Raw genomic sequence first — 72089 nt, 5'->3', positions numbered from 1 at the left:
TTCAGCCATAGGGGCGGGGTTTTTGGGTGTTTGATTCACCCTTTCCTTACCCGCTGGCTGCATGCTGCCTGCAATATTGGTTTGAAGTTCATTCTCTGTCCTCCATAGTACATGCCTGTGCAAGAAACTGGGGATGTGAAAATCACAAAGAACGACCAAACCTGGTTGATATCGATAAAAATACTCTTTATTCAGTACATATAAACAGTAAAAATGCAAACAAGCAATCGGACAATAATGAGACAAAAATGGACATATGGTGCAAGACACCACACCAAACTGTCACCATGCAAAACAACATGCAGACTGCGTAACCTAGGTCCCCAGGTAAAAGATGTACATATAGGGGGATAAAGCAACCAGATGAGAGTACTACTATGGCAGGTGGGCAAAATATTACTAGCGTCCAGGGTACCTCAAGGGACCAAAGTAGTATCCATCATACTATATATATATATATACCCCACTGGGTTAGAACTAAAAGGCCCCTGCCTAAGCATCAGTACAATCGCCAAAGACCGCACATAGTCAGCCAAGGTACACGTGCACTGGTGTACTCATACTGCCGCCATAAGGGGCAAAGGATCCCATACGGCCAACCCCTACCAAAATAACTAACAGCAAACTGCTGCACAGAAGTATGCTACCTCTTATGGACCACCCTCGGTGCAACCCGGTCACAGTCGGCACGGCACCCGACGCGCGTTTCGGAGAAACATCTCCTTCGTCAGGGGGGCGTGCTAGAATGCACAGGAAGCAGGGTTTAAGTAGCCGGCCAATGATAACAGCCGTGGCGCCAACCGGAAGTGACGCAGGCGTCACCACGGCAACCGCGACTCACAGGCGGCGGTGACGTCATGCAGGAGCGCCGCCAAAGTCATGGCAATCACTCCAGCATAAAGACGCCACAAGCCGCCCGGACTGGCGGGGCCGAGTGCGCCTGCGTGCAGGCAGCGCCGAGGATGGCATCAGCTGGTCAGCACCACACACATACCAATATAAAGAACATGACAAATAGAAAGGAAAAATAGCCCAGAAAAAACAGGGAATATACCTATATAATAAGATCTCGCCCACAGACAGTGAGTCACATGCTATACAAGGTAACAGTACCTCGCCTATGGACAGAACCTAACCTGCTAAGTACAGTAGCCATATATAAGCAACAGTATAAGTACCATATCCGCATACTAATACAGGGTTCACATACATAAATCAAAAAGAAAAAACCTCCCCCACCTAAATACAAAAACCCCTAAAAATCCCCATACAAAGACCCTAGGCACAGGAAATATAAAGATCCTACTCATACCGGTGCATATAAACCACGACGCATACCCACCCGTAAATAGATACCGCGGCAACACCACATATGGACAATGGTAGATACAAACAGATAGCAAAAAGTTAGACGAATAATATAATAAGTAATACACCACTGTGGTGATATGCTCTTGATGAAACTCTTCCAGAAGCCGTTACACGTGGTCCTTATATCCGATGCACCAGAGAGAACATGGATCCCATGTGCAGGTAAGCCGACACCACACAATATACAAAATATCTAAAAAGGTAAAAACAAGTAGTTAAAAACAAGCACAGTGGCACCTCAATGCAGAAGACCACACCACACGTGCCACCCACCAACATCACAGAAACGACGCATAACTGATGGTTTCATTGAGTCCATTGGGGTGGACCGTATTTAACGTCCACATCCACCGAGTCTCAAGCTGTGCCAACCGTTGAGAAACTCTGCCCCCTCTAATATCCAATTCCAACATGTCAATACCTTTGACTCTTAGGGCCCTACTGTCACAGTTGTGATGTAATCTAAAATGCCTTGGTATCGTTTTTAAAGTTTGTATATCTGATACCTGTGCAGCCGCCTCAATCCCAAGGACATGCTCTCTCACTCTTATTTTAAACTGCCGCATTGTTAGACCTACGTAGATCAATGGGCACGGGCAGAACGCATAGTATATTACATTTTTTGATGTGCATGTAATAGATTTCATTATTTTGAAGGTTCTCTGCCCAGAGGAGTCCACAAACGTGTCCTCCCTCATGATGTTACTGCACACCACGCAGTGACCACAGGCCCGACAGCTACCCCTTGGTTTATTATTAGGGTCATTAAGAAACGTCCTTGATGGATTACCAATGTAGTGACTGCGCACCAAGTGATCGTGTATATTCCTAGCCCTGCGGAAGGTGATCAATGGTCGATTGGGTAGCAGTTTAGCCAGCGTAGGGTCAGTCCTTAAAATCGGCCATGCATTCTCTAACACGTTGCGCATAGACCCTGCCCGAGAGTTGAAATAAGTCACAAATCTGATGACCTCAGAGCCATCACTCCTCATGCTGCTCCTATATAGTAAGGCATTCCTGTCGCTATATTTCGATCGTGTATATGCCCGTTTAATAGCCCGATTGCTATACCCCCATTCTTTGAACCGTGATTTAAGATCCCTGGCTTGGGTCTCAAATTCTTCATTAGTGGAGCATGTAACAACTCTGCTGGCATCACAGCATTGCCTCACATCTCTCACACAATCTTACCCACTGCTCCAGGCCATGATGTGGTTTCTGTTTAATGCCAGCTACATGTGCTATGTGTATAGGGGGCCGGCGCCTGAACTCTCTGGTTCTTATAGGAATCAGGTGCATCTGTCTAATCAGTTCCTGACCAATTATCAAGAGGCCTCCTGTATATAGTGCAGCTCCACCCTGTGGTCTGGGCCTGTGCAATGTGTTAGCTCAGTTAGTGTTTAGCTGCTGAGTTTGCCTGGCCTTGCTCTGAGTTACTCCCTCTCTGGAGGCTTTTCTCTGTGCTATTGCCTTGATCTTGTAGTCCGCCCTCCAGGAGGCAGAATATCCTGGTCCCTGTGTCTTTGTCCCTGTGTCTTGTTCTATTGCCTTGTCTGTACTTTGTCTTTTCTCGGTCTCCTTGTCTGTGGCTTCCTTCCCTGCTTTCTTTCCTTGTGTTTTCTGTCTGCTTACACTCTGCACTCTTGCGGCTCTGCACTCAGACCTTGCTTCGCACTCTCTGGCTTTGCTCTGTGGCTCCGCTCTTTGCGGTTCTATCTGGCTCCGCTCTTTGCGGTACTATCTGGCTCCGCCTCCTGTGTTTCTGCACTTGGCTCTGTCTCCGCTCTTGGCTCCGCCTCCAGCGTCTCCGCTCTTGGCTCCGCCTCCAGCGTCTCCGCTCTTGGCTCCGCCTCCAGCGTCTCCGCTCTTGGCTCCGCCTCCAGCGTCTCCGCTCTTGGCTCCGCCTCTAGCATCTCCGCTCTTGGCTCCGCCTCCAGTGTCTCCGCTCTTGGCTCCGCCTCTAGCGTCTCCGCTCTTTGCTCCGCCTCCAGCGTCTCCGCTCTTGGCTCCGCCTCCAGCGTCTCCGCCCTTGGCTCTGCCTCTTGCGGCTCCGCCCTTGGCTCCGCCTTCTCCTTCTCTTCTCTTAGTTCCACCTTCTACTTGTTACTTGGTCCTCCTGTCTGAACAGGTTCCAACCTGTTTCTCATACCTGCCTGCAGACCGGTCCCTACCGGTTCTTCCTATGTTTCAGCCGTACCCGCCGGCCTACCAGAGAGCCAGCCGTGTCCGTCTGCCCGCTAGTGTCTCTGTTGTACCCGTCTGCCTGCCTGTGTCCCAGCCGTGCCCGCCTGTCAGCCAGAGTGCCAGCCGTGCCCGCTCCGTTCCTTAGTGGGATCAGCAGCCACAGCCAGACATCACCCTGGAGTGGCACCTGGTAGCTTCCTATTGCACAAGTCTGACCTCACCATCAGAGGCTCCAGCGAACACCTAGGAAGCTACTTAGTTACGCCCCTTCCAGGGAAGTTTGGTCTGTGGTCCAGTGGGGCCACACCCCCGTATGCCCGCGCCAACCAGTCTGGGCGCGTGCGTGACAGTTTGCACAGGCCATGGCCTCCGCTGTACCCCATGTCCTACCGCTCTCTGAGCATGATGAACTTTCTCTCTACCAGTATGAGCAAGCTGAAGAATTTGTTCCGCCCTGTGTCGTTCCAATTGAGGAGACCTCGGGCCCCATCATAATTTCAAACGCTCTCTACAATCAACTTCGGGCCTATGAGGAAGAGCACAACCCAGCAGACCCACCTAGGTTCTATGGGAATCCAGAGGAATGCCAAAGCTTCCTGGAACAGTGCTTGCGCTACATCCTGCAGAATGCAGCTTGTTTTCCCTCTGACCAGATTAAGGTGGGCTATATCATGTCCTACCTAGCAGGAGATGCTTTATTATGGATTTGTCCCCTCTGGAAAGCAGGGGATCCTATCGTCATGAGTCTTGGGGCCTTCCTGGTGGCCTTCCGTAAAGTCTTTGACAAGCCTCGTCCTGCTGCTCCTGTGAAGTCTTCCCCATCTAGATCTGAGAGGCGGTCCAGACGGGCGAAACCCGTGAAGAAATCGTCACGTCTGACCAAGTCCGTCCAAGACCCACCTGTTCCTCTACCTGCCCCAGCAGCTACCCAAGCAAAACCCCAGAAGGCTGATAAAAGTGGGCTGGCAAAGCAGCAGCCCAAATCCAGCCGCAAGAAGGGAACGCGGTATCGCTGCGGTTGCAAGGAACATCCTGACGGTCTCTGCCCTGTAGATCTAAAACTCCAAAACCCTGGGCCAGCAGGAGAGGCTGCCCTAGGTGAGAGTTCTTCCTCTCCATTAAAATCAAAGACTGTGTCTCTGTTTTCCGGGAGCTTTGGTGTGGTAAAGTTGCCAACCATTCGTAGTCGGTGTGTGGTCTCTGTCATACAGCTCCAGAACCCGGTAAGGGCGTTGTCTGAAGTTGGTCAAGCCCTACTCAAGAGCAGTCTAGTCCTGCAAGGACAACTACAGCTCCAAGTTGGAGCCTTATACACGAAGAAGTTTGTCTACCGTATGCTGTCTGTTATGCCCATGGGTCATTCTGAGCCAAGGACTCTACCACCCGCTCTGGTCAAGAGTTCCAGTAAAGTGCTTCGTTTGAACTTACCCAGTCTTGAGAAGTGTCTGGTTCCTATGTGTCAAAGACACTCAGCAGTGTCATCTTCTTCAGCTGGTCTGCTAGTCGTCGAGTCAAGGTGTGCTGACGTCACCGAAGATGGGGAAACGGTGACGATGTCTCCACACATCTCCAATGACTATACCAGTAAACAGATAGTCGTCAAGTCAAGGTGTGCTGACGTCACCGAAGATGGGGAAACGGTGACGATGTCTCCACACATCTCCAATGACTAAACCAGTAAACAGTTAGTCGTCGAGTCAAGGTGTGCTGACGTCACTGAAGATGGGGAGGCGGTGACGATGTCTCCACACATCTCCCACGACTATTCCTGTAATCTGTTCCTAGGAACATCTCCGCCGTTTGGACGATTTCTTCAGAATAACGGGCAGAAGATGGTTCCTATGTGGATACCTTCTGCGTCCTTGTGGCCGGCTGGTGAAGATTTCAAAACAGAAGTTTGTTCACCTCAATTTTTCTCTGACCCGGTGGAGCTGTTGTTCTCCTCTCTCATCTCTAATGACTTTTCTTGTGTTCCGTATCTAAGAACATCTCTGCTACCTGTCGGGCAAAAGTTGAATCCTATGAGAAGGCTTCCAGTTTCCATGTGTCCGGCTGGTGAAGATGTTAAGACAGCAGCATTCAATTCCCTGTTACCTGTCTACCTGAAGGAGGTGGTCCAGCTCATTGTGGAAGCTAACCCTGTTGAGCACCAAGAGACTTTGTTTTATGAGATTCCTGGTGACCCGCCTGCCTTATTCTACCCTGAAGATGTCATGTTGGCCTGGACTATGTGTGCTCCTATCCTTCTTCTACAAGTTATTCTGGCGGGCTTGAAGAAGAGGGGCCGTAAAGAGGGGGGATACTGTAACAACTCTGCTGGCATCACAGCATGGCCTCACATCTCTCACACAATCTTACCCACTGCTCCAGGCCATGATGTGGTTTCTGTTTAATGCCAGCTCCATGTTCTGTGTCTCTGATCTCTGCATGCCTCATGGCTATGTGTATAGGGGGCCGGCACTTGAACTCTCTGGTTCTTATAGGAATCAGGTGCATCTGTCTAATCAGTTCCTGACCAATTATCAAGAGGCCTCCTGTATATAGTGCAGCTCCACCCTGTGGTCTGGGCCTGTGCAATGTGTTAGCTCAGTTAGTGTTTAGCTGCTGAGTTTGCCTGGCCTTGCTCTGAGTTACTCCCTCTCTGGAGGCTTTTCTCTGTGCTATTGCCTTGATCTTGTAGTCCGCCCTCCAGGAGGCAGAATATCCTGGTCCCTGTGTCTTTGTCCCTGTGTCTTGTTCTATTGCCTTGTCTGTACTTTGTCTTTTCTCGGTCTCCTTGTCTGTGGCTTCCTTCCCTGCTTTCTTTCCTTGTGTTTTCTGTCTGCTTACACTCTGCACTCTTGCGGCTCTGCACTCAGACCTTGCTTCGCACTCTCTGGCTTTGCTCTGTGGCTCCGCTCTTTGCGGTTCTATCTGGCTCCGCTCTTTGCGGTACTATCTGGCTCCGCCTCCTGTGTTTCTGCACTTGGCTCCGTCTCCGCTCTTGGCTCCGCCTCCAGTGTCTCCGCTCTTGGCTCCGCCTCCAGCGTCTCCGCTCTTGGCTCCGCCTCCAGCGTCTCCGCTCTTGGCTCCGCCTCTAGCATCTCCGCTCTTGGCTCCGCCTCTAGCGTCTCCGCTCTTGGCTCCGCCTCCAGTGTCTCCGCCCTTGGCTCCGCCTCTTGCGGCTCCGCCCTTGGCTCTGCCTTCTCCTTCTCTTCTCTTAGTTCCACCTTCTACTTGTTACTTGGTCCTCCTGTTTGAAAAGGTTCCAACCTGTTTCTCATACCTGCCTGCAGACCGGTCCCTACCGGTTCTTCCTATGTTCCAGCCGTACCCGCCGGCCTACCAGAGAGCCAGCCGTGTCCGCCAGTGTCTCTGTTGTACCCGTCTGCCTGCCTGTGTCCCAGCCGTGCCCGCCTGTCAGCCAGAGTGCCAGCCGTGCCCGCTCCGTTCCTTAGTGGGATCAGCAGCCACAGCCAGACATCACCCTGGAGTGGCACCTGGTAGCTTCCTATTGCACAAGTCTGACCTCACCATCAGAGGCTCCAGCGAACACCTAGGAAGCTACTTAGTTACGCCCCTTCCAGGGAAGTTTGGTCTGTGGTCCAGTGGGGCCACACCCCCGTATGCCCGCGCCAACCAGTCTGGGCGCGTGCGTGACAGAGCATATGCGGCGTATGTGCAGAAATTGCCCTATGGGAACAGCATGTACCATGTGGGATGGGTGAGAGGAGGATGCATGGAGGAGGCTATTCGTGGCCGTTGGTTTCCTGTAAATTGTGGTTTGAATAGTATCACCACTATCCCTCGTCAACCTTACATCCAAAAATTCAATATTAGAAGTATCAAATGTTGCAGTCAGTCTGATATTCCTCTCGTTATCATTAAGACTTGTCACAAACCCAGTGAAGGCCTCGCTACTCCCCTGCCAGATAACAAGAATGTCGTCTATGTAGCGCGCCCAAAGAAGGACGCGCTCCATAGACAACAGACTATCTGACTGTAGGAGGTCCCTCTCCCACAGCCCCAGGAACAGGTTGGCATAGGCAGGCGCAAAGGCCGCCCCCATAGCTGTTCCCTGGAGCTGCAGGAAAAAGGACCCCCTAAACGTAAAAAAATTATGGGTAAGCGTAAACTTGAGAACCTCCAAAACAAATGATGCAACTTCATGGGAACAATTGGACGTGGATAAGAAGAATTGTGTAGCCGCCAGCCCATCACTATGGCGGATGCTGGTGTACAATGACTCCACGTCCATTGCCCCCATGATAGTATCCTCACCCAACTTTAAATCATCCACCCTCCGTAGGAGTTGATTTGTATCTTTCAAGAACGAAGGAAGTTCTTCCAAAAGCGGTTGCAGGATTGAATCGATCCATTTGTTCACCGCCTCTAAATAATTCCCCCTCCCTGAGATGATCGGGCATCCAGGTGGTATTGACGCGTTTTTATGCGTCTTGGGAAGGAGGTAGAAAGTTGCTATTGATGGCTCTGTGACAATAAGTGCAGTGCATAGTTCCTTAGTGATAGTACCCTTAACCGTGGCTCTATCAAGGATCTCCCTGAGTTTGCACAGTAGGCGGACAAGGGGTTATAGGTCAGTTTTTTATAACATGTAGAGTTGGACAACTGCCACATGGCTTCCTTCTCATACATTACCTTCGGCCATATAACTACATTCCCCCCTTGTCCGCCGGCTTGATCACAACATCAGGGAGATCCCTCAGCTGTTTCAGCCGCACTCTCTCACCTCTCGTTAAATTGTCATTTCGTATGGACTGGGGGATGTGCGCCACCCCCTCACTGGCCACTTTAACGAACATATCAATAGCGCCACAATTCGATAGTGGGGGGGAATTTCTTAGACCGCACACGAATAGCCTGCGTGATCCTACCTCCTTCCTCAGTCAGATGTTCCCTGGATAGTTCCTCCAAGATTCTCAAGGCTGACTGCTCGCTTTCTGTGGGGAACAATTCATGAAGATTATTGTCATAAAAGTGTCGCTTAAATAAAAGTGACCGAGCAAATAAATGCAAATCTTTAATAACCGTAAAACGGTCAACGCCCGCTGTCGGTGAAAATGACAATCCCTTATACAAAAGCGAGCAGTCTCGGACAGGGAATGCTCACTCAGGTTTATTACCTTATTCTCGCCCCTTGAGGTTTCATAACTCCGTGATTTATGTCTCTTGTAGGGGTGATAATTATGATTTTTCGGTCTATTGTAGCTGACGCCTGAGCGTGTAACTGCTGATGACGTCGAGAGGTCAGACTGAGTACTGTTGGATGATAAGGACGTGTTGGATACACTACGTTGTATTTGACGCTGTTGGGATGCAGATTTCCTCCACAAATAAACATTCTGGGTCTGATAATCTCTGGTGTCTCTGGTTAGGGTACCGTCACACAGTGGCATTTTGATCGCTACGACGGCACGATCCGTGACGCTCCAGCATCGTAACAATATCGCTCCAGCATCGTAGACTGCTGTCACACTTTGCAATGTACGACGCTGGAGCGATAATTTCATGACGTATGTGTGATGTAGAAGACGTTGGTTACTATGCGCACATCGTATACAATATAGTGCACACCTTTGTTACACCATGCGATCATGCCGCCACAGCGGGACACTAGACGACGAAAGAAAGTTTCAAACGATCTGCTACGACGTACGATTCTCAGCGGGGTCCCTGATCGCAGGAGCGTGTCAGACACAGCGAGATCGTAAGGATATCGCTGGAACGTCATGAATCGTGCCGTCGTAGCGATCAAAATGCCACTGTGTGACGGTACCCTTAGCTTAAAAGCCTGTGTCTCATTTATCTTTTTCACAGTCAGCTCAATGGATTTGTCAATCTGCATTTCATAGCCCTTTAGCTGTTCCTCAGAGCATTTACTCCGCAACTCAGATAACGCCAAATCGATCTCCTTATCAAGACCTTCAATGGTCTTAAGGCCCCTTCACATTAAGCGACGCTACAGCGATACCGACAACGATCCGGATCGCTGCAGCGTCGCTGTTTGGTCGCTGGAGAGCTGTCACACAGACAGCTCTCCAGCGACCAACGATGCCGGTAACCAGGGTAAACATCGGGTAACTAAGCGCAGGGCCGCGCTTAGTAACCCGATGTTTACCCTGGTTACCATCCTAAAAGTAAAAAAAACAAACAGTACATACTTACCTACCGCTGTCTGTCCTCCAGCGCTGTGCTCTGCACTCCTCCTGTACTGTCTGTGAGCACAGCGGCCGGAAAGCAGAGCGGTGACGTCACCGCTCTGCTTTCCGGCTGACCGACGCTCACAGCCAGTACAGGAGGAGTGCAGAGCACAGCGCTGGAGGACAGACAGCGGTAGGTAAGTATGTACTGTTTGTTTTTTTTACTTTTAGGATGGTAACCAGGGTAAACATCGGGTTACTAAGCGCGGCCCTGCGCTTAGTTACCCGATGTTTACCCTGGTTACCAGTGAAGACATCGCTGGATCGGTGTCACACACGCCGATCCAGCGATGTCAGCAGGGAGTCCAGCGACGAAATAAAGTTCTGGACTTTCTTCAGCGACCAACGATCTCCCAGCAGGGGCCTGATCGTTGGTCGCTGTCACACATAACGATTTTATTAACGATATCGTTGCTACGTCACAAAAAGCAACGATATCGTTAACAATATCGTTATGTGTGAAGGTACCTTAAGTATTCAGCCCAATTAACAGTCTCATAAAAACTACAGAACATGATCCGCAAGCCTCCTCCCATCCAGCAATAAATTCAAGATCTTCTACAGGGAAGGTTGGCACAACTCGGACGCGGAGGCCCCTTGGAATCATTTTTTTGACCAGATATTGCTCCAGGAACATCCGATTCCACCAGAGCTTTGTACGTTTTAGTAACATTTTCCTCATGGACTCAAATATTGCATCGCCACTGTGACTACTGGTAGGTGCTCCACCCGTCCCATCATGTCCGAAAACCTGTTCGATTTGTCCTAGCCAGGATAGCTCCCTGGCTCTAAAATCCATAATACCTGTAGATGTGCCTGTGCAAAACACAGAAAAACAATATAATACAGAGAAATAGGTATTATACAGCAACATCACGCAATATAATATCCAAATGTTGCGCCTATGTCGGATTCATCATGCACCAAGTCATAAAAGAACAACAAACTGGGGATGTGAAAATCACAAAGAACGATCAAACCTGGTTGATATCGATAAAAATACTCTTTATTCAGAACATATAAACAGTAAAAATGCAAACAAGCAATCGGACAATAATGAGACAAAAATGGACATATGGTGCAAGACACCACACCAAACTGTCACCATGCAAAACAACATGCAGACTGCGTAACCTAGGTCCCCAGGAAAAAGATGTACATATAGGGGGATAAAGCAACCAGATGAGAGTACTACTATGGCAGGTGGGCAAAATATTACTAGCGTCCAGGGTACCTCAAGGGACCAAAGTAGTATCCATCATACTATATATATATATATACCCCACTGGGTTAGAACTAAAAGGCCCCTGCCTAAGCATCAGTACAAACGCCAAAGACCGCACATAGTCAGCCAAGGTACAAGTGCACTGGTGTAAAGTGCACCATACTCACACTGCCGCCATAAGGGGCAAAGGATCCCATACGGCCAATCCCTACCAAAATAACTAACAGCAAACTGCTGCACAGAAGTATGTTACCTCTTATGGACCACCCTCGGTGCAACCCGGTCACAGTCGGCACAGCACCCGACGCGCGTTTCGGAGAAACATCTCCTTCGTCAGGGGGGCATGTCAGAATGCACAGGAAGCAGGGTTTAAGTAGCCGGCCAATGATAACAGCCGCGGCGCCAACCGGAAGTGACGCAGGTGTCACCACGGCAACCGCGACTCAGAGGCGGCGGTGACGTCATGCAGGAGCGCCGCCAAAGTCATGGCAACCACTCCAGCATAAAGACGCCACAAGCCGCCCGGACTGGCGGGGCCGAGTGCGCCTGCGTGCAGGCAGCGCCGAGGATGGCATCAGCTGGTCAGCACCACACACATACCAATATAAAGAACATGCCCAAAGGTGGTGTGGTGCTGACCAGGGTGTGGTGCTGACGACATTCTTGTTATCTGGCAGGGGAGTAGTGAGGCCTTCACTGGGTTTGTGACAAGTCTTAATGATAACGAGAGGAATATCAGACTGACTGCAACATTTGATACTTCCAATATTGAATTTTTGGATGTAAGGTTGACGAGGGATAGTGGTGATACTATCCAAACCACAATTTACAGGAAACCAACGGCCACGAATAGCCTCCTCCATGCATCCTCCTCTCACCCGACCCACATGGTACATGCTGTTCCCATAGGGCAATTTCTGCGCATACGCCGCATATGCTCCACTAATGAAGAATTTGAGACCCAAGTCAGGAATCTTAAATCACGGTTCAAAGAACGGGGGTATAGCAATCAGGCTATTAAATGGGCATATACACGATCGAAATATAGCGACAGGAATGCCTTACCATATGGGAGCAGCATGAGGAGTGATGGCTCTGAGGTCATCAGATTTGTGACTAATTTCAACTCTCGGGCAGGGTCTATACGCAACGTGTTAGAGAATGCATGGCCGATTTTAAGGACTGACCCTACGCTGGCTAAACTGCTACCCAATCGACCATTGATCACCTGCCGCAGGGCTAGGAATATACGCAATCACTTGGTGCGCAGTCACTACATTGGTAATCCATCAAGGACGTTTCTTAATGACCCTAATAATAAACCAAGGGGTGGCTGTCAGGCCTTTTGGTCACTGCGTGGTGTGCAGTAACATCATGAGGGAGGACACGCTTGTGGACTCCTCTGGGCAGAGAACCTTCAAAATAACGAAATCTATTACATGCACATCAAAAAATGTAATATACTATGCGTCCTGCCCGTGCCCATTGATCTACGTAGGTCTAACAATGCGGCAGTTGAAAATAAGAGTGAGAGAGCATGTCCTTGGGATTGAGGCGGCTGCACAGGTATCAGATATACAAACTTTAAAAACGATACCAAGGCATTTTAGATTACATCACAACTGTGACAGTAGGGCCCTAAGAGTCAAAGGTATTGACATGTTGGAATTGGATATTAGAGGGGGCAGAGCTTGAGACTCGGTGGATGTGGACGTTAAATACGGTCCACCCCAATGGACTCAATGAAACCATCAGTTATGCGTCGTTTCTGTGATGTTGGTGGGTGGCACGTGTGGTGTGGTCTTCTGCATTGAGGTGCCACTGTGCTTGTTTTTAACTACTTGTTTTTACCTTTTTAGATATTTTGTATATTGTGTGGTGTCGGCTGACCTGCGCATGGGATCCATGTTCTCTCTGGTGCATCGGATATAAGGACCACGTGTAACAGCTTCTGGAAGAGTTTCATCAAGAGCATATCACCACAGTGGTGTATTACTTATTATATTATTCGTCTAACTTTTTGCTATCTGTTTGTATCTACCATTGTCCATATGTGGTGTTGCCGCGGTATCTATTTACGGGTGGGTATGCGTCGTGGTATACATGCACCGGTATGAGTAGGATCTTTATATTTCCTGTGCCTAGGGTCTTTGTATGGGGTTTTTTAGGGGGTTTTGTATTTAGGTGGGGGAGGTTTTTTCTTTTTGATTTATGTATGTGAACCCTGTATTAGTATGCGGATATGGTACTTATACTGTTGCTTATATATGGCTACCGTACTTAGCAGGTTAGGTTCTGTCCATAGGCGAGGTACTGTTACCTTGTATAGCATGTGACTCACTGTCTGTGGGCGAGATCTTATTATATAGGTATATTCCCTGTTTTTTCTGGGCTATTTTTCCTTTCTATTTTTCCCTTTTCCCACCTATGGACATGTTCTTTATATTGGTATGTGTGTGGTGCTGACCAGCTGATGCCATCCTCGGCGCTGCCTGCACGCAGGCGCACTTGGCCCCGCCACTCCGGGCGGCTTGTGGCGTCTTTATGCTGGAGTGGTTGCCATGACTTTGGCGGCGCTCCTGCATGACGTGGCCGGCTACTTAAACCCTGCTTCCTGTGCATTCTAGCACGCCCCCCTGACGAAGGAGTTGTTTCTCCGAAAAGCGCGTCGGGTGCCGTGCCGACTGTGACCGGGTTGCACCGAGGGTGGTCCATAAGAGTTAACATACTTCTATGCAGCAGTTTACTGTTAGTTATTTTGGTAGGGATTGGCCGTATGGGATCCTTTGCCCCTTATGGCTGCAATATGAGTATGGTGCACTTTACACCAATGCACTTGTACCTTGGCTGACTATGTGCGGTCTTTGGCGTTTGTACTGATGCTTAGGCAGGGGCCTTTTAGTTCTAACCCAGTGGGGTATATATATATATATAGTACTAGATTGTGGCCCGATTCTAACGCATCGGGTATTCTAGAATATGCATGTCCCCGTAGTATATGGACAATGATGATTCCAGAATCCACGGCAGACTGTGCCCGTCGCTGATTGGTCGAGGCAACCTTTATGACATCATCGTCGCCATGGCAACCATTATGACATCTACGTCGATACTGTGCCCGTTGCTGATTGGTCGAGGCCGCCAGGCCTCGACCAATCAGAGACGCGGGATTTCCAGGACAGACAGACAGACGGAAAAACCCTTAGACAATTATATATATAACTTTGGTCCCTTGAGGTACCCTGGACGCTAGTAATATTTTGCCCACCTGCCATAGTAGTACTCTCATCTGGTTGCTTTATCCCCCTATATGTACATCTTTTACCTGGGGACCTAGGTTACGCAGTCTGCGTGTTGTTTTGCATGGTGACAGTTTGGTGTGGTGTCTTGCACCATATGTCCATTTTTGTCCGATTGCTTGTTTGCATTTTTACTGTTTATATGTTCTGAATAAAGAGTATTTTTATCGATATCAACCAGGTTTGGTCGTTCTTTGTGATTTTCACACCCCCAGTTTGTTGTTCTTTTACGACTTGGTGCATGATGAATCCGACATAGGCGCAACATTTGGATATTGTATTGCGTGATGTTGCTGTATAATACCTATTTCTCTGTATGCCTGTGCAAGGCAAGATTGGTAAGGAGATGCTGGGAGTTGCTGTTACCAGCCATCATGGGACTGCGAACGAAACAGGAAGTACAGTACTCATGAGAAGTCCTCAGTGTAACGAAAACATCATATTTTTCAGACAATAACATGCACCCCAAGTTTAACCCCTTAATGACCGCCGATACGTCTTTTAACTGACCTGAGATATAAGAGAATAGCCTCCCCATACAGGTGACAATCCAGCATCTGTCGGTTGTGCACTATAGCTGACAACTGCTGTATCAGCCACGATCAGTGTTGGCACTGTACATATCTGTTTAACCCTTTAAATGCTGCTGTCAATAATAACTATATTATATAAATGGTTAACAGAGTGTGGCTTCTCCCTTTATCCCCATCGGCACCCTGAGATCATGATTGTGTGGTCCTAATGTTTTTCATGGCAATTAATGAGCAAATAACGGCCTTAGGCTATGTGCACACATTGCAGATTTGCCTGCGGATTTTTCTGCACTAAATCTGCAGGTCTTGGCAGAAAACGCAAGTGCGTTTTTGATGCGTTTTTTGATGCGGTTTTGTATGCGTTTTTGAAAGTTAAATAAAGATGTATTATTGATTAAAAAAAAAGATTTGTGATGTCATGTCTTGTCCAACCTCCTCTTTTACATTTGTCCAACCCACCCTCCATTACACACATAGATAGACAGGCAGATAGATAGATAGATACATAGATAGAAGGAATGAGATAGATAGATGTAGATAGATATTTGGATAGTTAGGCTACTTTCGCACATCAGGTTTTCGCCTTCAGGCACAATCCGGCGAGTTTTGAAAAAAATGAATCCGTTTTTTTTTCCGCCGGATCCGTTTTTTTCTCATAGAGTTGTATTAGCGACTGGATTACGCCTGATGGCCACGTTTCATCCGTTTTTTGCCGGATCCGTAAAAAAAAAAAGTGTTTCCGCCGGACGGAGATAACATACAGAGGAAAGTTTTTTTTCTGTCCAGTGAAAAAACGCACAGCAACAGATCCGGCAAAGAATGTATGAAACAGATGTGAAAAGATGAATCTGGCCTCGAAATCCAGTTTTTCATGCATTTTTTGCATTGAAATCATGCACATTTTCTGTTCTCTCTCTAAAAAACGGATCAGTTGCATCAGTTTCTCACTATTTGCAACGGATCCGTTTTTTCAAAAATTCACCGGATCCTGCCTGATGGAAACAAACTGATGTGTGAAAGTAGCCTAACTATCCATACATCAGGCAGGATCCTGCAAATTTTTGAAAAAACGGATCCGTTGCAAATAGTGAAAAACTGATGCAACTGATCTGGTTTTTTGTTTTTAGAGAGAAAGAATGAAAGATGTGCATGATTTCAATGGAAAAAAATGCATGAAAAACCAGATTCGGAGGCTGGATTTATCATTTCACATCTCAGTTTCATACGTTTTACGCCAGATCCGTCGCTGTTCGTTTTTTCACCGGACAGAAAAACCGTTCTGTACGTTTTCTCCGTCCGCTGGAAACAGCTGTTCTGACGGATCCAGCAAAAAACGGATGAAACGTATCGCCATCAGGCGCAATCCGGCGCTAATATAACTCTATGAGAAAAAACGGATCCGGTGGAAAAAAAGGATCCATTTTCTACAAAACTCGCAGGATTGTGCCTGACGGCAAAAACCTGATGTGTGAAAGCAACCAGATATATGGATAGAAACATCTATGTATCTATAAATATATCTATCTATAAATATATCTATAGATCGATATAGCCATAGATATATAATAGCAAGGCCGATGTTTCTTAATGAGCGTTTAATTTAAAAAAAAAAAAAGGAAAGAAATGGGGTGGGCTCCCACGCAATTTTCTGCGCCAGAGGGGGAAATCCGACGGTCGGGGGCCAATATTTGTAGCCTGGGAAGGGGTTAATACCCATGGCCCCTCCCAGGCTATGAATATGAGCCAACAGCTGTCTGTGTAGCCTTTACTGGCTTTTAAAATAGCGGCCCCCCCCCAAAAAAAAAAAAAAAAAATGACGTGGATTCCCCCTATATTTTATAGCCAGAAAGGCTACGCAGACAGCTGCGGGCTGATATTCATAGCCAAGAGAGGGGCCATGGGTATTGCCCCCCCCCCCCCCGCTACAAATACCAGTCCACAGCCGCCCCAGAAATGGCGCATCTGTAAGATGCGCCAATTCCGGCACTTAGCCCCTCTCTTCCCACTCCTGATTAACGGTGGGATATGGGGTAATAAGGGGTTAATGTCACCTTGCTATTGTAAGGTAACATTAAGCCGGGTAAATCGCGGAGACGCGTCAATAAGACGCCTATCCATTATTAATCCTAGGAGTAGTGAACGAGTTAAAAAAAAAAAAAAAAAAAAGTAAATAAGGCAGCACACTGCAGCGCTAAAACATGTAAACTTGAAAACACGAAATTTGAACTGCATTACTGCACTAGAAATATGAAAAATGAGAGCTTTTAGCACATAAAAATGGCCAATTTTATGTGTACCTGGTAGCCCCTTTACGGCATCTCTCTTATACCAGGTCCTAAACTTGCCTTACCTCGCTGAGAATAAACGTCTCCATCTGAATGGGTACATGTGAAACCTCTTCTTAGACTAAAATTCTCTCTCTCTGTGGAGGGGCATTGGACCTGCTGTAATTAAAACACCTGAAGCTAGGAGGCGGAGTGCACGATCAGAAGGCTAAAGAATACATTTCAAAAACCTGACCGGCACATCCAAATATAGACTAAGTGTGAACAGGTGCTGAACCTAGAGTCGCCAACTCGTATATAGTTAATTAAATAAGGCAGCACACTGCAGCGCTAAAACATGTAAACTTGAAAACATGAAATTTGAACTGCATTACTGCATTTGAAATGTATTCTTTAGCCTTCTGATCGTGTACTCCGCCTCCTAGCTTCAGGTGTTTTAATTACAGCAGGTCCAATGCCCCTCCACAGAGAGAGAGAATTTTAGTCTAAGGCCGGGATCACACATGCGAGAAACACGTCCGTGTCTTGCATGTGAAATCAAAGCTCTGGTGCCGGCACTTGGGAGCGGAGCGTGCGGCTCCATGTGTTGCTATGCGGCCGCACGCTCCGCTCCACAGTGCCGGCGCCACAGCTTGGATTTCACATGCGAGACACGAACGTGTTTCTCGCATGTGTGATCCCGGCCTTAGAAGAGGTTTCACATGTACCCATTCAGATGGAGACGTTTATTCTCAGCGAGGTAAGGCAAGTTTAGGACCTAGTATAAGAGAGATGCCGTAAAGGGGCTACCAGGTACACATAAAATTGGCCATTTTTATGCGCTAAAAGCTCTCATTTTTCATATTTCTAGTGCAGTAATGCAGTTCAAATTTCGTGTGTTCAAGTTTACATGTTTTAGCGCTGCAGTGTGCTGCCTTATTTACTTAACTATATACGAGTTGGCGACTCTAGGTTCAGCACCTGTTCACACTTAGTCTATGTTTGGATGTGCCGGTCAGGTTTTTGAAATGAAAAAAAAAATAAAGACAGCCAGAAAAAAGTATTTTATTATTCTTAATTTAACCATACCTGCAAAAAACATAATATAAACCGTATACTCCCTGTCCGACGCAGCCCAATTAATAACGAGTGTCCCACGATGATCTCCCCTATAGAACAGTGACATCGGGTGATATCACTGCTCTATAGGACCCTCAGTGACACACTAACAAGAGACAATGGCTCCTGCAGTGCATCACTGAGAGGTTACCTTAGTTCACTGGTCTCACTTTATGGCATTGCTGCGTGAGAACTTTCTAACACAGCAATGGCACAAGTGAGACTAGAGACAATTTTTACAGTGGCGGAGGAATACAGTGCGGAGGCATATCTGCCGTCATTGTATTCCTGGAAACCCTGAAGAGCGGTCGCATCAGCTGATGCTCTCCACGGGAGATCGTCGTGGGACACTCGTGGATTTCTGCAGATCAGGGAGTATAGTGTTTGTTTGTTATTTTAATATTTTTTACAGGTGACACTGGCTTCGGGGATCAAAGTGACAAGTGATGGTGAGTATGTACTCTGTTATATGTACTGCATGTCAATATGTATATAATGTATGAATGTATTGTATGTAGTATGTCTGTATATAGTATTTATGTCTGTAGTATGTATGTTTGTGGGTTTTTTTTTTAACATTCAACACATTACCCGGATGATGGGACTACTACTGTCCCATCATTGGCTAATGTGTCAATCACTGTCACTGTAGCAGGCATAGCCCAATGGGACTTGTAGTCCCATCGGACGATGCCTGCACACACACACAAAGACCCCCCCCGGCAGCCCGCACAGACCCCCGGCAGGCCTGCACAGACCCCGACCGCACACACACGCACAGACCCCGACCGCGTTTCCGCACGTTTTTTTCCGCAACATGTGCACAGCGGATTTGGTTTTTCATAGGTTTACATGGTACTGTAGACCGCATGGAAAACTGCTGCAGATCCGCAGCGTTAAAAACGCTGCAGATCCGCGGTAAAAACCGCAACGTGTGAACATGGCCTTAGAGTCTGCCGATTAGGCTATGTGCACACGTATTTTTGAGCTCTGCAGATTTTTCCGCAGAGGATTTGAGAAATCCACAGGTAAAAGGCACTGCGTTTTACCTGCGGATTTACTGCGGTTTTTATGCGGATTCCACCTGCAGTTTTACACCTGCGGATTCCTATTGTGGAGCAGGTGTAAACCGCAGTGGAATCCGCACATAGAATTGACATGCTGCGGAATGTAACCCGCAACGTTTCCGCGTGTTTATTTCCGCAGCATGGGCACTGTGGATTGTGTTTTCCATAGGTTTACATTGTACTGTAAATGCATGGAAAGCTGCTGCTGACCCGCAGCTGCAGATCCGTAGCAAATTCTGCAACGTGTGCACATAGCCTTACACTGACCTGTTAAAAAGGCAGAGACATTTAGGTGGTAAAAATCAACTTTTTCATTCCTATCATGCTACTTTGTATTAATAATTCCTGAAAAGCCCCTGAAGGGTTAATAAACTACCTCACAGCAGTTTTCAATATGTCAAGGGGAGCCGTTTTTAAAATGGTATCACTTTTGGGGGTTTACCAATATATAGGACCCCTAAAGTCACTTCAAACCTGGATAGGTCCCTCAAAAAAATACATTTTGTAAATTTCCTTGAAAAAATGAAAAATTACTTGTATACTTTTAAACCTCCTAAAATGCTAACAAAATAAAATAACATTTTACAAATGGTGCTGATGCAAAGCAGACATGAGAGAAATTTTATTTATGAATGTTTTTCTATGGTACAACTATCTGAATTAAAGGGATAATCATTAAAATTTGAAAATTGCTACTTTTTTTACATTTTTGTCAAATTTATATTTTTTATAAACACAAAACATATCAACCTAAAATTACCACTATCAGAAAGTATAATGTGTCACGAAAAAACAATCTCAAAATCCCTGAGCGTTCAGCGTCAGAGCGTTCCAGTTATTACCACATAAAGTGACATTATGTTAAAATGTTGTGATTTTTGGCTCTCACACCAGTTTCTCCCGGCTCCCCCCAAAATATAGGCCGACATGGGGCAAGATGAGGGCGTAGTGACAGCCGCTCGTCAAGTTCATGATGAACTGCTGTGTCCACTACACCGAAAAAAAGAATCTTCCTCTAGCAGGGGCTGTAGGAATTGGGGCAAAGAGCACAGAGGTGCGCACCACTCAGAGGTCACTGGTGATTCACGATTCTACGCCTCTTCATGATTCAAGAGCTGTGACTCAAGCGCGCCCCTCATCAACACCGGCGTGATCAACACTGGCCTTGATGCACAGCGCCCCACGATCTTGTTATGTGCCTCTTTTAATGCATCCCACTATTTTATTTGCTTTGGCAGCAGCTGTCTGACACTGGGCACTTGTTTGTCATCCAGCCAAATCTTTCTCAGTCCTAGTCATAAACCCTCGCCCTGTTATCTCTGCACTGAATCCCTGGCCCCTACGGTCTTCTGTGCTCCTCTGCCCTTTGTCACCCTGTACAGAGCCCCTCACAACATTACACCCTGACACCTCAATTCCCCAGCACTGAGTCCCAGACATCACCCGACTCTGCGACCTGTTGTCACCCAATGACATGCCCCTTTCCACGTAATTGTCCTACACCAAGCACAGTTATTGCCCCACACTGCTTCTCTTCGCCCATCACCCCTCATCATGTTATTGCCCCGCATCGGGCTCCTCACCGGGCCACTCCCCATCATGGCCCCTAGCCACATTTTCGACCAGCATTGGGCTCCTCGCCTTATTATCGCCCTAGGCTGGACCCCTCTCCCCATCATAGCCCGGCACCAGGCCCCTCGCCACATTATAGCCCCGCACCGGGCCCTTCACTGAGCAGGACCCCTCTCCCCATTATAGCCCCGCACCGGGCCCCTCGTCACATTATAGCCCCGCACCAGGCCCTTCACTGAGCAGGACCCCTCTCCCCATTATAGCCCCTCCCCGCACCAGGCCCCTCGCCACATTATAGCCCCGCACCGGGCAGGATCCCTCACCACATTATAGCCCTGCACCGGGCCCCTCGCCACATTATAGCCCCGCACCAGGCCCTTCACCGGGCAGGACCCTTCTCCCTACTACAGCCCCACACCGGGCCCCTCGCCACATTATAGCCCTTCACCGGGAAGGCCCCCTCTCCCCATTATAGCCCCTGCACCGGGCCCCTCCCCGCACCAGGCCCCTCGCCACATTATAGCCCCGCACCAGGCCATTCACCGGGAAGGACCCCTCTCCCCATTATAGCCCCCGCACCGGGCCCCTCCCCGCACAGGACCCTTCTCCCCACTACAGCCCCACACCAGGCCCCTTGCCACATTATAGCCCCGCACCAGGCCATTCACCGGGAAGGACCCCTGTCATGATCCCAATGGCAGGGGATCACAAAAGGACAAGCACAAAAACAAAACAAGCTCTAGGGTGATGGAACCTGAGCTGACCGCGATCCTGAACCTAAACACACAACTAGCAGTAGCCGGGGAACGTGCCTACGATGATTCCTAGACGTCTCGCGCCAGCCGAAGGATTAACTTCCCCTATTAGAAGAAACACAGACCTCACTTGCCTCCAGAGAAACACCCCACAGAAATAGCAGCCCCCCACATGTAATAACGGTGAAATGAGAGGAAAGCACATACGTAGTTATGAAAATAGAATCAGCAAAAATGAGGCCCGCTAAAGCTAGATAGCAGAGGATACAAAAGTGAACTGCGCGGTCAGCGAAAAACCCTTCAAAAAACCATCCTGAAATTACTTGAACTCATGTGCCAACTCATGGAACATGAGGAGTAATTTCAGCCCACTAGAGCAACCAGCAGCAAGGAATCACATATCTGCAAGCTGGACTAAGACAAAAATAAAGCAAAACGTGGAACAGGAAAATCAAAACTTAGCTTGTCCTGAAGATAACAGACACAGGGAGCAGAGGTAAAAAGACACGCTGATTACATTGATAGCCGGCGAGGAAATGACAAAAAAGCCAGGTTAAATAGGAAACTCCCATAACCTGATGGAACAGGTGGACACCAGAGACCGCAGAGAACACAAGTCACCCAGTACCATCAGTAACCACCAGAGGGAGCCCAAAAACAGAACTCACAACAGACCCCTCTCCCCATTATAGCCCCCACACCGGGCCCCTCCCCGGACCAGGCCCCTCGCCACATTATAGCCCCGCACCAGGCCATTCACTGGGAAGGACCCCTCTCCCCATTATAGCCCCCGCACTGGGCCCCTCCCCGCACCAGGCCATTCACCGGGAAGGACTCCTCTCCCCATTATAGCCCCTGCACCGGGCCCCTCGCCACATTATAGCCCCGCACTGGGCAGGACCCCTCTCCCCATTATAGCCCCGCACCGGGCCCCTCGCCACATTATAGCCCCGCACTGGGCAGGACCCCTCTCCCTATTATAGCCCCCGCACCGGGCCCCTCGCCACATTATAGCCCCGCACTGGGCAGGACCCCTCTCCCCATTATAGCCCCGCACTGGGCCACTCCCCACATTATAGCCCCACATTATAGCCCTTCACCGGGCAGGACCCTTCTCCCCACTACAGCCCCACACCGGGCCCCTCGCCACATTATAGCCCTTCACCGGGAAGGACCCCTCTCCCCATTATAGCCCCCGCACCGGGCCCCTCGCCACATTATAGCCCCGCACTGGGCAGGACCCCTCTCCCTATTATAGCCCCCGCACCGGGCCCCTCGCCACATTATAGCCCCGCACTGGGCAGGACCCCTCTCCCCATTATAGCCCCGCACCGGGCCCCTTGCCACATTATAGCCCCGCACTGGGCAGGACCCCTCTCCCTATTATAGCCCCCGCACTGGGCCCCTCGCCACATTATAGCCCCGCACTGGTCAGGACCCCTCTCCCTATTATAGCCCCCGCACTGGGCCCCTCGCCACATTATAGCCCCGCACTGGGCAGGACCCCTCTCCCCATTATAGCCCCGCACCGGGCCACTCCCCACATTATAGCCCCGCACTGGGCAGGACCCCTCTCCCCATTATAGCCCCGCACCGGGCCACTCCCCACATTATAGCCCTTCACCGGGCAGGACCCTTCTCCCCACTACAGCCCCACACCGGGCCCCTCGCCACATTATAGCCCTTCACCGGGAAGGACCCCTCTCCCCATTATAGCCCCCGCACCGGGCTCCTCCCCGCACAGGACCCTTCTCCCCACTACAGCCCCACACCAGGCCCCTTGCCCCATTATAACCCTGCACCAGGCCATTCACCGGGAAGGATCCCTCTCCCCATTATAGCCCCTCCCCACATTATAGCCCTTCACCGGGAAGGACCCCTCTCCCCATTATAGCCCCCGCACCGGGCCCCTCGCCACATTATAGCCCCGCACTGGGCAGGACCCCTCTCCCTATTATAGCCCCCGCACCGGGCCCCTCGCCACATTATAGCCCCGCACTGGGCAGGACCCCTCTCCCCATTATAGCCCCGCACCGGGCCCCTTGCCACATTATAGCCCCGCACTGGGCAGGACCCCTCTCCCTATTATAGCCCCCGCACTGGGCCCCTCGCCACATTATAGCCCCGCACTGGGCAGGACCCCTCTCCCCATTATAGCCCCGCACCGGGCCACTCCCCACATTATAGCCCTTCACCGGGCAGGACCCTTCTCCCCACTACAGCCCCACACCGGGCCCCTCGCCACATTATAGCCCTTCACCGGGAAGGACCCCTCTCCCCATTATAGCCCCGCACCGGGCTCCTCCCCGCACAGGACCCTTCTCCCCACTACAGCCCCACACCAGGCCCCTTGCCACATTATAACCCTGCACCAGGCCATTCACCGGGAAGGATCCCTCTCCCCATTATAGCCCCTGCACTGGGCCCCTCCCCACATTATAGCCCTTCACCGGGAAGGATCCCTCTCCCCATTATAGCCCCTGCACTGGGCCCCTCCCCACATTATCGTCCGCACCAGGCCGGACCCCTCTCCCCATCTTAGCCCTGCACCGGGCCCCTTCGCCTGTTGCATCAGCCTGCACGCCGTGAAGGGTTAAGCGTCCTGACTTCATTTCCTGGCGCAGGGACCGAGGCTGAAGGGCGGAGGAGAAGGAAGGGAAATAACAGAGGAGCTGCAGCCAATCCGCCCGCCCCGAGCGCCCTCTACCTCGGCTCCTCCCCGCCCGCCGCTCTCTGTCCCTCACCACCACACTCGCATAACGCCAGGCCAGAACCATGTCAGCCGGACACCAGCACAGCCAGAGCCGGGCCATCCCCACCAGGACCATCCCCATCAGCGACTCCTCTCAGCTACCTCATGACTACTGCACCACCCCCGGGGGCACCCTCTTCTCCACCACCCCTGGAGGTAAGCGGCGGCCTGCAGGCCTCGGAGCCTCTCTCTGCAGCCGTGCACATGTCATGCTGGGCGGGGAGGACGTGCTCCGTGCCCTCCGTGTAATGGAAGCTGCAGGTCTGCAGAGCACGTGGTGCGGCCGGCGGTGCCCCACACAGCAGAGCAGGGGGGTGCCAGGGCCCAGAGCGGCTGCTGTCACTTTAAATCCTGCTGTTGCCTGTGCGCAGGTGACGGGGGAGAGTGCTGGAGGGCTCAGCTTGTGCACATGGGCCGAGGGGTCGGTGCTGGAGGGCTCGGCTTGTGCACATGGGCCGAGGGGTCGGTGCTGGAGGGCTCGGCTTGTGCACATGGGCCGAGGGGTCGGTGCTGGAGGGCTCGGCTTGTGCACATGGGCCGAGGGGTCGGTGCTGGAGGGCTCGGCTTGTGCACATGGGCCGAGGGGTCGGTGCTGGAGGGCTCGGCTTGTGCACATGGGCCGAGGGGTCGGTGCTGGAGGGCTCGGCTTGTGCACATGGGCCGAGGGGTCGGTGCTGGAGGGCTCGGCTTGTGCACATGGGCCGAGGGGTCGGTGCTGGAGGGCTCGGCTTGTGCACATGGGCCGAGGGGTCGGTGCTGGAGGGCTCGGCTTGTGCACATGGGCCGAGGGGTCGGTGCTGGAGGGCTCGGCTTGTGCACATGGGCCGAGGGGTCGGTGCTGGAGGGCTCGGCTTGTGCACATGGGCCGAGGGGTCGGTGCTGGAGGGCTCGGCTTGTGCACATGGGCCGAGGGGTCGGTGCTGGAGGGCTCGGCTTGTGCACATGGGCCGAGGGGTCGGTGCTGGAGGGCTCGGCTTGTGCACATGGGCCGAGGGGTCGGTGCTGGAGGGCTCGGCTTGTGCACATGGGCCGAGGGGTCGGTGCTGGAGGGCTCGGCTTGTGCACATGGGCCGAGGGGTCGGTGCTGGAGGGCTCGGCTTGTGCACATGGGCCGAGGGGTCGGTGCTGGAGGGCTCGGCTTGTGCACATGGGCCGAGGGGTCGGTGCTGGAGGGCTCGGCTTGTGCACATGGGCCGAGGGGTCGGTGCTGGAGGGCTCGGCTTGTGCACATGGGCCGAGGGGTCGGTGCTGGAGGGCTCGGCTTGTGCACATGGGCCGAGGGGTCGGTGCTGGAGGGCTCGGCTTGTGCACATGGGCCGAGGGGTCGGTGCTGGAGGGCTCGGCTTGTGCACATGGGCCGAGGGGTCGGTGCTGGAGGGCTCGGCTTGTGCACATGGGCCGAGGGGTCGGTGCTGGAGGGCTCGGCTTGTGCACATGGGCCGAGGGGTCGGTGCTGGAGGGCTCGCCTGCTATACCCTGTGCACGCACATATGCTGCAAGACTCGCCTGCTCCGCACGCTGTGTGCTGTGGGGTCAGTGCTGGAGGGCTCACCTCTGCCGTGTGCACATGTGCTGGAGGACTCCCTGCTCTGCCGGCTGCTCCCCTGTGCACATGTGCTGGAGGACTCCCTGCTCTGCCGGCTGTTCCCCTGTGCACATGTGCTGGAGGGCTCACCTCTGCCGTGTGCACATGTGCTGGAGGACTCCCTGCTCTGCCGGCTGTTCCCCTGTGCACATGTGCTGGAGGGCTCACCTCTGCCGTGTGCACATGTGCTGGAGGACTCCCTGCTCTGCCGGCTGTTCCCCTGTGCACGTGCCCAGCTCTGTCTCCTCTTTAGACTGTCTATGATGGTGTAAAGCTGTACGCGGTCACTACAAGGAAAGATGGCCACCAGTGACTACCATGACTCCCAGTACAAGTGGCCGTTACTTTATTTCCTTAGAGTAACCTGATTAGTGGAATAATTAGGAGAGTTGCGCATGTCCCTCAGTGGGGTGCCCGCCATATCGTGCACTTGCCATCGCCCTGGGCCTTCATCTTTGGTGTAATCCGTCCTGCCTCGCTCCTCGGGTTGTATTCACATGACTTTCTCGGGCGCGGTTGGGCGGATCAACTGAAAAACTTTCAGTTTTTTTTTAAACCACTTCAATTTTCCAAAGGTGCCAGGCGGTAAAACTAAGTGAGCGGGCCGTTCCTCAGGTGATCTGAGGGAGCTGTGTGCTTTACAGTCAATAAGATGCCGGGGCGGCTGCCACTTCTTGTTTGGTCAGCAAGTTTTCTTCAAAAACCGCATGGGTATTTTTTGTTGTTGAAGGGAGTTGAGAAAAAAAATACTTGGGGAAAAATGGTCGATAAATGTTGAAGAATCACTAACAGCAAAAGTTCAGGATTACATCAGCCGAGTGTCCTGAAGGGTCATCTGCTGGAAAAATGGCTGCAAGACAATCATGTGATCATAACAAGTGATGAGCAAATATGCTCTGGGGTCCTCATAGTATTTTTTAGTGCTCGGAGATTGTTTTTCTTGCCGTCGCTGAATGATTTACATCTGATAGCCAGCATAAGTACATGTGGGGATTCCCTAGCTACCAGGCAACCCCCACATGTACTTATGCTGGCTAACAGATGTAAATCATTCAGCTGCGGCAAGAAAAACTAAATTTCTGAGCACTAAAAATACTCGGATTACACTGAGCGTGCTCAAGAAATCTCAAGTAACGAGTATATTCGCTCATCACTAATCATAACCCGTAAAGGGATTTTCTAGGTTTTAAAGGACTGTCCTTTGAACCTAAACCTGTAGAGGGGCTGTCTGCTTGTTTTTATAAGGGTCCCCCGGTGATGAGTTAACTACAGTGTTCCTGCTGCTGTAATCTGTCATTCCTTGCAGCGCTATCCATGGTTAAGTGAAACACTACCATGGGCAAAGGAAAATCGATGTAATGTGCTGTCTCCGGGGTCCCCCAGAGGGGATCCCTACCTTGGTATATGAGCATCGGTTGGGTTAAAGGGAACCTGTCAGCAGTTCAAAGGGGGGCAGTTTTTGCTCTTTTTGTCTCCCATGCTTCCCTGAGTATTGTTTTTTTTTTTTGTAATCCACAGAACGTCTCCCAGAGATATGGGCCTTTTTATTAAGTGTTTATGGTCTTTATAATGGGCTTTGCTGGCAGGATTTTCCGGGGGCGTGTAGGCTGCTGTAAGCGGATACTTGGGAGCATCAGGCATAAAATAAGAGCTAACACTGGCTACTTTGGTGAGTTGACTGGCAGTGGAATAGTTAAGGTCCAGCCCGGCCTTGTAGGGTCCAGGAGAAGTGAGTGTTGGCAGAATGTCCCTTCATCAGTCTCAGTAAGGTGCATGGCCGCCTTACAGGGGTTCCCCCGGCATATGATATTGGTGACTTACCAGTATCACTTGGCACCCCTACAATAGGCTGATAATGGCTCCAGCGGTGGCCACATGTAACCTGAGCGGCGTTTCACTGCTGGCACGGAGTCCTGTCCACTGTTCCCATTCTGGAGGCCAGGAGTGTGCCCGCAGTACTCGGCAGGAGCCACTACACACTGAACACCCACATCTCACATCTGGTTGCCCAGCAGACCCCTGCCAGTCTGATATTCATGACCCATCCATCCTAATGATACGTCATTAATATAGATGTCCAGAAAACCCTTTCAGGTCTGCCTACCTCTCCAGAGTCCTTTGTGTGCACCTCTGCCATGCTGCTTTGTTACCACATGTTGTCCTTGGTGAAGTCACCATGATGGATGGCAGTTGTCGTCAGCAGCTGCATGACTGTCATTAATGGAGTGCTGCCGGAGGGTGCTGAAAAATAAATATGGGTTCCCTATGGTACAAGACGACTTTTGGTTATATCGGCACATTGTATGTAATAGTTGCAGTGTGGCCATATTGTAGCGGCGGTAGCAAAAAAAAAAAAAAGCCAAACCTGCTGGTATTTTAGTGGCAAGGGTACAAATCGGCCACCTAAGGTCTACAAGTAGGTACGACTTGCCTGTTTCCATGGTTTTTCTGTAAATCCCCAGATCTGCCATTACTGTAATGGTTTCCTCTGTGGCCTTAGCGAATCTGACAATTCCCCTTTTAGAGCTTTGTGCAGGGCTCTGTGTGATCACCACCGGTGTCAGCCAGGTTACTCCACTTCTGGCCGCCTATTGCTGGGTGACGGCTGCAGTCCAGAGGACACTGTGCGAAGCTGCTGTACGTGTAATGTGGGACTCACATGCCGCCTGCTATTAAAGGGAACCTGTCACCCCCAAAATCGAAGGTGAGCTAAGCCCACCGGCATCAGGGGCTTATCTACAGCATTCTGTAGATAAGCCCCCAATGTATCCTGAAAGATGAGAAAAAGGTTAGATTATACTCACCTGGGGGGCGGTCCCGGTCCGGTTCTGGTCTGACGGGTATCACGGGCCGGTCCAGGGCCTCCCATCTTCATCAGATAACATCCTCTTCTGGTCTTCACGCTGCGGCAGGCGTACTTTGTTTGCCCTGTTGAGGGAAGAGCAAAGTACTACAGTGCTCAGGTGCCCGGCCTCTCTGACCTTTCCTGCCCTCAACAGGGCAGACAAAGTACGCCTGCGCCGGAGCCGCAGCGTGAAGACCAGAAGAGGACGTCATCATAAGAACATGGGAGTGTAGCCAGGGCCCATGGCAACATTCACACCTTCAGTATTTGTAAGCCAAAACCAGAAGTGGTGACCTGTTTCTATTTTCCTCTGATTGCTCCTGGCTTTGACTTACAAATACTGATGTAAAATACTGACCAAATACTGATCGTGCAGCTGGGGCCTCAGTGTTCTGATTTACATCCACATATAAAAGCAATCACCTACAGCTGTCAACAATGTAACCATTTTGTATGCGGTGATTCAAAATAAACAAAGCTTTATTGCTACCTGTGTTTCCTGCCTGCCCACGCTCTGCGTTCAGCATGCCTGGCGGCGGTGAAGTGTCAGATGTTACAATGTGTCCTGTGTAATTGTGCATTGATACAAAGTGTCTCGGTTATTTATATTTCCAACCAATGATGGGCAGTAACATTGCCCTGCGGTGCACGTGTGCACAGACTGGCAGCCTCTCGCCAGCCTCTGGCCAGCCCTCCAGAGCACTTGAAATTGTAAACAAGGTTGGGAGAGCCAGGCTAGCCCTATGACTGTTGCACAATAGTGCAGGGAAAGTGAGGGGAGGCGGCTAGAGGTGGCATGACTGCAGAACTTCTCTAATAAACAGCCCTCTGCTGCATAGGAAACATAAGGCAGCTTGTTCCCATGTCACGTGTCATCTGAGCCCAGGGCTCGGCCCTGTTTTCTTAGAAGACATGGCAGTAATAGTACAAGTCAGGACTTTCTTGGCCTCCACAGCGAATCCCCCTCCTCCCCGGCTCACAGGGTCATTGGCGTCCTCTCTACACTCTAGGAATGCTTCAAGCTGTGGATCTAGCTCTCATGTCACCAAGACACACACTTGTGCAGCTTCAGCCCAGGGATCGATTTTTAATTTTGCAACATGCTGATGTTTAGGCCAAGTTCACACGTGCAGTATTGTACATCTGTATTTCTAAGCCAAAATCAGGAGTATTACAATCAGAGGAAAAGTGTAATAGAAACCCGCCACCACTTCTGCATTTATCACCCACTCTTTGTTTTGGCTTCCAAATACTAATACAAAATACTGACCAAATACTGAACGTTTGAATGTGGCCTTATAAGAAGTATTAGTGAACGGGTAACATCATTGGTAGATAAAAGCTGCCCCCCCCCTCCTGTGCCTCGCGGTATCGGGCCTCTGCCTATGCAGCATCAATAGTAAAACGATCTAATGTTAAAAATAATAATAATAATAAAAGGTTATTCTCGCCCTCCGACGTGGCGTCCTGTCCTCGGCAGTGCAAGTGGCAGGTTCCAGTGCTAAGGATCCTATGCTATGCGATAAGGACCTGCCATGACGTCAGTCATGTGACCGCGACGTCATCACAGGTCCTGCGCTCATCCTACCCTGGGACCGGAAGCTGCCGCGTGCACCGCACACAGGCGACAGGACTACAAGGGGTCCTCGGAAGGTGAGTCTAGTTTTTTTATTTTAACTTTTTTTTAACCTGTTACATACATGGCTGTGCAATATACTACGTGGCTGGGCAATATACTACGTGACTGGGCAGTATACTACGTGGCTCTGTTCTGTATACTACGTGGCTCTGTTCTGTATACTACGTGGCTCTGTTCTGTATACTACGTGGCTCTGTTCTGTATACTACGTGGCTGGGCAATATACTATGTGTCTGTGCTGTATACTACGAGGGCTGGGCAATATACTACGTGACTGGCCAATATACTACGTGGCTCTGTGCTGTATACTACGTGGACTGTGCAATACGTGGGCTGTACAATATACTATGTGGACATGCATATTCTAGAATACCCGATGCGTTAGAATCGGGCCACCATCTAGTTACACATAAACAGATATTTTAGGAGTGTTTCTAAAGCCCATTTATGATATGTAAATGAGGGCTTTGACTAATCAGTGGGGCGTTAGTGTCCCCAGGCCAGTGGGCCCACTTAGATGTTCTTACTTACAGGAGCCAGTGTCATTGCCAGTACTATACACACCTCGCGCATGCTCGTGGCTTCTCTCCTTCACTGCATTGATCCTCTGTAGCCGGGTGTACGTTTCCTGACTTCCGATCATGTGCAGATTGCCTCTCTGAAGTCTTCGCTCTGAAGACGACTCGTAAACCTATCCTAAATAGACTTTAGAAAGGCTTCTTCTAAAGATCTGTTTGTGTGTAATGTAATACAAGGACTGTTAGGGCATTTATTTATGCAGACACAAACGCTGGTGGTTCTGGGGTCACGGGGGACCTGACAAGATCCCTTTTTAAAACATAATTTTTATGTCCTGTTGAAGAAAAGCAAGCAAATGCTGCTCCAAAATCTAAACCTATAAGGTGACAGTATTCCTGTATTGTGTGACATACATGTCTCGGTTGGCCAGAAGGGAAAGGTTAGGTACATAGTCATTGCTATGGGGTCAGTAAGCCAAACCTCCGACCCCTCAACTTCGCTGACTCCCTACTCCACAGCACTGGTCACTACTGAGCATGTGCATAAAGTGCTGCACAGATTCATCTCCACTAAAAGCCGAAATCCTTAGATCAGGAACAGAACCGACATTTATAGGACATTTCATCACTTTCCCAAGTTTAAAATGTATTCAGCACATCCTGTATTGTACTGCTGTACCCAATGTTTTATATATTTTAGGAGTCTGTCCATTTTATACCGATTCTGACACCACCAAAATGGACACGGACTCCACAGCCCTGCGTACAGTTAAGCAAAGGGTACAAGGTGATGCATCTTGCAACACTGAACGTGATGATTTCCTATGGAGTCGTGCTATAACATCATTGCAAATGTGTTGGATTTTCTGTCGTTGGTCGCGATTCGCACGCAACTCTTTTGCCATAGACTTCAATGCAAGTCACGCCACTTGTGCAGCTTATCTGCGGTTTGGCTGTTTTATTTACAGCAGAATAAGAGCGCTACCATTTTCAGAGACACTCCGTTGTGCGTCACATGTAGCTCCCGCCTCATTCTTACTAAAAAGATATGGGTGTCACCATTGGATCCCTGTTCACCCATCAGCTGTCCTCTGCTGGCTGGAATTAAAACCCTTGTGCCCTTCTTGATTCATTGAGACGATGGGCATATAAGCAGGAGGATTCCCCAAACCGTGCCCTTGCATGTGTTTCCCATATAGTAGGCTGTGTCATCAGCAATGTGATATTCTGTGTTTTTTTTTTTTTTTTTTTTTTTTAAATCCGTGGCTTGCCATAATGCCCATATTCCTTAATCGCACAGACTACTGTTTTTCTGATGCCCTATTTCATGTAGTGAAAAATCAAGTTGTGCCAAGTGGACACTTTTTGGAATATACTTTAGGCTATGCATACATTTCTTGTAAATATGTTGGAAGTACTCGCGTTGTATAGAGCAGAGGTGTCAAACTGCATTCCTCGAGGGCCGCAAACAGGTCATGTTTTCAGGATTTCCTTGTATCGCACAAGGTGCTGGAATCATTGTGTGTAGGTGATTAAATTATCACCTGTGCAATACAAGGAAATCCTGAAAACATGACCTGTTTGCGGCCCTCGAGGAATGCAGTTTGATACCTCTGGTATAGAGAAAGCAGCATCCCCATATTACGGTACTTTAGTATTGGAGCCTGAAATAGAGGCCTTTTCAGTTTGCTGTTATTGCTTGTCATCTGGAGTGTACCGTATGATTTCCCCTTGTGTTGCAAAACTTTAGCACCTCGGTGGTGACAAGACGGATATTAGTCACTTTCGTTTGTCACTTGTTGGGACTGTCTTGATTACGATTTTTAACTAGAGGATTAATTCATAGCTGATATCCCTAGAGGTTGTGTATGTTCATATACCTAAATGTTCTTACTTTTCCATGACATTTAATCCTTCTAAAGCGGATTTGTGTTCAGATTTTATGGTAGAAAGCATATGTTATAAAAAGGGTTGTCCACTACTTTTCCAACCCCCTTCTAAGATGCTGTAGTTCCATAGTAAAAACATACTCCCCTCCTGCAGCAGTGGCGACATTCCAGCGATGTTGCGTTAAGGTACCTTCACACATAACGATATCGTTGCAACGTCACGCTTTTTGGGACGTAGCAATGATCCCGCTAACGATCTCGTTATGTGTGACAGCGACCAACGATCAGGCCCCTGGTGGGAGATCGTTGGTTGTTGGGGAATGATCAGGACCTTTTTTTGGTCGCTGATCACCCGCTGTCATCGCTGGATCGGCGTGTGTGACGCCGATCCAGCGATGTGTTCACTTGTAACCAGGGTAAATATCGGGTTACTAAGCGCAGGGCCGCGCTTAGTAACCCAATATTTACCCTGGTTACCATTGTAAAAGTTAAAAAAAAAAAAAACACACACATTCCGATGTCTGTCACGTCCCCCGCTGTCAGCTTACCGTACTGTCAGCTCCGGCCGTAAAGCAGAGCCAGAGCACAGCGGTGACGTCACCGCTGTGCTCTGCTTTACGGCCGGCGCTGACAGTCAGTGCGGGAAGCTGACGGCGGGGGACGTGACAGACATCGGAATGTGAGTATGTAGTGTTTTTTTTTTTTTACTTTTACAATGGTAACCAGGGTAAATATCGGGTTACTAAGCGCGGCCCTGCACATAGTAACCCGATGTTTACCCTGGTTGCCCGGGTGCTGCAGGGGGACTTCGGCATCATTGAAGACAGTTTCAACGATGCCGGAGTCTTTCCCCTGATCGTTGGTCGCTGGAGAGAGCTGTCTGTGTGACAGCTCTCCAGCGACCACACGACGACTTAACAACGATCACGGCCAGGTCGTATCGCTGGTCGTGATCGTTGGTAAGTCATTTAGTGCAGGGGTCCCCAACTCCAGTCCTCAAGGCCCACCAACAGGTCATGTTTTCAGGATTTCCTTTGCATTGCACAGGTGATGCAATTATTACCTGGGCAAGACTAAGGAAATCCTGAAAACATGACATGTTGGTGGGCCTTGAGGACTGGAGTTGGGGACCCCTGATTTAGTGTAACGGTACCTTTAGTGTCGCTAATGACTTTGCAGCACTTGCACCTTCCACAGATATCTAAGTTGATGATAATATTGTTCAATTTTATTACATGGCACTTTCCAAGATTCAGACATTGGCATATCTTTAAAGAAACCCATTAATGTATCTGCTTGCATTGACTAGTTTGGTGCTGGTATTTTAGATGCCCGACATTGTGCGCACACAGTTTTTTTTCAGCATAAACTTTCGATACCCTCCTCAAAAACTTGTGGCCTGATTCAATAAAGGTTTTTATTAAAAGCTTTTTAAAGGGAACCTGTCACCCCGTTTTTTCAAGATGATATAAAAATAGCGCTAGATAGGGGCAGAGCTGGGCTTTACATTAGTGTATTTTTGGAGCCTTTATTCCCCACCTATGCTGCTGAAATACCTTTTGTAAAGTCGCCGTTTTGGGCTGTCACTCACGCTGGTCTGGTCATATGGGCGTAGTGACAGCGCTGTTTCTCCCCCAGATCTCCGTTGGTGGCGTAGTGGTGTGCGCATGACCAACAGGCGAATCCAGTGCACAGGTGAAGGAAAAGAGCGCGATCTGCGGTTTATTAGTGGGCGCAGCCATCTTTGAGGCCGCGCGTGCGCAGATGGTACTTCTCGGCTTCCCGGGGCTTCAGGAAAATGGCCGCGGGATGCCGCGCGTGCGCAGATGGAGATCGCGGTGGCCATTTTCCTGAAGCCGAGATGCGAACTCGGCTTCAGGAAAATGGCGATCTCCATCTGCGCACGCGCGGCATCCCGCGGCCATTTTCTTGAAGCCCCGGGAAGCCGAGAAGTACCATCTGCGCACGCGCAGCCTCACAAAGATGGCAGCGCCCACCGATAAACCGTGGAATACCATGACCAGACCAGCGTGAGTGACAGCCCAAAACTGTGACTTTACAAAGGTATTTCGACAGCATAGGTGGGGAATAAAGGCTCCAAAAATACACTAATTTAAAGCACAGCTCTGCCCCTATTTAGCGCTATTTTTATATCATCTTGAAAAAACAGGGTGACAGGTTCCCTTTAAACCAAAATAGTTGAAGTCAAAACATTTTGGCTCCACTCAAGGCTGCCCTAAAACTTTTCAACTTTTGATGTGACCTAGGAATGTTTGACTCTGCCCCCTTTCAACAACCATCTTCTGTAACCGCCTACACCTACAATAACCATAGACACATTCTGAACCTTTTGTATAAATAGGCCCTGTATTAACATTTACATTACAAAAATGAACAGAACATTGACAAATAAGGAACAGGGCCTATTGAAGCCATGCACCAGCTTTATTGTGCCATCAGCCGCACCACACCAACTCTGAGACCTCAGCCCTGTAGGGACCCCTTTTATTTAAATTATACTCTGACCACCAAATGAAGCAAAAGAGGGGATGAGTAGGTAACTGCCCCACCAAACGGGCCCCCTACTTCCCTCCCCTTCCGCTACCATCACTTGGCTCGCCACAGACCCGTTCCCGCCCCAACTGCCATGACATACAATCAACCGAGCAACCCCCCCCAGAGCTCATAAGTCACCCTAAATAAAACCATAACTACCTCCTATCCGCTTCCTAGGGCAGGTGGGTGGGACTCAGATATACTAACACTGTCCCTGCCCATTCCAATCCCCCCTTATATACCTGGTCCCCTTAACCAATCAAATGGCCCCATTCACACCCCATTTTACTAACTCCCACCATACTTTGGACTGAAACCCTTCCTACCTTCCCTTATTCCTCCATTTTAGATCATAACATCCCCCCCCCCCCCAAATCCTAAAACTCCATTTTAGTTTACTTCTGCTTAACCCCTATTAGGGCCTAACATACATCCTGGTCATGAGGCCCTCCCCTCTACAACCTGTGGTTTGTGGTACGGGCCCCACTTTCATGCCGTTTTTACCTGGTTCCAACAAAGTAGGTGAAGCTAGAGCTGAATGAGGACCTCCTTTTCCTCAAATTTATGAAATGTTGACGGTCACTACGCCCCAGATCTAACTCCACTAAGATTTATGGTGAGGCACGCGCCTCAAGCTCCACCTCACCCCTCATCAAGAGCAATGTGATGATTATTGGCCTTGAGGAGTCCAAGCAATGGAATTTCTGTAGTTTCCCCTCCAAAACCTCAGTCTCCATATACTTTGAGGGTATGTGCACACCACTTTTTTGAGTGCTTTCTGCTTGGAAAATCATAAAAAAAATGCTACAAATAGACAATGCACAGAAACATCACCTGCTGCAAATGTCTATAGTCTTTTTCACTTCTTTTTACTATGTCAGACTGCAAAAGCCATGAAGGGGCAAAAAGAAATGGCAGATTCCCCTTAAACAAAGCGGTCACTATTTTACATTGAGAATGCAGAAAGAAGACGCTGCGAGTTGCATCACAAAATACACGGCAGGAAAATACAGCATTTTCCGGAACTTACTTGCCTTGAAAATCTTGGTGGTACTCTGGCGTATATAAGATGCCATGTGCACGTACCCGAACTGTGGCAGGAAGCCAGTTTTTCACTCCCGCATACCACATTCTGGTAATTCATGCCCTAAATTCTTAGAATTACTGTGTGTTTTTAGAATGTCCAAATTGCTGCAGTGTGATAAATTACCAAACTGTGCGGCACGGTTATTTGTGTTCATCGTTTTCAGCTGTTCCCGCTCAACAGATGCTTCCTAACCTATGGGACACTTGGTGCCCAGATTTTTGTTCCCTCCATTTTTAATGAATATGCTTGTGTTACATAATAGCAAGGGACACTTATCCAGGTTTGTCCCCAGTGGGTGAATGCAAAGTACCGTACATTGGGGCGGCACGGTGGCGTAGTGGTTAGCACAGCAGCCTTGCAGCGCTGGAGTCCTGGGTTCAAACCCCACCAAGGACAACATCTGCAAAGAGTTTGTATGTTCTCTCCGTGTTTGCGTGGGTTTCCTCCGGGTACTCCGGTTTCCTCCCACATTCCAAAGACATACTGATAAGGAATTTAGATTGTGAGCCCCATTGGGGACAGTGATGATAATGTGTGCAAAATGTAAAGAGGTGCGGAATATGTTAGCGCTATATTAAAAAAAAAAAAAAAAAACATTGGATTTTGGGAGGGGGATGAATGCTGGATATTCCGCCATATGGTGCCTCCGTGCATTACAATATGATCAAGACATCTAAAAGAAAATCTCCATAATATCCAGTGTGTATTGTCACATGTTAATTTTGGGTCACAAACATATACCGTATGTACAATACAGACCAAAAGTTTGGACACCTCATTTAAAGATTTTTTCCGTATTTTCGTGACTATGAAAATTGTATATTCACACTGAAGGCATCAAAACTATGAATTAACACGTGGAATTATATACTTGACAAAAAAAGTGTGAAACAACTGAAATTGTCTTATATTCTAGGTTCTTCAAAGTAGCCACCTTTTGATTTGATGACTGCTTTGCACACTCTTGGCATTCTCTTGATGAGCTTCAAGAGGTAGTCACCGGGAATGGTTTTCACTTCACAGGTGTTCCCTGTCAGGTTTAATAAGTGGGATTTCTTGCCTTAAAAATGGGGTTGGGACCATCAGTTGTGTTGTGCAGAAGTCTGGTGGATACACAGCTGATAGTCCTACTGAATAGACTGTTAGCTGCTTTTTTTTCTTGCCATAATACAAATGCTAAGTAAAGAAAAACAAGTGGCCGTCATTACTTTAAAAAATTAAGGTCAGTCAGTCTGAAAAATTGGGAAAACTTTGAAAGTGTTCCCAAGTGCAGTGGCAAAAACCATCAAGCGCTACAAAGAAACTGGCTCACATGAGGACCGCCCCAGGAAAGGAAGACCAAGAGTCACCTCTGCTTCTAAGGATAAGTTTATCCGAGTCACCAACCTCAGAAATCGCAGGTTAGCAGCAGCTCAGATTAGAGACCAGGTCAATGCCACACAGAGTTCTAGCAGCAGACACATCTCTACAACAACTGTTAAGAGGAGACTTTGTGCAGCAGGCCTTCATGGTAAAATAGCTGCTAGGAAACCACTGCTGAGGACAGGCAACAAGCAGAAGAGACTTGTTTGGGCTAAAGAATACAAGGAATGGACATTAGACCAGTGGAAATCTGTGCTTTGGTCTGATGAGTCCAAATTTGAGATCTTTGGTTCCAACCAGCGTGTCTTTGTGTGACGCAGAAAAAGATAACGGACTCTACATGCCTGGTTCCCACCATGAAGCATGGAGGAGGAGGTGTGATGGTGTGGGGGTGCTTTGCTGGTGACACTGTTGGGGATTTATTCAAAATTGAAGGCATACTGAACCAGCATGGCTACCACAGCATCTTGCAGCATTTAGTTGGACCATCATTTATTTTTCAACAGGACAATGACCCCAAACACACCTCCAGACTGTGTGAGGGTTATTTGACCAAGAAGGAGAGTGATGGGGTGCTACGCCAGATGACCTGGCCTCCACAGTCACCAGACCTGAACCTAATCAAGATGGTTTGGGGTGAGCTGGACCGCAGAGTGAAGGCAAAAGGGCCAACAAGTGCTAAGCATCTCTGGGAACTCCTTCAAGATTGTTGGAAGACCATTCCCGGTGACTACCTCTTGAAGCTCATCAAGAGAATGCCAAAAAGTGTGCAAAGCAGTTATCAAAGCAAAAGGTGGCTACTTTGAAGAACCTAGAATATAAGACATAATTTTAGTTGTTTCACACTTTAAATATATAATTCTACATGTGTTAATTCATAGTTTTGATGTCTTCAGTGTGAATGTATTTTTATGACTATGAAAATTGTACAGAAAAATCTTCAAATTAGGTGTCCAAACTTTTTGTCTGTACTGTATATGACAATAAAAGAAAGTAAAACGAAAAGTTAGGCGTTGATTTCCAGATACTTTGACTGCCCGGCTCCTGGTATGCTTGGTCTTGTCCAGTTTAATGTTGAGTTCTCTTCATCACAGTTTACTGCCATGTCCTGATTGTCTTGTGGTGCCAGATACGGTAAGTTCCCCGGAGAGAGTTGGCCATGTGTGCGTAGTGGCATCCAAGCTAATGGACGGCGCTCACTTTTATAAATGAAACAGGAGGTTAGTGAGTTGCACATACTGCAGTTATGCCCGTATCATTGACAATCGCTTGGATGCTTCATTACTTAGTCATATTCTCTTTATTCCTTTAATCTCCTGTAGTGCACGGATGTGAACAAAAATATCCAGCTCTCTATTTTGAAAGCTGGATTTTCTTCATATTGGTAGAAATGGACAGCCTGCACCTGGATGTTCTGCACTGTGGGCAGCTACTACATTATGGGCAAATGTCTTAGAGGATCTGTCAGTGGGATCACCCCTCCGAAGCCGTATATATGGGCAGGTAAGTCATAGGAAGCTAAATGAGGTGACGCATTGATATCTGCAATCCTATGACCTAATGCCCTTTTAGGTGGGTTCCTCCTACTGACAGATTCCCTTTTAATAGGGCTATTTAGAGCCATTAGCAGGACTTTCATAAACTATTGGTTGGGTTTAGAATACATTGCACGCTCCAATGGCAGATGTATTTGTGCAGCACACCGGTTTTATACTGAAGTGTACTTAAGAGCAAAGCAAATATTTTGATGGGTCACAAAGGAAAACTTGGTAATGTGTTTGTTACTTGGCGGGCACCCAAGCCCTGGCTACTGCCTGCAGTTCCCAATGTTGTCAGATCGTATATATTTAATACGCTGGTAAACATTGAGGTGCTTTTAGTTTTGCCTGATGCAATCTCTGGTGGAAAGGTAGTGTGTAATGTTATTGAGATAAATAATCTGTCTTCACTTTTATGGAGGTGACATATCAATAAAATAACTTTAAAGGGTGGTCTAAATCACAGATTTTCATTCTAAATACCTATCTGCTTGATGTCCTAATCTAATCTCTCTTCTAATAAACTTAAATTCAAAACTCCCTATCCTTCCCTCACCACACTATCGTAACTGTTTTTTTTTTTTTTTTTTTTTTTCTCTGCTTCCTCTTTTATGCTTTGCTTGAGAATCCCAGTACATTAGGGGCAGAAGCTGTGGTCACTGGGCGCCCCTGCCTCCTCCCTGAATCGGAGCGCCATCCGTGACATCAGGGGCTGGTCCCTGGTCTACAGAACATGTGTTGGCTGTCCATTCTGATTGATGCTCAATAGATTCTTGTCACTGTGCATATTGTACAGTGACGGTGCGCTCTCACCGGTTCTGATCAGAAGTAAGGAGCCAGCAGGAGAGTGCACTGTAAGTGTGCAGCGTGCAGACCCCAGCGCTGCACCCAAGTGACAGCAGCCTCTGCCGCGATGACACTGAGTATATCGGCATACACTGGGATTCTCAGTTGAAGCCTGACCAAAGAGGAAGTATAAGTCGGTTAGTGTAGTGAGGAAAAGATAGGGAACTAAAGTGTATTACACACAAAATTAGATCATTTTCATCCTAAATGCCTATTTGATGTCATAATCTTGTTTCCCTTTGCCCCTTTTAAAATTATATAAGATCCATTGGATAAAAGACGTCCATGTATAATCTTGGTTTATGCAAGAAAATGTCTGTCAGACATAACACGGAGGGCTTGGGTCTGCAAGAATGGGAGCTTTTTTCTTTAGGAGCTTTTTTTTTACTTTAGGTTTTTTTTTTCCCCACTCCTAAAAGGGTGAACCAGACCAAAGAGAAGACCCCTGTGTTGTTCATATGCAGAGGATGTCTTTATGAGACCCTTATATCCTGTTGGAAACAAAGAAACAAAACCTACAGTGGTCTACACCTGCGTCGAAAGATTTTTTTTTTATTCTTTTGTTAATGAAAAGACTATCTGCTCCCATGTTCGGCTCAAGTTCATCAAAAGGAAATGTGACCCCATCTCCAAATTTTTTTTTTTTTTTTATCCAACAATCTAGATGGGCTAGCCGGATCCGTCGCATCAGTTTTTCCCAATCTCCGTTGGATCCAGTTTTTCCAACATTCGCCGGATTTAGCCTGACACTGAAAACCTGATGTGTGAAGGTAGCCCGATCAGCAGTCCAGAATCGGATATTCCCAGTTGTCCTCTTCCGGTGCTCCTATACTCGTGTCAGCTGAGCCTGTTGATACCTGCGGGTGACTTTAGCCTAATGCGCACAGGGGCGTAACACAGCTGGGAGAACCTTACAAGTCCTTGACTGTTTTGTTTGCTTTTTCCCCGTATCTCTGTTTTTCAAGGATTTTGTGTAATTGTGATTAAACATACCATGAGCAGTGGAGACCCAGGAACATTTTGTAATGGTCAGTGTCTGTTGTGCCTTAGAAATCTTTCCAGCCAGGACTCTTGGAGGCAAGTGATCTATGGTCCTGAAATGCATGTTTGCCATGTGTAGAAATATTAGCTATTCCTAAATCCCCCAAACCCACCCCCCACACACACATCTTCCACTGACTCCCAGATGTCTAATGGGCTGTGATTTGTAAATGTCTCCCTCATCCTGCTTTGCGGTAACAGCATGGTTAGCGGGTAGTCTGCGGTGTGCATTTGCAGAGAAGCCCCCTGCCCGTGGGTGGACCACGAAGGAGGAGAACTATTGTACAGCCCATCCACAATGCTGATGGTGTATAACCCAGGGATTATTCCCTTTGTTGTGACCCAATTGGATTTGTGTACACGTTCTGCTCGTGTCCCTGGGAGCAGAAAAGGACTTTATCAGGATTCTTCAGCGCGGAACTTTTTTTTTTTTTTTTTTTTTTTTTTTTAAATGCGTTTTTGACAGTGCAGTTTTTTTGTCTCTTGTTGGTGTCACGCATTAAATATAGCTGCATTGTTTTTGATGCTCTGTTACTTGGCTTCGACATACTTGGGTGCGGATTACATGCGTTTTTGATGTGTTTCTGCCATGGAAATGCACTATAAACGTGTATATACACAATGTGCATGTGCGTTTCTTTACCTGCAGATTTTCCGCACCTACTGCAAGTCTAAGGAAAATCCAAACAGAAAGCTTGGTGTGCTCACAGGAGAAACTGACATGTTCCGGATTTCAAACACACCGCAGGTCAGTTTACGCAGAGTTTTTTTTTTTTTTTTTTTTTTTTTTTTTTTTATATAAACAGAGGACTTGAGATTTATATAAATCCCATCCACTTAACTGAAACGCTGCGTTTTTTTGCTCGGCAAAAGTAATCGGCATCAAAAGCTCATTGTGTGAACTTATAGCCGTATAGTTGCACAAAGGTGGAGAAGGCCTTACAGGTTCTCTTATATATTTTCCAAATTCCTAAATTCTCATTCCTTTGGTAGATGCTCATAAATCAATCTTAATCCCTTGACTATAAACTGAATGCATGTAAAGGTGAAAATATTTTCCTGGTGGATGAACAAAATCCTATGTGAATTCTAGGCAAGAAGATACAGATGTTGTGAAGGCAGTCAGTGCGCGTCTCATGGGCTCAGAAGTCGGGCATCTGTGTATAACCAATCTGTACACCTGCCATAATGAATGATTTTGCTCACTATTGTCCATCCCACAGCCAGCTATATACTTGACATTTCAGCTCAAACTGTTTTCTGAAATTGGGTAAGAAACAGGGTTTGGACACGTTGGCTTTCAGCTTGGTCAGTTCTATACCTTCCCGGGGAGAAGCTTGGGTGATGTATCATGTAGGTTTGAGAAAATGTGAAGAAAACAGCAGACCGTGTGTGTAGCCAGATTCAGACTTGTACTTCTGACCTAATGGTAGGGAGTCCAGCAATCTGAGCAATAAAACCTGTAACTTTGTGTTACCAGTAGAATATAGTGATGAGCGAATGTGCTCTGATGTGTTATCCGAGTATATAGGGCGTGCTCGATGATATGTTCCAGTCCCTGCGGTTGCATGTTTTGGGCCGTAGACAGCCTCAATGAGTGGGGATTGCCTTTTTGTTTGGCAATCCCATGCAAAAGCTGGTAACGCATATGTTACAACATGTGAAGATGCATCATTTATTCGGTGTCCCATGACAGCACCATGAGTGAGGGGATCCGCCCTTCAGGGACAGGAAACCTACAGACATAAAAAGGGCGGCACCTCTCTACCGCATCAGTTGTTTTCCTGTCCCTGACTGGAGAACCTCTACAGACATACCTCTTATGAAGAGGTAAGATAGAAGATTACCTGGGCCCAGCTGGCCGACTCGGGTAGCAGGGGTCCCCTACCTCTGTCTGTCTGGGATGCCGGAAGCACCACACTGCAGGGGGACTGCAGATGTAGGCGGCAGCAGGAGAAGCAGCCTCCGGGAAGGGGAGTTGGCTTCAGAATGGTCCATCTCCATGCAGGGGAGTATAGCTGCGGCCAATGTCTGGGGTGGTGTGGCATTGCCCCGGAGGTCCTGGTTCGCATGTGGCATTTTTGGGTGGCTGTGTGCGCCTTATGGTGCTATAACGGCGGCCCGGGTTGTGGCCTGTTAAATGCTGGTGTGGGGGTGGAGCCTAACGACGCTGGCGTGACGCGTCGGGCATGAGCTGTGTGCGACAGGCGCCCTCTTACGCGGCCGGGTGCGCCCAAATGACATCACGGGGTCGCCAGAAAAAGATGGCGGCTGCCTTGGGCGCAGTGTGTGGGCCAGGGTGGAAGGGGGAGTTGATGCACACAGCTTGAAATGGCAGCAGGGGGGGGGCGTGCAGCTTGCAAAGGGCACAGGGAAGGCCATTGGCTGTCCTGCTGGCCCCAGCCAGGGGCGGTATCGGAGGGGGTGTCCGGCTATTAAAGGATGCAGTGATGGCTGCCAAAGGGCTTCCAGGCAGAATGGAATCGCCAGATATGCCAGAGCAGCAGCAGCAGCCCTTACAAAAGCCCCATAAATAGGCTCTCCAGCGGCGATCTAGTGGCAGTAGTCGCGCTGGTAGCTTTAAAACTAGTCAGAAGACTTGGTCGGACTAGTCTCCAAGTCGCAAAGAGGAACTGACAGTTCAGGATGACCCCCTCCCCCCATGGATTATGGTACTACTCAATTGCATGTCACGGGTAAGTGATCTTTCAATTTAGAGCCCTTCTGTTTTGGGTCGCTGTTGCTCCCTGGGTATTTACTAAGATAGTGGCGGAAGTCATGGCACATCTTCACGAACAGAACATACTAGTGATCCCTTATCTGGATGACTTGTTAATTGTGGGCCACTCAGACAGACACTGCACTTCTCAGCTACAGAAAGTAATGGCAATCCTACAGGAATTAGGGTGGCTTACTAACTTCAAGGAATCTCGTTTGCAGCCCCTAATAATGCAGGAATTCCTGGGTCTCGTTCAAGACTCTAGAGCTCAGGCATGTTGACTACAGGGAACGAAGGTTGACGGTATTAGGCGGCAGGTGCTCAGGACAGTGAATAATCCTTCGATGTCCCTTAGAGGGGCAATGTCACTGTTAGACTCACTCACGCCGCATTCCGGTGGTTCTATGGGCCCAGTACCACACTACAGCCCTGCAGTGGAATGTTTTGCATAATGCCCGTCAACTAGGAGGATGTCTAGAGAGCGAATTTTCTTTGACCCCCTTCTTCCATACAGTCTTTGCTTTGGTGGTTACAGTTATCAAACCTGTGTAGAGGAGTCCCCTGGATAAATCAGATCTCCCGGGTGGTCACAATGGATGCTAGCCCCTGGGGCTGGGGGGGCACATATGGGAGATATGTGGGTCCAAGGGGCTTGGTCACATTTTCGGCAGGAAGCGTAGTCTAACCTAAAGGAGCTGTTAGCGGTAGAACAAGCTTTAAATAGATTTCTTATATCCCTACAGAGTCGTCATGTCAAACTTTTATCAGACAATCAGGTAACTATAGACTACATAACCACTAGGGGGGAACTCGGTCCAAGTCATTGATGGAGGTGGCGGATCGTATTTTCCAGATAGCCGAAGCTCAGCTGCTGTCACTCACATCCCTACACATAAAAGGAAAGGACAACGTCGAGGCAGATGTCCTAAGTCACAAAAGGCTCAAACAAGGGGAATGGACGCCAACAGGGGAAACAGAAAGGTTTGTCAATTCTGTTCTCTAAACCCCAGAGAAAATTCATATGCGGTGGACGCTCTTCTAATCCCATGGGGCTTCATCTTGCCTACTCCTTTCCCCCAATAGCCCTAAGTGCTATAGTGTTAAGGAAGATATGGGAGGATCGAGCGCGAATAATCCTGATTGCTCCATTTTGTCCCAGGAGAACATGGTTCCCTGGCTAAGGAAAATGTCTGTCTCCAGGCCATGGGTACTTCCGGAGCTTCCAGATCTCCTCTCCCAAGGTCTGATTTTCCAACCACGAATGTCCAATTTACATCTGACAGCTTGGAATTTGAAGGGGCACTACTAAGGGGGAGAGGGTTTTCTCAGGGCCTGGTTAGTACCTTGCTAAAACAGAAAATCTTCCACAATGAGAATATATGCCAGAATTTGGAAAAAGTTCCTAGCAGTCTCGGGGGCAGAGATTGAAGAAAAGGTTAAAATTAACCAAGTGTTGGAATTCCTGCAAAAAAGCTTAGAGATGGGTTTAACCACAAGTACTCTCAGGGTTCGGGTATCAGCATTAGGAGCCCTGTACAATTGTAATCTAGGAGGTAATTACTTGGTAGCCACTTCATCATGGCAGCAGCTAGATCCAGACCCATCCTTAAGCAGAGGTTAGTTCCATGGGATCTAAATCTGGTGCTATCAGCGTTGATGGAAGCCCCATTTGAACCTATAGAAAAAGCCCCAGTTATAATTCTATCAAAACCGCCCTTTCTAGACAACCCCTATATACCCAATTTAGGGATGATAAGAGTTGTTTTGAAACCAGATCCCCTATGTCTCCCAAAGGTGGCTTCAAAATTTCCTCAGACTGCAGGAAATAGCCTTCTTCTTTCTGCTCTAACCCTACCAATCAAAAGGAACAAAAGCTCCACTCGTTAGATGTTAGAAGGTGTTTACTTAATTATATTTCAGTACCCGACCCATGGCAGAAAGAAAATTCTTTATTTATAGCCTTTCAGGGAGTTGGGAAAGGGCTTAGTCTCCAAAGGCACCTTAGCTAGGTGGATTAGGGAGGTGATTTCTTTGGCCTATACAGCAGGTGGCGTGGCTGTTCCGAAATGCCTAAAGACTCACTCCATACGCGCCATAGCGACTTCCTGGGCAGAAAGATCGGAGGTGTCAGTTGAAGACCTATATAAGGTGGCTACTTGGTCTTCTCCATCTACATTCTTCAAACATCATAGACTAGTTTTGGGTGGTTCCTACGATCTCACACTTGGGAGAAGGGTGCTTGAGGCAGTAATCCATCCCTAGACTGCTTTACATCTCTGTAATTCTCTCTTGGTGCGGTCATGGGAGACCGAATATATACTTAGCTACTTACCAGTGGCGGTGCTTTTCGGAGCCCATGACGGCACCCCTACAATCCCTCCCTTTCATGTATGGTTGTGCACTGTTCTGGGTTTTCAGTTTAGCCATGTGTGCAGATAATATCTAGTGTGTGTTAAAAAAAAAAAAAAAAAAAAAATATATATCTCTATCAGCATGGCTAAAGGGTGTGGAGTCGACGGGAGGTATGTGTCACATAGGTGGCGTGTTGCTGTGATGTAGCCCAGAGTGTTTTCTTTATTTCACATAACCATGTATATATATATGTGTGTGTGTGTTTCGGGACCTGTGGTGATGCCAGACCACATGTCTAATCATGTGATGGGTTCCTGGGTGTGGTTAGCTCTATATAAGACAGGCTAATGCTTTACACAGCAGATATGTGTGGAGGTGAAACCCTCCTGAGTGTGTTAAGGCTCCAGGACTGAGCCTGAAGAACTGGACACTTGCTTTTCTTCCCTGAGCCAAAGGCTATTTGTTTTCTGTTATTTTTTGCCATGTGGTTTATGAAGCAATAAACCCTGTGAACTTCTAAAGGATCGTGCCTCCTGAGTGTCAGCCGTCACACCTGAGTGAAATCCCTAAAATATATATATTATATTTCCTCTCATGCTCTGTAATCCAAGTGATGTGGGAGAGAGGTGCTGTCCTTTTTAGGTCTGTAGGTTTCCTGTCCCTGAAGGGCAGATCCCCTCTCTCGTGGTGCGGTCATGGGCTCCGAAAAACACCGCTACCGGTAAGTAGCTAAGTATTTCAATTAATGAAACCATTGAGCTGAGTGGATTGCTGAACTTACAATTAGGCTAGGGGTTACACCCATCGATTTGAGTGGGTTAGCCTCATGATTTCGGAGTCAAATCGCAGCATGTTGCTCCTTTTTTCACACTGTTTTCACAATCTGTCATCTGCACTGACTCATTGAATAGCATGGGTCGTATGCTATCCGATACCAAGTTTTATATGTATCTCTATAGATCTATGTGGTCATGCGCATGAGCCCTGACTGGATGTTTGGTGTCCTCATGTGGCTGTGCACCCTCCACTATAGGGAGGATCATATTGTAAATGTGGCGCCTGAAAGCTTTCATTAGACTATGATATTTTAAAGAAAGGCATTTTGACTTTAATTAGATTGTCCTGTCCTTTCCGGTATCGCATTATATCAGCTGTCAGGACTTTGGTGCACATGCTATCTATTAGATAAACCAGCAGTGTTAAGGTACTGTCACACTAGACGATATCGCTAGCGATCCGTGACGTTGCAGCGTCCTCGCTAGCGATATCGTCCAGTGTGACAGGCAGCAGCGATCAGGCCCCTGCTGGGAGATCGCTGGTCGGGGAAGAAAGTCCAGAACTTTATTTCGTCGCTGGACTCCCCGTAGACATCGCTGAATCGGCGTGTGTGACACCGATTCAGCGATGTCTTCGCTGGTAACCAGGGTAAACATCGGGTAACTAAGCGCAGGGCCGTGCTTAGTAACCCGATGTTTACCCTGGTTACCATCCTAAAAGTAAAAAAACAAACACTACATACTTACCTACAGCCGTCTGTCCTCCAGCGCTGTGCTCTGCACTCCTCCTGCTCTGGCTGTGAGCGTCGGTCAGCCGGAATGCAGAGCGGTGACGTCACCGCTCTGCTTTCTGGCTGCCCGGCGCTCACAGCCAGACCAGAGAAGCAGAGCGCCGAGGACAGACGGCTGTAGGTAAGTATGTAGCGTTTGTTTTTTTACTTTTTAGGATGGTAACCAGGGTAAACATCGGGTTACTAAGCGCGGCCCTGCGCTTAGTTACCCGATGTTTACCCTGGTTACCGGGGACCTCGGGATCGTTGGTCGCTGGAGAGCTGTCTGTGTGACAGCTCTCCAGCGACCAAACAGCGACGCTGCAGCGATCCGGATCGTTGTCGGTATCGCTGCAGCGTCGCTATGTGTGACGGTACCTTTACTTCAGCTGCTAATGTAAGTCCATCCACCTGCTAGTTCACAAGGTAAGCACCTCGCCCTCCTGGAAGGGGCTGTACTACAATTAAAACCTATCACCCATCCTGTGAAAAGGTGGTGGGCTAAGTTAACATTAGGCGTTTTTTGCAGCTTTTTTTTTTTATGCGTTTATGCAAATTTTCAGCTGCGTTTTACAGTACCAGCAAAGTTTGAGATTTCAGAAATCTCATGCACGCAGATTTTATTTTTTTTCCGTGTGATCAGGATTTTGTGCTTTGCTTGTTTTTTTTTGTTTTGTTTTGCACAATGGGGCATGTCGCTTTTTTCAGCATTTTTTTTAAATGAACCACACCCAAAACGCAGCCATCAGGCTTTGCTGCAGTTTTTTTTTGTGCAAACCCCTAATTCTATAGAATAGAACTTTTTTCTTTTTCAACACTAAACTTTATTGGCATGCATGAGACAAATCTAGCATGCCAGAACTGCACAAAAAACACGAGAAAAACAAGGAAAACATGGTTGTTTTTTTTTCCTGCAGCTTCTTTTCTGCCAAGAGATGAGGTTTTGCTTTAGAAAAAAAGCTGAAACCATGCCTAGGGTGAAGTTGCCCTTAAAGGTGTTTCCCCACTAACAAAGTACATGTTAAAAGGAACCTGTCAGCAGGATTGTGCATAGTAACCTACACAGTGTGTCAGGTTGGCGCCGTTATACTAAATGAAATGATACCTTGGATGATGAAATCCGTCTTGTGGTTGTTTCTTAAGATATGTTTCCACGGTCAGTAAAGGCTGTGGGTTGGGTGCTGCATACATCCACAGCGTCTAGATGTTACAGCATAGTGGATGGGATTTCAAGAAATCCCATCTCCACTATGTGTCTGCCCGCGGCTCACCCACGGAGACTGACATGCGGCGTGACTTTCCAGACTGTAGCATGGCAATTTATCTTCCGGCGACTCGAGAAAACTGTCACCATTCCCATGTTATTTAGGTGTATCCATATAAATGACCCACCCTGTATAATCAGAGCACCACATACATGAGGGCACAAGAATCTCCTTAACACAAACTGAAAATAAAGATTAAGAAACAACCACAAGATGGGTTTAATCACCCAAGGTATCATTTTATTCAGTACTAGATGGTGGCCCGATTCTAACGCATCCGGTATTCTAGAATATGCATGCCCACGTAGTATATTGCCCAGCCCACGTAGTATATTGCCCAGCCACGTATGTCACAGGTTAAAAAATAAACATATACTCACCTTCCGATCCGAGGGCCCCTTGTAGTTCTGTCTCCTGTGCGAGGTGCACGCAGTAGCTTCCGGTCTCAGGGTGTGATGACGTCAGGGTGTGATGACGTCGTGGTCACATGACCGTGACGTCATGGGAGGTCCTTGTCGCATACCATCCTTGGCATCGGAACCTGCCGCTTGCGTGGAGCAGTCACCGGAGCGTCACGAAAGGCGAGTATATAATTTTTTTATTTTTATTATTTTTAACGGGAACCTGTCACCCCCAAAATCGATGATGAGGTAAGCTCACTGTCATCAGGGGCTTATCTACAGCACCCTCCCTACTCCCCTGCAGTCACCGCTCACACAGGGTTAATGCCAGCGGTAACGGATCGCGTTATGCCGCGGGTTACTCACTCCGTTACCGCCGCTATTAACCCTGTGTGACCAAGTTTTTACTATTGATGCTGCCTATGCAGCGTCAATAGTAAAAAGATCTAATGTTAAAGGGAACCTGTCACCCCCAAAATCGATGGTGAGGTAAGCCCACCGCCATCAGGGGCTTATCTACAGCATTCTATAATGCAGCGGGACCGCCCCCTGGGTGAGTATAATCTAACCTCTTTTTCTCCTCTTTCAGGTTACATCGGGGGCTTATCTACCGCATTACAGAATGCTGTAGATAAGCCCCTGATGGCGGTGGGCTTACCTCACCATCGATTTTGGGGGTGACAGGTTCCCTTTAACATTAGATCTTTTTACTATTGACGCTGCATAGGCAGCATCAATAGTAAAAACTTGGTCACACAGGGTTAATAGCGGCATTAACCCTGTGTGAGCGGTGACTGCGGGGAGTATGGAGCGCGTGCCGGGCTCTGACTGCAGGGGAGTAGGGAGGGACTAATCTGACTGTGGCCGTCGCTGATTGGTCGCGGCAGCCATGACGGGCAGCTGACGAAACCAATCAGCGACTTGGACTCCATGACAGACAGAGGCCGCGACCAATGAATATCCGTGACAGACAGAAGGACAGAAAGATGGAAGTGACCCTTAGACAAATATATAGTAGATAATGGTACCGAACTAACACTGTGTGTAGGTTACTGTGCACAATCCTGCTGACAGGTTCCCTTTAATCACTAGATCTTGTAATAGTTTCCACAATTGGATGTTAAAAAAAAAAAAAAGTCCTGCGCTGAGATGATCTTATAAATGAGCCCTTGTTGTATACTGTGTAATGGCTGTGTCTGATCATACCGCATGACCTGGTCAAGGGAGGAAGAAGAAGCGAGGATACAGACAGGACAGCACGGGGATCACGGTTGTCTGGCCAGAGTGACTGCAGACTTGTGGGTTCTCTCAGCTCGTACACTACGTACTGTGAGAATTCTCTGGTGTCTGTGCTGGGAGTAGCAGGTGCGTGACCGCAAATATGTGAATCGAATTCATGACATCACGTGCCGACTAGATGGGCATGACCTTGCTCAATGCAAATGTATTAAACGAGGTCGGACACAGTCTAATCGGGTTGTAGCCGGAAGTGTGCTAATCCCATACTTGCTGTCGCATACCCGGCACTAGAGAATCCTCTGTGTGCAGTGCACGCTATGTGAAGTCACATTCTAAGGCCGGACAGCCCATTTAATAAAAGGTAAATTGCTCATTTGTTTTGTTTTTTCAATCACTTGAATTATACCCATTTAAGACCTTCTCTATTAGGGGAAACCTGAATTTCTGACTTAATACTGAATGATTTTGGTAAAAATTGTACAACTCCTGAAATAAGATGAAGTCATCTTTTGGCTCCTTGCATTTCTTCAATTTAGAATACATATTTACCTTCCATGTAACTGGTTTCTACTTTACTGGGTGCAGGCCAAGCAATGTTCTCAGTGTCACAAGGTTTGGTACAGAAGTGTACTTCTTGCCAAGTTATTGTTGGGACTCCGCTCATGTGATACTCGGTTATTTGGGTAGAACACTGTGTGCACTTAGGATATCTGGTGTAGATGGTAGCAAAATTTGAGAAGGTGGGGGGAAATAGAGGCGCTAATGGTGTTAAGGACATCATCGATCAGGTGTCTTAAAATACCCATGTGGAATATGGGGACTCTCCTTGGTTCATACTGTAGTGCTAAAATAGATACACAGCACTTTTAGGCATATATTAGCAATGCAGTCAGAGGCGTAGCTAGGGTTTTGGTTCAGGAGGGCAAACCTTCTGAGTGGGCCCCTAACCAGTTAACCTTGACTAAAACTCTGTGACGCGCCCTAATAGTGGAGGAGAACCTCAGCAGATGACCGCGCTCTTATTGAAGATAATCTTTATATAAAGACCAACATGGATATTACCACCATATGGTCAGTGGTAGATACCAGCCCTACAGAACATATAAGAGATCACAGCACAGTTACAGATAATGACTTACCGCTGATGTCCTTTTTGATGGAATCGTTCACTTTTCACGTCTTTTCCATCTGGCCCAGACCGACAACGTCTTTTCCATCTGGCCCAGACCGACATGACAACTTCTTCCAGCTACAACTCGTCTGCAGAGATTACAACAAAGACACGTTTCACTTCTAATATTCCAGCCCTATCACCATCTATTCCCAACCTGCACAAACTCCTTATCCTGCTGATACTCCAATACTGAGCCGCTGCTGCCGTATGTGACCCTATTACTGCCCCTGATACCCCAATACTGAGCCACTGCTGCCATGTGTCCCTGTTACTGCCCCTGATACTCCAATACTGAGCCGCTGCCGTATGTGTCCCTATTACTGCACCTGCTGTGTGGTTCTCTGTACCCTCTAAAGAAATGCCGGGTGCAAGTGCCCTAGAAAAGTGCCCACATTTTGCCCCCTAGAAAGTAATATTGCCCTGTGTGCCCCTTTTGATAGTCAGAATAACCTGAGTTCCCCTATAACAATAAGTGCCCACTTAACATTTAATAATGTCCTGAGTCTCCCCCCTGTACAGCTCCCCTATAGACAGTATAATGCCCCCTAACTGTATAGTACCACCCACACAGTATACTGACCCCATATTAGCCTCCAAACTGTTTGATGGCTCCAACACTGTATGATGGCCCCTCACTGTAACCCCCACACTGTATGATGGCCCTATAGATAACCGCCATATAGTATAATGTGCCAGATAGTCCTCAATATAGTACAAGACAGTACTCCCATAGGCAGACCCTGTAGTATTAAGCAGCACCCCCATAGGCAGATCCTGCATATAAGGCAGCACCCCGCCAATAGGCAGATCCTGTATATAAGGCAGCACCCCCCCCCCAGTAGGCAGATCCTGTATATAAGGCAGCACCCCCCCAATAGGCAGATCCTGTATATAAGGCAGCACCCCGCCAATAGGCAGATCCTGTATATAAGGCAGCACCCCCCCAATAGGCAGATCCTGTATATAAGGCAGCACCCCCCCCCCCCCAATAGCCAGATCCTATAGACAATAAATACCTCTCTTCCTACTTGTCCCAGCGGTGCTTCCTACTCCCGCTTATCTACTGACAGCGGGCGCCGGGCGGTGACGTCATCGCGCTCGCTGTCAGTGTGGGGGATGATGGGAGAAGCAGCGCATCGCTCCTTCCCTCATCAATGCGGTGAGCTGTATCGGCTAGATGCCGATACAGCTAACCTTGCGATAAAGGGCGGGGGGCCCACTGCTGGCACCGGGCCCCCGCCTGCTCAGGGGCCCCATAGCGGCAGAGCAGGGAGAATGATTCTCCCTGCTCTTCGGCAGAATGTAACTGCATTGGCGCGCGCAGCAGTTACAGTAGCATAGCTCTGGGTGGGCCCCCTCCCTCCGAGCCCCGGGCGATGGCCCCCTCTGCCCCCCGGTAGCTACGCTACTGAATGCAGTCAATCTCCGAATGCCTGTGGCCCAGGAGCACTGATAAGTAGCGGGCCTTGTGGTAAATCTGGGTATATTTTACTGTGGGTGGAAGAATATCACCACGAGAGCACGGTGTCAATAAGGACATAATCGAGTCCTCGGGTCGTTAGTAACAGACGATTCTTCTAACCCGCCTCAGACACAATGTGTTTTACACTTGATAAAGGCACCTTAAGTCAAAAGACCAATAACCTATCCAAGTTTATTAGGGGGCCTCTAGCTTACCTTTCAAGTGTTACACGCTTTAATGTCAGGGTAGCTTTGTATGTGGTTCAAAATTGAGCTAAAAGGATATTTGTTGCAGCGTTTGAATGTGTCCTTATCTGATTGGCCGAAGGAATTGGGGCACCTGCATTGGCAATGCGGGGTCATTGTATGTAGGCAAGAATATTGGGGGCAGTATATTCCAACTATGCCATTTATAGGATGTTTATGATGAACATTGCTGAGCAATAGATTTCTTTTCCCTGTGGGAGCTGAGCCTCTACCAGAAGAGGGGTCTACATGGTCCTATTGTAAAGTGAATAATGATGAAGAGCCATGTGTCCATGGTTTTTGATTGATCTGGAATTTTGTGCAAATATGATATAGAGGCATCTGCTGACCGGTCACTGATAGAAATGTGGAAGGAGATGTCACTCATGTGCTGCTGATGATATATCCACAAAGAATCAAACGGAAGGAAGATTACATCATTTATTGAAGGTTTAAACGGTCAACGCTTTTCCAGGCCACGCAGGACTTCATCAGGATAGAATCCTCTGTCCTGCAGAAGAGGGGGTGTTGATTTTAAAGTTACAAAATCCAGTGAGAGATCTGCTTTAAAGGGAACCTGTCGGGTCCCCCATGCCCTCCAACCCAGCAGCATTCACCTATGTATGAGTAAGCTCCCTGCCTAACCAGCCCTGTATAATTTTCTTTCAGTGACAATTACGGTAGGTATAATAAAGCATTTACTGTATATTGCCCCCATTTCCTATGCTATTGAGGTCTTTGACTAGTTGAGGGCGTTAGATCCCCAGACTAGTCGGCCATCTTTCCATGTTATCGCGCCCCTGTGAGTGTGACCACATAATTTGCACAAGCGGCGTCCTCGCCAGCTGAAGTAAATCTAGTGCATATGTAGGAGAACGGAGCACAGGGTATAAAACGCTGCTATGCCGTGCGGCTTCCAGGCCTGAGCAAAACCCTGCAGAACTGATCCAGAGGAGAGGCGTTGCAGGAGGGACGGAATTGGCCAGTGCTCAGCCAGATGACGGCAGCAAAGCCAGCCTTGGATACAAAAGGCAAGTGCGCCAAGGAAGGCTACTTTCACACTAGTGTCGGGCTCGGTCCGTCGCAGTGCGTCGGGCCGAGGTTACAGACGCTAGCGTTGTCTCCGCCGCACAACGGGTACAGCGGATGCTGCTTTTCAGCGCATCCGCTGCCCCATTGTGAGGTGCGGGGAGGAGAGGGCGGAGTTCCGGCCGCGCATGCGCGGTCGGAAAAGACGGACACATCGCACAAAAAAGTTACATGTAGCGGTTTTTTGCTCCCGACGGTCCGCCAAAGCACGACGCATCCGTCGCACGACGCATGCGACGTGTGGCAATCCGTCGCAATGCGTCGTCAATACAAGTCTATGGGGAAAAAACGCATCCTGCAAGCACTTTTGCAGGATGTGTTTTTCTGCAAAACGACGCATTGTGACGGATTGCAGTTAACGCTAGAGTGAAAGTAGCCGAAGGTGGCGGTTGGTCCTGCTGCAGCTCCAGCAGCCATGACGGCTTACCACAGCCATGTGTACCAGCAAGGCCCAGACTTAGACAGCGACTGTCAAGCACCGAAGACCAGACCTACACCAGGCAAGGTCCAGACTTCAGAAGTCTACGGTCAATCACCTGTGAATGCTGCTGGTTGGAGGGCATGGGGGACCTGACGGGCTCCTTTTAAGTTAATAAAGTGATGAGAGTATTTTGATAGTGGTCACATCTGGTATCATTTCAGTGCATTGTCATCATTCGAACATCTACAGGAGTTTGTTCTCCCTGTGTTTGAGTGGGTTTTCTCCGGGTTCTCTGGTTTACTCCAAAGCCATACTGCTAGGGATTCTAGATTGAGTCCCAATGGGGACAGTGATGATGATGTCTGTAATGTGCTGTGGAATTCATGCTGCTATATAAGCAAGATGAATAAACTCCGTTTTTTTTGCGTTTTATAAGATGGGTTGTATGTGAAATTCAGACAGAGTTGCTGATCAGAACTTGTTTTGTTCCACTTGTGGCAGAGCGAGAGTCTGGACTTGGTCCAGATAGGAGCTTTGCATTCCCAAAGCTCTTTTCACGAGTATAATATATACTGATTCTTGATTGGTAATGATGCTTATTGTATTCCTGACCGGATACTTTATTGCAGTGTCGTGGTGATTTACAGTGTAGCCTATGTACAGTCCCTCGGGTCTGTATTCTGTTTCTAGCTATGCACGCCATGTCCTGATCCTGCCAGCATGTGGCACAAAAAAGTAGCTCCCTTTCTATTAGAAGTATTTATTTTGTGGAGATTGGCATTTCCATTTCTAGGGACTTCGCTAAAATGTTGTATACTTTAACTGCTGTCTATAGGCTTCACATGATTAATATTCATAGAAGTACTCTAGTTGACTTCGTAGTATGGTGTGTGTGTGTGTGTGTGTGTGTGTGTGTATACATATATATATTTTTTTACATTAGCTCTTGTCATTTTTCTTCGCTAGGTACAAGGATCATCTATGATCGCAAGTTTCTCTTGGACCGTCGCAATTCCCCCCTGGCTCAGACCCCTCCCCGCCGCTTGCCAGATATTCCTGGAGTGACCAGCCCCAGTACTGTTGTAGAAGAGCACAAAGTAGAAATGAACAACTTGAACAATCATGACAGAAAGACTACTGTTGGTAAGATGTACTTTATGGCACGCCATAGGCCCAGTTCACACAACATAGAACCATGTTAGCCTGGGTGCTATGGAAATGCCACTATGCTGATCTTCTCTCCATCCAAGGAGTTGGTAATAGATTCTTTTCTATGGGCTTTTACTTTTTCCACTCTGATGCTGCCCAATAATAAGAAGGCAGCGTCATACAATGGATGGGTGAGCAAATGCCAACGCCACTTTAAAACAGGCATTTTCATCATATTCATGCCCATCACTTTGTCAGACAAACCTTATACACATTATAAATGTGGTTACACTATTGGTAATATACACAGAAAATTTAACATTTATTGAAATCTAATTTATAATCATTTAAATCTATGCCAAATAATCAGATTTTTTGCCAAATCTATAGTTTTTTTTTTTTTTTAATGTTATAGACAGTCTTCCAATTTAATAAATCTGATTGACAAGATCTTGATCACAGTTGTAGAGCATAGAAATCCGAACATCGCCCACTAGGAGATTTCACTTCTGCAACCTGGAACCCAAGGGCTCGGCCTTATTCTTGGGCGGAACCAAATCCCTAACCAGATCAGTCAGTTCACTTTGTTGTTAGCAACCTCAACTGAACCACATCTTATAACCGTCTGGGTCACGAGGAAGATGCTCCATGGCACAAAGCGCCCTCTTTTTCCTCATTAGACTCAACTGATGATTCTGGTGATTTTGGAACCGTTTCTTTTGCGTATTGCAGATGGAATGTTTGGATACTGTAAAGTCCATGTCTCCCTTATCTCCTTTCCTGATGGGGGGCACCATGCAGAAATCGCAATTGGTAGTGTGATCGGTTGGCTCTCTCCAGATCATTGAGACTGCAAAATGCATAGATTGCCACTTCCCATGTAACCATTTGGTAAGATGTGATGCACATCCATTGCAGCATGTGTGGAGCCCAACCCTTGCCCTGATCTCCTATTCTGCAGCCAAAATACAGGTTTGTAGGCTTTACTTATCATGGTGGTCAGTTTTCACCTTTGTGACACAAAATTGACTTTGCTGCGTATGTAGCAAAATCTAACTACATTGTTATTGCAAGGACGAGGCATATCTGAAAAAGCATACAGAAACATGTCACTATGCTAAGAAATAGTGATGAGCGAATATACTCGTTACTCGAGATTTCCCGAGCACGCTCGGGTGACCTCCGAGTATTTTTTTTATTGCTTGGAGATTGTGTTCTTTGCCGAAGCTGGATGATTTACAGCAGGGGTCCCCAACTCCGGTACTCAAGAGCCACCAACAGGTCATGTTTTCAGGATTTCCTTAGTATTGCGCAGGTGATTGAATGCTTGCCTGTCCAGGTGATGCAATTATCACCTGTGCAATACTAAGGAAATCCTGAAAACCTGACCTGTTGGTGGCTCTTGAGGACTGGAGTTGGGGAACACTGATTTACAGCTACAAGCCTGCTTGATTACATGTGGGGATTCCCTAGCAAGCAGGCAACCTGGCTGGTACTCAGCCTGGCTAATAGCTGTAAATCATTCAGCTGAGGCAATGAAAACTAAATCTCCGAGCTCTAAAAAATACTTGGAGGACCCCCGAGCATGCTCGGGAAATCTCGAGTAACGAGTATATTCGCTCATCACTACTAAAACTGTATTCCTTACCCAGAGAGCATTTATAAAAGTAGTTAATGCAACTGTGATTAGGATTAGGTCATCGGAGCAGAGTTCATAGAATCACAGAATGTTAGCGTTGGAAGGGACCTCCAGGGTCATCGTGTCTTAATGCAGGAGTCGCTAAACCATCAGACGGTGACTGTTTGAAGACTTCTATTGAAGCAGTACTTACCACTTGTTGGCGTTTTTTGATTGGTCGCTTTAAGATGATAGAATGCTGAAGGCTCAAAAGCCTAAATGGATGATATATTAGACTAGCTACTAACAATGTAGTATTCATGATGAAATAATAAAGACACAATTTTCCTATAAGCATGCATGAAAGGTGTCATAAGTAATCACAACCGCCTCTGGATCTTGAAAATTAGATCCAGTCATCAATTTAAACATCCTATTCGTTTTCAGCACCGCAAAAAATAGTAAAGTACTGTTTTTGTATTTAATTTAGCTGTAGAACAGTTCAGTTTGTTTATATTATATATTTAAATGTTTATTATATAATACTAGCTATTGAACCCATCCTACGCCTGGGTGGCGAGCATCTATATTGGTATATGGTCTCCATCCTGGTATGTGCTGCTCCATCCTGCGTCCCCATCCTGTCATGCGCTGCTCCATCCTGCGTCCCCATCCTGTCATGTGCTGCACCCATCCTGCGCCCCCATTCTGACATGCGCTGCTCCCATCCTGCGCCCTTATTCTGTCATGTGCTGCACCCATCCTGCGCCCCCATCCTGTCATGTGCTGCTCCATCCTGCGTCCCCATCCTGTCATGCGCTGCTCCATCCTGCGTCCCCATCCTGTCATGTGCTGCACCCATCCTGCGCCCCCATTCTGACATGCGCTGCTCCCATCCTGCGCCCTTATTCTGTCATGTGCTGCACCCATCCTGCGTCCCCATCCTGTCATGTGCTGCACCCATCCTGCGTCCCCATCCTGTCATGTGCTGCTCCATACTGCGTCCCCATCCTGTCATGCGCTGCTCCATCCTGCGTCCCCATCCTGTCATGTGCTGCACCCATCCTGCGCCCCCATTCTGACATGCGCTGCTCCCATCCTGCGCCCTTATTCTGTCATGTGCTGCACCCATCCTGCGCCCCCATCCTGTCATGTGCTGCTCCCATCCTGCACCCCCGTTCTGTCATGTGCTGCTTCCATCCTGCAGCCCAGTTCTGTCATGTGCTGCCCTATTCTATCATGTGCTGCTCCCATCCTGCTCCACCGTTCTGTAATTTGCTGCTCCCATCCATATGCCCCATAGGCTGCTCCATAAAGGTTTATGGCCCCCATAAGATGCTCCATAGTATATGCCTCGTACACTGCTCTATAAAGGTTTATGGCCCCCATAAGATGCCTCATAGTATATGCCCCGCACACTGCTCCATAAAGGTTTATGGCCCCATAAGATGCTCCATAGTATATGCCCCGTACACTGCTCCATAAAGGTTTATGGCCCCCATAAGATGCCCCATAGTATATGCCCCGTACACTGCTCCATAAAGGTTTATGGCCCCATAAGATGCTCCATAGTATATGCCCCGTACACTGCTCCATAAAGGTTGATGGCCCCATAAGATGCTCCATAGTATATGCCCCCGTACACTGCTCCATTATGGTTTATGGCCCCCATAAGATGCTCCATTGTATATGCCCCCGTACACTGCTCCATTATGGTTGATGGCCCCCATAAGATGCTCCATTCTATATGCCCCGTATGGTGCTACGATATATATATATATATATATATATATATATATATATATATATATATAACCATACTCTCCTATCGTCGCTGGGCGCCGAGTCCTGGGGGGCCTGAGCAGCCCAGTTCTGTCATGTGCTGCCCTATTCTATCATGTGCTGCTCCCATCCTGCTCCACCGTTCTGTAATTTGCTGCTCCCATCCATATGCCCCATAGGCTGCTCCATAAAGGTTTATGGCCCCCATAAGATGCTCCATAGTATATGCCCCGTACACTGCTCTATAAAGGTTTATGGCCCCCATAAGATGCCTCATAGTATATGCCCCGCACACTGCTCCATAAAGGTTTATGGCCCCATAAGATGCTCCATAGTATATGCCCCGTACACTGCTCCATAAAGGTTTATGGCCCCCATAAGATGCCCCATAGTATATGCCCCGTACACTGCTCCATAAAGGTTTATGGCCCCCATGAGATGCTCCATAGTATATGCCCCGTACACTGCTCTATAAAGGTTTATGGCCCCCATAAGATGCCCCATAGTATATGCCCCGTACACTGCTCCATAAAGGTTTATGGCCCCCATAAGATGCCCCATAGTATATGCCCCGTACACTGCTCCATAAAGGTTTATGGCCCCCATAAGATGCCCCATAGTATATGCCCCGTACACTGCTCCATAAAGGTTTATGGCCCCCATAAGATGCCTCATAGTATATGCCACGCACACTGCTCCATAAAGGTTTATGGCCCCCATAAGATGCCCCATAGTATATGCCCTGTACACTGCTCCATAAAGGTTTATGGCCCCCATAAGATGCTCCATAGTATATGCCCCGTACACTGCTCTATAAAGGTTTATGGCCCCCATAAGATGCCTCATAGTATATGCCCCGTACACTGCTCCATAAAGGTTTATGGCCCCCATAAGATGCCCCATAGTATATGCCCCGTACACTGCTCCATAAAGGTTTATGGCCCCATAAGATGCTCCATAGTATATGCCCCGTACACTGTACCATAAAGGTTGATGGCCCAATAAGATGCTCCGTAGTATATGCCCCGTACACTGCTCCATAAAGGTTGATGGCCCCATAAGATGCTCCATAGTATATGCCCCCGTACACTGCTCCATTATGGTTTATGGCCCCCATAAGATGCTCCATTGTATATGCCCCCGTACACTGCTCCATTATGGTTGATGGCCCCCATAAGATGCTCCATTCTATATGCCCCGTATGCTGCTACGATATATATATATAAAAAAAAACCATACTCGCCTATCGTCGCTGGGCGCCGAGTCCTGGGGGGCCTGAGCAGGCGGGGACACCGGCGCGCTGTGGGGGTCAGGTGCCGGTATCGCCGCTAGCTCAGGCACCCCAGCACTTGCTATATTCACCTGGCCCTGAGGGCGGCACGCATTAAGCGCGTCATCGCGCCCTCTGAACTGTGAACGTCACAGGCAGAGGACCTGAAAGATGGAGCGGCACGCAGCGCTGGAACGGGGGACAGGTGAATATAATACTTACTCTCCTGGCGCGTCCACGGTCCCTGCCTCTCCGTTGGAGATCGCGGTGTGTGTTCAGTGTTTACGCATACCGCGATCTCCTGTGAGCGTCACTCTGTGGGGTCCAGACTGCGCCAGCGCTTGCGCAGTCTATAAAGGCTTCGGACAGAATGACGCTCCCAGCGTTATATTATAGATATACTCGAGTATAAGCCGAGATTTTCAGCCCACTTTTTTGGGCTGAAGGTTCCCCTCTCGGCTTATACTCGAGCCATACGCAGGGGTCGACAGGGGAGGAGGAGCGGGGGCTGTGAAATTATACTTACCTACTCCTGGCGCGGTCCCTGCAGGTCCCTGGGTTCCCCGGCGCCGGCAGCAGCAGATTCTTCCTGTACTGAGCGGTCACATGGTACCGTTCATTACAGTAATGAATATGCGGCTCCACCTCCCATAGAGGTGGAGCCGCATATTCATTACTGTAATGAGCGGTAACGGTGACCGCTCAGTACAGGATGAAGCTGCGGCATCGGGTAAGCCAGGGACTGCACCGTGCCAGGACCAGGTGAGTATACGGGGAGGGGGGGAGTGCTGCGCTGCGCGATAGTCCCCTGCTCCTCGTTCCGGGCGTCGCTCTGTCTTCAGCTGTGACGCTCAGGTCAGAGGGCGCGGTGACATAGTCAGTGCGCGCCCTCTGCTGAACGTCAGTCCTGAAGACAGAGCGCCGCCTGGAACAAGGAGCAGGTAACTATTGAAAGTGCCAGGGGCATGAGCGACAGAGAGGTGAGTATGTGATTTATTTTTATTTTTACTGTAAATGGGGCAAGTGTCTGTATGGAGCATCTATGGGGCCATAACATTTGTGCAGCACTATATGGGGCCATAACGTTTGTGCAGCACTATATGGGGCCATAACGTTTGTGCAGCACTACATGGGGCCATATTGTTTGTGCAGCACTATATGGGGCCATAATGTTTTGGCTGCACTGTATGGGGTAAGTGTCTGAATGGGGCCATAATTAACGTTTGTAGAGCATTACGGTATATGGGGCAAGTGTCTGTATGGAGCATCTTATAGGGCCATAATCAAGGTTTGTGCAGCACTATATGGGGCAAATATCTTATGGGGCCATAATCAGCATTTGTGCAGCATTATATTGGGCAAATGTGTCTATGGAGCATCTTATGGGGCCATTATTAACCTTTATGCAGGATTATATGGGGCATATTTTAATATGGAGCATCTTATGGGGCCATCATAAACTGTATGGAGCATTATATGGGGCTCCTGATTCAATATGGATATTCAAAAACGCTTAACCTACTGATGTCTCAATTAATTTTACTTTTATTGGTACCTATTTTTACTTTTGACATTTACTGGTAGCTGCTGCATTTTGCACCCTAGGCTTATACTCGAGTCATTTAAGTTTTCCAAGTTTTTTGTGACAAAATTAGGGGGGTCGGCTTATAGTCGAGTATATACGGTATATATTTTATTTTCTTCCCTTATAAAGTGTGTATGTATGCATATGTGATAACGCATATATGGTGTATAACTTATATTACCAAATATGTTCCCAATATTCATTTTTCTTTATATGAAAAACAAACCTTATAATTATATCTCTAAAAAAATGTAAGGTTTGTCTTTCAAATAAGAAAGTAAGGAAAACTTATAAATTTGGGAACACATGTTTTGGTATTGTATACCAATTGTGTTGCCAAATTCATAGGGTTCTCTTTTTTTTTTTTTTTTTTTTTTTTTTTTTTTTTCTTTTAATTTGATATTGTTAGAACTGAAAGTTTTGGCTAATGGTCATTGTAAGAAAGTATGCATCACTTACTCTCCTTTATGTATAGAATTCTATATTTGTAGTCCTGTATGTGCTTTGACAGTTTCCATGACTTCGTGACTCATGATCTCCTTTTGTCTTCAGGTGAGGATGCTCAATTTGAAATGGACATCTAACCCTCCCCGATGCTTGGCAAGCACTCAGAATTTGCGTGTACCTGACATGGCCTATAGGATCACTTAATGAAAAACAGGCAACGGCGCTCCTAATACGTTTCGAAAACAGTCCTTCCAGGTGCCAAAGGTCAACGCAACTAGGCTCCCTTTTTTTTCTTCTTTTTTTTTTTTTTTTTATCCCCCCCCCCAAGAATAACCCCACCCCAGCTATAATAAAGTGTGGAGGTGGTGAAGGGACTTGTGACTGATTTTTGAATGGCTTCAAGCTGGCAAGTGGGAATAAATACAGTTTGCAAAATTGTACTGTAGCTTTGCAAATACATGTGAACTATGGGTGGCATGAATGGCATTTTTTTTTCACACATCCCACTTTTTTTTTTTTTGTTGCTAAAGTCCTGTTTAAAGATTTGCCCCATGGTTTGGAAAGATGCCCAGGCCATAGTGGATAAGTTTATTTGTAATGTATTGGCTTGATTTCCCATTCAGTAATCTACCCAACAAAAAAGTCTCCTGTTGAATGAGGAACCTAAATGGGTTTTTTCCAAAATTACAAATTATTCCCTGCGATAGGGGATGACCTACTGTTGACTGGGAGTCCTTCTAATGGGATCTCCAGTGATCCCATGGACTGGAATAGACCATTGTTGCACATACTCGACCTCCGCTGTATTTATGGTCTACGAGGCTGCCAGAGAAAGACAAGCAAACCCTTAGCCATTTTTGCCAGTCCCATAGACACTGACTAGAGCAGAAGTTGAGCGTGCACATCTCTGCTCCATTCAAGATGGTGTTCTGGTGATTGTGGACACCCAAGCTGTCAGTAGGTTTTATACTTCTATCTTATGGCTAGGGGATAACTTGCAATCTCGGAATAACTCTGTAATGTCTTCTCTTACCTGGTTATCTTCTTATAGAGCCACTAAAGATCTGCCTTTTTGAAGTCTTACATTATAGTCCTCCGTTAGATGGCACATGTATACGCTGCCTGCTGTGGAAGTTCATGGTCAGTCCATGTCCATTACTGGTTTGATTGGCCTTGACTTTGCGAATCACGTGAGAATTAAATTTATCCCCAATGTCGATTTCTGCTTAAAAATCAATTATTTCAGGGCAAGAAATCTGCGGTGTGGAAGAGGGGGTTGAACACCTTTCGTAACTTCAGATTGGCATAGTGACTTCTCTAATACAAGGTCATGCCCTATAACCTTTACTTGTTGTTTAGGCATAGCACTTCGTAGATCAAGAGAGTTTTGAACCGAGCCTGAGGTTTACCTCTAAAGGGTCATAAAGTTCATTTCAAATTGGCTGAAGTGCTAAGGCGGAGCGGCATTTAGATGCTTCTAAACTGCAGAAAACTAAAAACTATGGTTCGTTCTTCTTTTTTGTACAAAAAAAATGATCTGCTGTAAATTGACAATATTTGATACAGTCTGTAGAAGCATTTTTTCATGATCTGTTTGGCATTACCTTAAACCACTTCTCAACTTAACACCAAAGTGTCCAAAATCGATGCGATCGTTACTGTTTTTGTTGGCGGGGAATTAAAAGCAAAATGTATTGGCCAAACATGATCAAGTTTTAGTTGATGTATCGGACTGAAATGATCATTAGGTGCTAATAAACGTTGCATCATGTGCTTCTTTGGGTTACTGTTTCCGCAATGAAAAATTCTTCCTGCCCCCAACAATTTAGAAAAACACAATCTAAACTGTGGACAATCTTTTTTTTTTTTGTTGTTTTTTTTCTACTTCTGAATTGGAGACCTTTTTATAATGATATTTTAAGAGTTTGTATAAAGGATGAGCTAGCAGGGAGGGCCGTTCCACTCTCTATGATGGGCTATTGACATGTTGCCCCTGGTTACATTTACACCATGTTTTTCTTTTTGGAATTCTTTTTCATGGGATGCTTTAAGAGGTGGATTATTAAACTCAACCAAACAATGCTTGCTGTATTTGGCCTGGTCTCTCCTTTTGTGGTTCATTATCGAACATTCATACGTGTCTAATCTGAAAGTGTTTTTGTTTTATCATCTAAATGTGAATGACTGGGCTCTGCTCAAAGAAACATGCGCTAAAAACTGTGAGCTAACTGAAAAACACATTAAACGCCTCTAGACTGCTGAATTAAAAAAAGAAAAAAATTAGTTTGACGTAACAAGTAATTGTATGTTACTCCCCCATAGTAATGATCACTTTATGATCACATTCCGAATTGTTGTTTTTTTTTTTATGTGCTTTTACAGAAAGTTCAATTATTCTGTACCTTTTTAAATGGGGCAGAAGTGAGAAAAGTGTGGGCACATTAAAGGAAACTATCCTGTGAGCTTTCCTGCATATCAATCATAGGATTGATGCCGGCGTGGTTTCAGTCACTGATCTGTGTATATAGAGTGGCGGATGTAATCTTGACCCCCCAAGCCCCCTGTGCCCCCGTTGCTCTCTATACATAGAGTGGTGATTTGAATATGGCAGGAAGCCGTACACTGCTGGTAGGAGCAAAATTCATTTCCTCCTGGCAGCGGGGCTCTAAAGGTGGGTGCCAGCAGATTCAGAACACTATTATCCTGCGGATTAACCATACATCTGCAGGCTAATCGTGTTTTTTCATGTGACGCGTTCTCTTTTTTAAAGAGAATCTGTCGCCAGTTTTATGGCATAGCAGCTAAAAATATTGCCTTATTAAGCGTCTGATATGCATTCCCTACAAAGTTTTAGAACCCCCTGACTCCCCTTGTATACTCATAAAAACGTTTTTTAATATGTACCGCGCTGTATGTTAATTTATCAGTCCGGTCCAATGGACGTGGTTTTGGGTCTCTACATCACGCCCGTCGCCGTCATACATCATAGATAATGCCTCTTGCCCCGTGCAACATCTTGCGCGTGCTCAGAAACGTAGCCTTTTGCGCCTACACAGTATGCTTTGCCCAACTGCGGGCAAAGCCGAAAAACATAAGTGCGCATGCGCCAACACGTACTTCCGGCTCATGTACCAGAACTACGTTTGCCAGTAAATTGCTCTACTATGCTAGGATAGGCATAGTGTCTTTAACGAGGAAAACTGAAAGATGTTCCCTGAAAGATTCAATCTTTCCTGCCGGTTTAATACTTGAGGGGGGAGGAAGGGAAGAACATGGCACTGGTTGTAAATTTGGGGATGCTTTTTTTTACCACAGGAGATATCCACTTGCTTTAAGGGGAATCTGTCAGTAGGGTCAACCCTCCTAAGTCGTCTATATGGGCATGTAGGTCACAGGAAACTGAATAACATGATGCCTTAATATCTGCGATCCGATGTCTTATTCAGGAGAAATCCATGTTTTTGTTTTAAATGAGCTGTTCCAGAATATGGTCCGGACACTGATCTGTATGAGAGTCTGCCTCCAGGGATTATTTGTAATAAATGGAGGCATTGCCAGTGTGAGACATTTATAGGACAGTAGAACTGAACTTTGTCGTCCTACAAACACACTCGCTGCAGCTCACAGCTCTACGGTATTGCAGCGATATTGCAGCCCTGTGTGATGGAAGCTGAGAGGAACCTGCAGCTGTCAGTTATAGTCGCACACAGCTCTGCAGTGAGATCAGGAGAGCGGCCTTTACACGTCGCACCGGTAACGCCCCACTTCATGTAAAATAAGCTATGGGGGCAGCTCATTTACATGTAAGAAAAATGTGAATTTCTCTGGAATAAGACCTTAAATTGCAGATATCATTTTATTCAGATTTCTATAACCTGCATGTCCATATAGTTGGCTTAGGAGGGTTTTCTAGGATAAGCAAAAATTACACATTTCATCAAATTGCAGGAAATAACAAAACAACTATTACTTAAAGTGGTTGTCTGTTCTTCTGATGAAAGTCCACAGGCACTAGAACTGCAGACTTCTGAATCCTTAGTGTGTCACCACACTCTGTCAGGATTCTCCAGTGTTGTTGTTAAGAGTGTGTGTGTGTGGGGGCTGGGGGGGGGGGGGTTACATGACCACAAGTACATGATTTGCATGCCTCTGGCCACAACCCGACTAGATGTGTTCAGCCTCACTCATTTAAGTTGTATTGGGTGAGGCCATGCACATCTAGTCGGCACGTGACACCCACCCTTACCGGCTATGCAGGAGAATCCTGACAGAGCATGCGGTGCACACACTGTAAGGATTCAGAAGTCTGCAGCCTTTCAGCAGAAGACCAGACAACCCATTTTTTTGGCCCCACAATAGATGGCTACATGGACTCCCCCATACAGATTCCTCTAGCAACAGCTTATCGCTAGGAGAAAAAAACAAATGGATCAACCATTAAAAAGCAACATAATCTGTAGGAGTATGGGGGCCTGCTCTTCAGTACCACCATGCCTGTGGCGTGCCATCTGCTCCAGTCAGCTGAATATTTGCTGATACTTTTAAAACCCCTATAAACTAGACAGATTTTTTGGGGAGCAAAAACTTTTTTTTTTTTTTTTAAAGATTGGGAATTATTACCTTGGGAAGTGCCTTTCATGTGAATAATCTGAAAATCAATAATTGTAAAAATGGAGAGGGGAGTATAGGGAGCCATGCCCACTTTACTAGTATGTATTGCCCCGTGGACTGTGGTTTCTTGTGAATTTGATATGTAGAATATGCTTATTTTCTCTAGTCACCTTGCACAACGGCATACGGAGGTTGCCTCTTTGCCCTGATGGGGAACAGGAAATATGGAGAGGTTAAAAGGCCCTCCCTCCTCCCACTCGTCAGTGTCTTTCCTGTTCCCCATGGGACAGAGAGAGGTTCAGTGTGCTGTGGTGGCCGGCAACTACAGTACCTGTTTTCCAGGCTTTGCCTCTCCTAAGCCGGGCAGCATGTGGTCGCATCCGCCTCCCCTTCTTGCTGCTCCCGTCGTTCCGCTCAGCGGTAACCTCAGGACCTCCTCCTGGCCTTCCCGCTCCCCCTTGAGGGTAAAGCAGGCCAGTGATCCCGATCGGAGTCCTCCTTGAGCTCTTCGGTTTCCTCTCCCTCCTCGCGCCCAGCCGGCATCCCGGAAGTGGTCGCGCACATCACTTCCGGGTCAATCTGTTCCTTGGAGCGCAACACTTCCGCCGGCGGCGCTTCGTGCAAGACGCCATCCTCTGCTCTCGGACAAAGAGGGGAGGAGGGAACATGATTGTCGCTGGGGGGCAGGGGCCTACTATTTAGTATAAAACCTGCCTGAAGATGTCGCAGGTAAGACTATGCTTCAGCATGGAAGGCAATACCTACCCTGCGCCTGCAGAGCTCAGCACTGCCCCTGCCACAGTAAGTGTGCAGGGATGGGTCCTTACATAGTCTAAGGGGTCTCCCTATTTTCTCTGACATTACTTTCCCTCTCGTTCCAGGGAGACAAGTCTACCCCTAAAACTGCTATAAAGAGGAAGTGTGCCATCTGCAATACTAAATTGCCCTCATTATGGGATAAAAAAAACTCTGCCAATCATGTACTGATAAAATAGTCAGAGCAGAGCAACCCTCCCTATTGGAAGAAATCCGCTCACTTGTTAAAGGGACACTGTCACCTGAATTTGGAGGGAACAATCTTCAGCCATGGAGGCGGGGTTTTGGGGTTTTTGATAAACCCTTTCCTTACCCGCTGGCTGCATGCTGGCTGCAATATTGGATTGAAGTTCATTCTCTGTCCTCCATAGTACACGCCTGCGCAAGGCAAGATTGCCTTGTGCAAGCATGTACTACGGAGGACAGAGAATGAACTTCAATCCAATATTGCAGCCAGCGGGTAAGGAAAGGGTGAATCAAAAACCCCGCCTCCATGGCTGAAGATTGTTCCCTCCAAATTCAGGTGACAGTGTCCCTTTAAGCAAGAAGTGCAATCTTCCATGGCAGCTTTTACCCCTCCACCTCCTCCACCACCTTCTCCAGGGAAGAAAAGGAAAATTCAGGTTGAGGACTCAGAATCAGACCTCTCCTATGCTTCATCCTCTGGTAGACGAGAAGAACCCATGTCACCCATAGCCTCTGAAGCCAGGAAATATCTTTTTTCCTCGGATTGGATTGAGGATCTAGTATCTTCAGTACACAGCACTATGGGGTTGGAGGAGGAGTCAAAACCTTAGTCCATTCAGGACCAGATGTTTGGCAGGATAACAAAGGGTAAACGTGTGGGGTTCCCTGTACACTCTAATATACTCGATATGATCTCTCAAGAGTGGGAATCTCTGGAAAAACGCCTTAGTATTCCCTCTGAGATGAAACACATTCCCCATAGAAGGTGATTCTGTTAAATGGGACGTTCCCAAGGTTGACTCACAGGTGGCAAGAGTTGCAAAAAGAACCGCCCTTCCATTTGAGGATTCTTCGCAGTTGAAGGATCCGATGGACAGGAAGATTGAAAGTTTCTTTAAAAAATCCTGGGAGACTTCTACGGTAGCCTTAAAAGCTAATATTGCCTCAACCTGTGTAGCTAGAGCTCTATCCCGCTGGTTAGGGGAACTAGAGTCCCACATATCTCAGAGTACTTCCAGAGGTGAGCTGCTGGACTCTACCTAGCCTCCTTAGGGCTATTGGTTTTTTTGGCTGATGCCTCCATGAAAACCATCAGAGTTGCTGCTAGATCCCTGGTGCAAACTAATTCGGCTAGGAGAGCTCTCTGGCTCAAGTTGTGGTCTGGTGACATCACCTCCAAAGCCAAATTATGTGCTATACCCTTTAAAGGAGACTGTTTTCGGACCTTCTCTAGACAAAATCTTGGAGAAGGCCACGGACAAGAAAAAAGCTCTTCCACAGAACAAAAACCACCCAAGAAAAGGTTTCTTCGTCCTTCACAGCCCCAAGCCTCTGAGAAGAAAAGGCAAGAATGGGAGGTGGAGCTATCCAAAAGGTGGAGGAATGAATATCCTTATCCCCCAACAGCAGCAGTCCCAACAGGAGAAGCGGTGACTTTGACCCGGTGGGGGGGGGGGATAGAGACTCAAAATTTTTCCTACAGTGGCAAAATGTTACAAGTTGCCACTGGGTCCTCAATGTCATCAGAGAGGGCCTGTTAATAGAGGTCATCTCCTCCCCTCCATGGGGTCTCAAGGTCACCTCCCTTCCCTCCTTGAGACCAAACAACATTGCTAGTGGGTCTCAGAGACCTATCCAGATCAAATGTAATATCTCAAGTTCCAGAATCAGAAAAAGGTCTAGGACATTACTCCCGACTTTTTCTAGGACCCAAACCTTCGGGCGAGTCTCGTATCATTATAAATTTGAAAGGACTCAACCAGCATGTAAAATACCGCAGGTTCAAAATGGAGTCAGTAAAATCGGCCATTCCTTTGATAGGTCCTCACTCCTTTATGTCGACCATCGACTTAAAGGATGTATACTTCCATATTCCAATTCACCCGAGACACCGAAAATACCTCAGGTTTGCGGTACAGGGGAGTCACCTGACAGAACATTATCAGTTCAACGTTCTCCCATTTGGAATCTTCTCTGCACCAAGAGTCTTTTCTAAGATAATTGCGGAGGTGGTGTCCTATATCCAGAACCAAGGCATCTGTATTGTGCCTTACCTGGAGGAATTGCTAATAGTGGCCTCCACCAAGACGTCCCTAGTATCTCATGTATCAAAGACTCTCGATACTCTTAACATCCCTGGGGTGTGTCCCGAATCTGAAGAAATCTCAGCTACGGCTCTCCAAATCCAGGAAATTCCTGAGGGTTCTTTTGGACTCTGCAAAACAAATCTTTTCTTCCAGAAGACCACCGTCTAACCTTGGTAACAAAGGTCGAGACATTCAGAGACACGAGATCTCCTACAATCAGGGAGTGCATGTCGCTTCTGGGTTCCATGACGGCCTGCATCCAATCGGTGCCCTGGGCTCAGGCTCACTCCAGAATCCTTCAAACTCCTATTGTAGAGAATTGGAACGGCCATCCCAGCTCTTTAAACAAAAGGCTACACACGCCAGGTCGAGTCAGAGCCTCCCTAGCATGGTGGGTAAAACTAAGAAATCTCCACAAAGGTGTCAGCTGGACTCGGATCCCACTGACTACAATCACAACAGATGCCAGCAAGAGGGGCTGGGGAGCGATGGTAAACATCCCTTTCCAAGGACTCTGGGACCAGACAACGAGCAGGAAGTCGTCCAACTTCAGAGAACTAAAAGCTGTAGAGGAGACCCTTCTTGCAGCAGATCGACTTATCATAGGACAACATGTCCGAGTATATTCGGACAATATGACTGCAGTTGCTCACATCTGACACCAGGGCAGTACAAAGTTCAACATACTGTCTGACAGCGGTCCACTTGAAAGGCGCGTCCAACACCCAGGCAGACTATCTGAGTCGTCAAGATATACAGCCAGGGGAATGGAACCTGAACAGTCGAAGCTTCAAGATGGGGGTCTGCCGGAAATCGACCTCTTTACATCTCGTCAAAACATTCAGGTCGAAGCCTTCTTCTCTCTAAAGCCCAGGGACGGCGCCAGAGGAGTAGATGCTCTAGCCCAGATGTGGAATTTTCGCCTGGCCTATGCGTTTCCACCAGTCCCGATTTTGGCGAAGGTTTTAAGAAAAATCTGAGAACAAACTCCGACTATACTAGCCCCGTTGTGGCCGAAAAGGATTTGGTACAACCTGATCATCGATCTACAGGTAGACGGCCTGATCCAATTGCCAGTAGAGAAAGACCTACTCTTGCAAGGACCCATTTATCACCTGGATCCCCAGAAATGGAATCTACCGGCATGGTTACTGAAGCCCAGGTGCTGAGAGCTAAAGGGCTGTCGGACTCAGTAGTTGCTACACTTCAGAGATCAAGAAAACCAGTAACCAATGCTATCTATAATAAGGTCTGGAAGAAATTTTCATCTTTCTGCTTTCCTAATCTACCAGACCCCCTCTGTCCAAATTTGTCAAAAATTTTAGATTTTCTACAGAAAGGCTTGAGACCTCAAGCCTAGCACATTAAAATTCCAGGT

The 72089-nt window shown here is 47.7% G+C and overlaps 1 protein-coding gene across 1 annotated transcript; it reads left to right on the top strand.

Annotated features, from left to right (window-relative positions):
- Positions 1-23903: 23903 nt before the first annotated feature.
- On the top strand, positions 23904-65093 carry EIF4EBP2 (eukaryotic translation initiation factor 4E binding protein 2). Its single transcript, XM_069753307.1, has 3 exons — positions 23904-24497; positions 56127-56303; positions 63117-65093. Exons 1-3 carry the CDS (start codon positions 24365-24367, stop codon positions 63146-63148), a joined length of 342 nt encoding a protein of 113 aa, XP_069609408.1. The 5' UTR covers positions 23904-24364; the 3' UTR covers positions 63149-65093.
- The last annotated feature ends 6996 nt before the right edge of the window (positions 65094-72089 follow it).

The sequence above is a fragment of the Ranitomeya imitator genome, chromosome 2, assembly GCF_032444005.1.
Source record: "Ranitomeya imitator isolate aRanImi1 chromosome 2, aRanImi1.pri, whole genome shotgun sequence".
NCBI classification, from domain to species: Eukaryota; Metazoa; Chordata; class Amphibia; order Anura; family Dendrobatidae; genus Ranitomeya; species Ranitomeya imitator.
The sequence above is the reverse complement of the archived record's forward strand: the minus strand, read 5'-3'. Positions and strand labels throughout refer to the sequence as shown.

Coding starts and splice junctions, on each gene's coding strand:
- EIF4EBP2 (XM_069753307.1), top strand. CDS start 24,365: ATGTCAGCCGGACACCAGCACAGCCAGAGCCGGGCCATCCCCACCAGG. Junction 24,498..56,126: donor CTTCTCCACCACCCCTGGAG/GTAAGCGGCGGC, acceptor TTTCTTCGCTAG/GTACAAGGATCATCTATGAT. Junction 56,304..63,116: donor TGACAGAAAGACTACTGTTG/GTAAGATGTACT, acceptor TTTTGTCTTCAG/GTGAGGATGCTCAATTTGAA.